The 58,714-nt window shown below is 35.1% G+C and overlaps 1 protein-coding gene and 1 long non-coding RNA gene across 2 annotated transcripts; both read right to left on the bottom strand.

The window, feature by feature from the left end:
- Positions 1-790: 790 nt before the first annotated feature.
- LOC129923267 (peptidyl-glycine alpha-amidating monooxygenase A-like) lies at positions 791-24,128 on the bottom strand. Its single transcript, XM_056013530.1, has 30 exons — positions 23,904-24,128; positions 22,893-22,978; positions 20,434-20,603; positions 19,382-19,575; positions 14,474-14,557; positions 13,746-13,799; positions 12,878-12,964; positions 12,680-12,816; positions 12,463-12,524; positions 11,980-12,034; positions 11,760-11,850; positions 11,476-11,561; positions 10,254-10,330; positions 9,349-9,404; positions 9,147-9,214; positions 8,779-8,852; positions 8,618-8,668; positions 8,451-8,503; positions 7,899-8,122; positions 7,685-7,743; positions 7,349-7,403; positions 6,638-6,700; positions 6,372-6,457; positions 6,175-6,263; positions 5,941-5,991; positions 5,774-5,841; positions 5,381-5,464; positions 4,200-4,524; positions 2,166-2,273; positions 791-1,487 (listed from the first exon to the last, which is right to left on the bottom strand). Exons 4-23 carry the CDS (start codon positions 19,420-19,422, stop codon positions 6,420-6,422), a joined length of 1,515 nt encoding a protein of 504 aa, XP_055869505.1. The 5' UTR covers positions 19,423-19,575; positions 20,434-20,603; positions 22,893-22,978; positions 23,904-24,128; the 3' UTR covers positions 791-1,487; positions 2,166-2,273; positions 4,200-4,524; positions 5,381-5,464; positions 5,774-5,841; positions 5,941-5,991; positions 6,175-6,263; positions 6,372-6,419.
- A 1,785-nt stretch (positions 24,129-25,913) lies between these two features.
- LOC129923287 (uncharacterized) lies at positions 25,914-28,962 on the bottom strand. The gene is made up of 3 exons (XR_008775232.1): positions 28,445-28,962; positions 26,794-26,848; positions 25,914-25,982 (listed from the first exon to the last, which is right to left on the bottom strand). It is a non-coding gene; the product is annotated as an uncharacterized LOC129923287 (long non-coding RNA).
- Positions 28,963-58,714: the final 29,752 nt, after the last annotated feature.

The raw sequence follows: 58,714 nt of genomic DNA, 5'->3' as shown, positions 1-58,714 counted from the left end.
AAACTTGAGCTAAAAATCTATGGCCATATTACAAAGTCTTCGAGGCTCGCTAAGACCTTCCTTCAGGGAACAGTACCAGGAAAAAGAAGAGGCAGACAGAAAGCGATGGAAAGATAAAGTACATAAAAGAATGGATGGCCCTGCCATTGAAAGAGGTTCTAACTAAGGTAAAAGACTAGTGGAATGGAGAAAGATGGTGAACAAATCTTGCATGGTGCCCCAATGGTCCAACAGACTAAGGGATAGGTAAAGAGGTTTTTCAGCAGCAGGTATCAAAACTCTCATGTTTCAAATTGACTTAAATCTCTTTACATGTTTTACAACTAAGAAATGAAAATGAAGATTTATCATTCCTTTTTGTAAAATAAATCTAAAAAATTACTTGATATTTGTCTGCATTTAAAGATTCCTTGCTTTGTGGTTCAAATATTTAATAGGTGAAATGAGAACATTACTTTCTCATTATGATGTAGGTATGAAATTTCAAAACATAAGTCCACTCAGGTCTAAGAGCTATTTGATCTTGATTATACACACTGCACTGTCAACATAACCTACCCTGACATTCATTAACTATTAACCAGATATTAATTTCTTAACCTCAAGAGAAGCATGATATTATTTTTTTTAAAGCTAAATGATCAAGTTTTTTTTTTTTATCTCAAGATTAGCTTTAATAAAGTCAGTCTGAGGGAACTTAAATTGTGTTTAAGCAGGTATGATTGGCAGTTTCATAATGGTGGATTTATTCAAGTCTGGTCATCTATTTAAGAAAAATGAAACAACATAATGAGTTTAATATTTTGTATTTTATTCTCTATACCCATAACTGTTACATATGATCACTTACAATACATGAAACACACATTAAGATAAATAGACCACACAGTCCATGTTTTCTATGCTACTAACATTTGAGAAACAAATGACATCACTATTTTGAAAGTGCAAGGTGGAGTACAATGGAAGTCAATGAAGGATGAGAAATTTTTACCAACAGCATAGAACCAATGTCTTGCATACCCCACCAACAAGAGACAATGTTTCATCTTTAATTGAAATGATTTTCAGTTTCTGTGTCAAATTAAAATTATGTGATGCATTCAAAAGTTGCTAACATAAATAATTCTATTCAAAATAACTGTAACTAAATTTACAAAAAATACAATTTTTTTCATTCATAACATTTTTACTTTGTAAAAGTTGAATAAGAATAAGTAAATAAAACATAACTTTGATAAATTATGATACAATGAAACAGAGAGATTCATGCTTATAGCATGCTCTGAGCGCTTTGGTCCAATCTCAGTTGTGGGGGAGGAGGGGGTATCTAGGAGAAGGTTTTTCTGTGCTGCCTTTAGGCGCTCAATAAACACAACTCTGCCTAAGTCGGATGTCGAACCTCGAGCCTCCTTGATTGGTAGCCAAGCCAAGCCAAGTTCAAGAGCACTTAACCTCTCGACCACGCTTCCCACTTTAAAAGTTTCCTTTAGGAAAAAATATAGATTCATTTCATTTTCAACATGCATTTACCAAAAAAAAAAGGTTTTTAAAGAGTAAACAAAAAAAATATTTTTTTTCTATATTAATTTTTCATAGGGTGATTATTTTGGATAGTGACCTCAAGACAATTAATTTAAATGTTTTATATATTTTAAGTGTTAGATATTAAGTTTTGTGAAAATATGAATAACTATCATTAAAATACTTTTAGTTCAATTTGGATCATTAAATACTACCTAGATATAATCTAGATCTAGTTCTAAAGAGACTTGTCCTCAGTTGAGAAAAATGGGATGATATATTCCATTCCTATAAAAAATTATTTAAAAGAAACCTTGCACCTGTACTCCTTAACTCTTTCTCTTCTAACTGACGATACCAGCGTTGATTCCACCAGAATGTGGTAAATAATTACGGAGAGAAAGAGTTAATCCTTAACAAATAACTCAGTCAAATTAATTATTTCCCCCCTTTTTCTCTGTATAACTTTGATTTAGAGGTTAAGCCTACAAACCAGTTTTGCATTACTCTCTTTTTTTTAATCTTTTTATTTTAAAGAATAGAGGACTCCCATTAAAATAAAGAAATCTTTAATTTAGCTCTTGATGTGATCATTATAGATCTGTGACAGGAAGAAAAGACGATCAGGTTCCAACACTTACTGTGCAGTCCATTTTCTTGAGCCACTTGTGTCAATAGCCACACCTGACCAAATGTAATAGACTCTTCTGGCCATGATGAATTGAATATAGGTTTCTCCAAATGAACATCTGAAGAACAGAATGAGTTAAAAAGAAATGAGTTAAATAGCTAATATAATCCATTATATCTATTATCTACCAAAAGTGCAGTGTTTTTTTTTTTATTCCATTTTTATATTAAATGACCTTAACACCATCTGCCCTATAGATCAAAGGTCTGAAAGGGGAACTCAACTTTTTACTTTACTATATTTTAAATGATATTTTGTCTTATTACCATTATCTGATGAAGTTTTGTAACTTTAAACATTTATTGCATCCTAATTTGATTTACTTAATTTTCTTTTTTTTTTTAAATTCTATGTTAAGGTATGAATAAGGAAATCACAAAAAAGAAAACATTAAACAAATATCATTCCAAAAGTTCTATTGCTTGTGCAATTAACAAATCTACACAACAGGATCACAACTATGCAGCTTCTACATACAACATGTGCTAAATATTTTTTGCTTACAACATTGAATGATTAAGGATCAAGTTAAACATCCACTCTCCAAACAAAATACATGTAGAAAGTAAACAAATGTATCACACTACAAAAGCAAAAGATAAAGGAGAACTCATGTGAGTTTTTAATATTTCTATAATAAGAGAGAGAGAGAGAGAGACACCAGAGTCATAAGCTAATAACATTGACTAAGGTACATGTAACATATCTAATGGAAGTGAATCACAGGGTCTTAAAGTTGGACTTAAATTTATAGGAAAAGTGTGTACAAACTATCTGCCTTAGTCTATCATCAAGTTACCAGCTAATGATAATTATGAATATAACTAATACCACACCAATCTACATATTCCAAACACATTTTGAAGCAGGACACTAAGGAAAACAAAATTAAGCTATTGAAATGCATGTCAGTACTCATTTTCCTTCTATGCAGCAATGGCAAATGGCAACAAATTAATATTAGGGTTTCAGTTCACAGATGATTGATCCAATCATTTATATGTATTGAATCAAAGTATATCACAATGAGTTAGCTAATTTAATATCACAGTAAACCATTGTAATGTGTTCAAACATTATTTAATCTATATTTCACATATGAAAAAATTATGTTTCTGTTTTATACAAGGTAAATGAAATCTTGCATGTTATTTTTTCTTTCACCAATGTCTTACAAGAACTAGCTGATACAGAATGTCTATAAAGTTCACTATCAGTGTATGCTAGAATAGCAGAAAGATGCCTTGAGATATGTGTATGGATGGTGAACAGCAAATCTTTAGCTTTCGATTATCTTCAAAAAGCTTAATGCAAATTTGTTTACAGATGGAGTCCAAGAACTAAATCATACAAGCTGCTAAAGGTTTGAAAAGATTTACTATATAACAAACAAACAGTGCTAGAAATGTGCTCTGCATGTATGAATCTACAAAAAAAAATTTAGATGATAAACTATGAGGAATAACTGAATTTATACTTGAATTGAAATAATTATTTGAAGAAAAATAACTCAGTGAATTTATGTTGCAGCTTAAAACTATACACATGTATGTCCTCTGAATGTAGACTAACAAAGGGCAATCTTTTATTTTCAGATATGTTATTAGCATTCTTAAGGGTCAACATAGCACTACATATTCTCATTATTATACAAGTTAAAAAGACAAATATTTCCAGTTTAATTTTTAACCACAATATTCACTTTGCAGTGTGGCTATTATTGCCATGCATTTACTAAAAAACTAGATCTATTGGTGTGCTACACTCATATAAAGCTTAGAATAAAACAACAACACATATTGTGTAAGTTACATAATACATACAGCAAACATAAATGTGTGAGCACACTGCAGCTGCTTACTCATGCCACTTACAGCTGTGGGAACATAGTCAACACACAATGACAACATACATAGTGCAGGCCACAATAACAAAAAAAGGTACAAGATAATGTTGAGGTGAACACAACTTTTAAATCACTCACAACTATGTGGTTTATGGACTGCTTCTGACTGACCAACTTCTATAGCTCTAACTGAGTTAGGGAGTTTTCTGAGCTCACTGTTTTGTCTGTTGATTGAGGCATGATTTGTGTTCTCTGACAGAGGCTGTTTCCCTTGATTCTGATCCAAATGCTGGGATTGATTGATCCGACCAGCTGCGTTCTTGCGAGGGAAATGCTCTAGCTGTTGACTGATGGCTTCAAAACCCTTGTTCCTGTTCCGACTGAGTCCTTCCTCGCTAGAGGTGGCAGTTCCATAAATTCCTTTCTCTCTCATATCATTGGCAGCATATTCATCATAATATTCCTGAACATGCATCATTGTTACTATTCAATTGTAATTCCTTTTTTCAATTAGTTTTAACTTTGAAAAAAAAACAATTTTTCTTAAAAAAGAGAAATAGAAAAAGAAAGTAGTTATCTTTTAGCAATATACAAGGGGGTTCTAGAGTTTCGACATTGATCCATTGTGTTGTAAAACAATTTTCGTTGTAAAGTTGGAAAATACATACCCACTGTATGTAAATACAATAATAAAATAAGAACTTATCCTATCCTAAAACCAATCCTCACAGAGTATCCCACATAATTATCAAAAAACACATTAAGAAAATATATACGTTTAGTAATAAAATGAAACAGCAATAAAAAAAAAAGAAAGGACAGACTTATTGGGAGGAGGAAGCTGCGGAAGTAGCTGAAGATACTGGGGCAGGTGAATCTGGAGAGGCAGCTAAAGTAGAGGGCATAGACATCAGAAGAGTTGGCTGTAACCTTGGGAGTCATAATAATGGGCAAAAGGTTAACAAATTCAAAACACACACATGATAGAGAGACTGACAAAGCAGCAAGCCAAAATTGCCTACAAAGCGACTGGGTGCATGTATTGTGTCGCTTGTTTCTCATTGCAGGATAAAGTGATTTTGATAACATCAAGGTGGGTAGTTCAAGAAACCAGCTTAAAAGTTTTAAATCCATGGCTAAAAACTTAACACCATTGTGTCATTAGTACACACTGAAAACCTAAACCATGGGAATGTATTGTACACTAAAAACCAAGATATTCTCCTCTAAAACCATGGGCACATATTTTACACTAAAATCATAACTATATTTTTGCCTAAACTATTTATATTAGACTAAAAAAACAAAGATATTCTCACCTAAACCATGGGCATGTGGCTTGTAGGCAAATGGAAAAATACTTTTTTCTTTTGAAAATCTACAGCAGACATCCACAGGGAAGGCTGTTAATAAATTGAATACAAATGTTACAGCCTTTTTTTCTATACAAAATCTTAAATATTATTAAATTATTATTAAATATTAAATATTAAAAAAAAAAGAATAAAAGTTAACTGCAGGGAGGGAGGATTTACATTTCTTACAGAGGCTGATTAGCCTAAAAAATGGCATAAAACAATGATGAAGTACATTTCTGAGTCTTGTTTAATGCTGATATTCTACATTATGGGAGAAGTTTAAAGTGACCAGATAAAACCATGCCACTAGCGAGATATATTGATAGAGACACAACAAACTAGGCTTGTACTTACAGGAATGTCCTTGAGGTATCGTAAACGATGCAGATGCCAAGAAAAAAACTCCTGCAACATATGGCTGCCTGTGAAAACACAAAATGAAGTTTACAGCCAAGTTAGCTCTAAAAAAAAGTTCTAATTACAACAGCCTATAATTAATTATTTTTATCAGATTGACTTACTTTTTGTGTGTGACATAAATCTTCAAACCTGAGTGGTCTTATCTTCAGCATCTGTTCAATTAATAAGAAAGACATTTTGGTTTTTGTTTTCAGTTATTTAACTAAGAAACAGAGAGTTGATAAAATCTCTTTACACCAAACAAAACAGTATAACTATACAAAATAAAAAGTATAGACAATACATGTTACAAAGTTTTCTATAGTGAAGTATATGGTTACATTCTCTTTCCTCACCAGTAAATATCCTAGCATAGTGAACTTGCAGTACTAATGTTTAGTAATGTTTTTAATGAATGTTCTGTTGCCAAATCTCAAACCAACATCTAAGATAATACAAAGAACATTAAGTAACCAAAAAAAGTTTCAATTGAATGTATTTCTCTCAATACCAATAACTAATAATTAAAATAACAATGAGTTTATTAATGTACCTTTAGGCAAGATAGTTGGAGGAGCATTTTTAGCCCGAGCAAATAAAATCACAGGATGACTATTCTTGCACATTGCAGGACAGTTCCTAAAAGAAACATTTTTAAAAATCTTAATGAATAATGAACAGATATAACAGAACACCATTTCACCACCGTATCACAACCAATACACCACTACACCAACACACTACAATGACTATCCTTGCATTACCTATCATGCACAAATGAAAATATTTACCAAACTGGCTACTGAGAATAGGCTTCACCTTCACATCCATACAACAGCATGTGATGAGCTCTGTTGGCGTCAGCTACAGCTTCAAACTTATCTGAAATAAAAAGCACCAAACTCATAACAGTAACTACAGAGTTCCCAGAGTTAAAATAGGTCTTCAAAACTAACTTGAGGTATCAGCAAAAAAAAAGGCCTATGACATAATGTACATAAGATCCTATATTAAGTATATACTTGTTTCAATTTTCGCTAAGAAAGATGTTTCCATTATACTTAAAAAAATAAGCCAGCAGTAGGTTTGTCTGGACAAACAGCAACTTCAGGGCAAGCGATGATTTAAGCTCTTTACTATACAGAATACCAATAAATGTTTGTAAGAGAAGTTTTATATTCTTGTTGAAGGAATGGGAATGATGGGGAGAAGGCTGGCTTCAGAGCAAAGATACAAACTTAGGCACCCAAAAGTTAATGCAAAACAAGGAAAAAAGAAACATGTACTTTGAACTTTATTTCAACAACAAATCAGACTTTATGCCTTCATCAATAATAAAAGTCAATTGCTTTCATCATGATTTTTTTTTTAAATAACATTTTCTGTACTTAATAACCTTTCAGTCACTTGTTTGCTGTATTGCTTAACATACAATTTAGCCTATACTGTATTATATTAAATTAGTGAAATCTTCTAAAGAATAGAAAGAGGCTATGTTTATCATAAAAAAAATGTGGATTATACACTCACAAATATATGATTCCAAATCCTGTGCATGGTAAGCTGTGCATAAATAAGAATCCGGCTGAAAACACAATAAAGATTTGGTAGAAATATTTGTTTATTTAAAAAGGAAGAAACTAAAAGTATGAAAATAGAAACTAAATTTGTTAAGATATTCAACTATTTCTCTTTTGTTGACATCTCCTAACTCAGTTGTGAAATTACACATTTTGATTTCCTTATTCAATTTCTTAATACTTTAGAGAAATATGACTAAATTGATCCAAAAGGTTATTAAAATAGAATCCTTGTAAGCATCTTCACTCTCTTCTTATGTCCCATGAACAATTACAAAGAGTTTACCTTTCTAGGGCTTGCTCCCCGCATCAATATCTTCAATATCTGTGTGTCTTCAAAGTCAACTACAGATAAAAAAGAATCAGAAATACTGAGCAACATTTTAAAATTCGCTCTGTTCATGCACAACACAAGCCAACAAACAATAGACTGAAAACATTACAAGACTATGCAATCTTGTTGGCAATATTGTGTTTAAAACTTTTGAGAAAAAATTTACCAATGGCTTCATCTGGATGATTTATGCCAGCATGGTGATGAGATCCTATAGCTGCTTCTTCAAGGGCTGGATTGGGTGGAAGAGGAATGCTGACATCAATGGTAAAGTTTTTTCCAGTCAGCTGTGTAAGTTCATTGAAAGCACATTCTCCTGATGGGTCAGCCACAAAAATGTCTGTGTAGAACATGATGTAATAATTGCACATCTCATCAATGCCTGTTGACCTGCATCAGAAATTATCATCAGTAAGTGAACACCGCTAAATTGGTTTAATTGAAATAAATTAATCTTTCTTATGTTTAAAGTTAATATTAGAGATGAAGTTTTTCAACAAATATATTTTTCTTTCTTTTTTTTTTTTTAGTCAATTTTGTTTCTTTCTCCAATTATTTATTAGGTGTCCATATTACAGATGAATGTTTTATTAAAAAAAATAAATTATGTAGCTGATGACAGAATTTGTAAACAGAAATCACATTTCAGCAATTTTGACTACTTTTAGTTAGTTTGTTTCAATTTTAGAGTTAAAAGCTAAACCAACAAGAAACTCACCCAACACCAACAGGATGATGCATCGAGCTTGAGTTATAAGTGCATCTAACAGCCTGGAACATAAGTTACATTTCAAATTTAGACAAAAAACATCATAAGAGCTTTAATAATAATTCAGAAAAAGAAAAGCTGACATTACAGTTGGTAAATATTTATATCAGACTTACTAAAGCATCTCCTGGTTTGACTTCAATTACTTCCTTCACTGGATAGAAGGCCTTTAGATTTGTTTCATATCATAAACATGTGGCACTTTAAGTGTAAGTTTATATGAGATCATATAATGTTAGAATAATTGAATATCAAATATGGTAACTTTAAGACTTACTTGTGGCCATTGTGGATTTCCTTTACCGATTTCATGATACGTTCCATTGTATTGATAACCAGTTATGACTGTACCTGAAGAACATTACAATTAATAACAATTAGAAGAGATATGATGTTTGTAAAATGTTTTACATGTTTCGGATGTTCCTTCAGAGTTGAAGATAGTTTACTTTTTTTTTTTTCAGATTATTTTTGTTATGGTTAGAAATGAGTTTGGCAATGTTCATAGTAATCTATTGGCCATCATCATACATAAAGGTTTAACATAATTTACACACACACACACTACCTTCTAATACAATTCAAAGTAGTAAACTAGTTGTTAAGCAGACAATGTAATATTTTTAAAAAATTATGAAAACTTACAATTAGTATGTAGAAGAATGGTGAAGTCCCCAGAATCTAATAAAAATATACCAGCAACATACTGAGGCCTAGTGAAGATGACAAATACAAGGTGTCAAAACATGCATTTTTTTTTTGTTTTTCCGGGGGGGGGGGGGGGGTGAGGAGGGGCAAATATATCAATAATAATCTAATACAAGAGAATTATTTCAAGATGAACTACTTAGTTTTGGTGGGTTGTGTAAAGTTTAAGTCCAGAGTGATCTGCAGGTTCTGAGTCTGAAATATATTGGTAGTTACTAAAGAAAATAGATTGAAGTGTTACATAAAACATTATGGAATAACATCACTGAATGAAATATTGTTTAAGATATACATAATGAAATAAAATGTTAGCAGAAGGAGAAATAATAACAATTTAGTTGACAAAATGACATCTAATCAATTTCTATGACTAAGTTCATATAAGGAAAAAAATCTGAATTTGAGTTTTCAAATCATTTCAATGATGCATTCTAATAAAGAAAAGTTCCCCTTTCAGATCTTGTGGTCTATAGAGCAGATGACATAAAGGTCATCTGTTTCTCTGGCCAATGGTTAATGGGCAGCACAACGACCAACTGCCTTTACTTTCCCCAACTAAAGTCAGATATCCATTAGAGTTGGGTGGACTCAGGGGCGCCCTAAAAATCCTGAAATTAAAAATCACAGTCTTCACTGAGATTCGAACCCAGGACGCCAGGTTTGGAAGCCAAGCACTTAACAACTCAGCCACCTCACCCCCATAATGCATTCTAATACATTGTCTAAATATTTTTTCAATAATTCCATAGAATACAATTTTATAGGTTCATCTACATTTATATGGGAAGCGTGGTCGAGAGGCCAAGTGCGCTTGAACTTGGCTTGGCTTGGCTACCTAGAAGGGGGCTCGAGGTTCGACACCCGACTCGGGCAGAGTTGTGTTTACTGAGCGCCTAAAGGCAGCACGGAAAACCAACTCCTAGATACCCCCTCCCCCCCACTGGTCCACAAATGAGATTGGACCAAAGCGCTCTGAGCATGCTATAAGCATGAAAGTAGCGCTATATAAAAAGCTATAAATATATATTAGTAAATAAAACTAACCTTCAAAAATCTTTGCGTAGTGTACCTGGAGTACAATAGTCTTAATTGATGTTTTCCTGTGACCCTGAGACCTACACCTTTAAAGAAAGAACATGACATTCTTGATAACATTTTAATTCCTACATTTTGTGTGTGTGCATTTTGACAAGTAAAGGTGGAGACAGGAGAAATCTGATCTTCAATGACTTTTTTACTGACTATTTTGTTCACTGCACTGCATATATGTTAATGAACCTCCTTTCAATGTTTTACCACTAAGTTGGTCAGGTGTTCCTAAGAACACAACTCAGAACTTTATCACAGATCATGCAGCTTATATCTTGGAAATTACATTTGCTACCTTGAGCCCTTACTTGTGTTAAAATACTTTCAATGGAGAGCAGGTGGGCATAATCTGATCTGTAAAGTTTCAGTAATCTTCTAATTTCAACAATAGTATGCCTAACTCAATTTCTTCACAGATAAATCCCTCTGACCTGTCATCATGTGATGATGATAATATAAAAGGACTACTGAGAGCTTATATCTGAGTTTCAGCATGCTTGTAATGTTCTTAGCCTAACATAGTTCTTGACAGGTCATTAACCTATTGTTAAACCTTTCCAGCTGGTTTTCACCAATTGCATTTATGCTTAGTACATGCCTCAGTGGCAGCGAGAGATAAACAAAAGAATGCATGTCTTGAATGCCACATTAAAAGTGTCTGTCTCAGGTATTTGTGCAAGACTCTGGAAATAAAATGGCAAGGCGCAGTCACCAACACAAAAGTGCCAAGAAGAAAAAATACTAAAATGGTTTATCAAAGATCTTAGAATATTATGTAATCATTTTAAATTGTCAGCTTGCTGAAGAGAAATATAGCGTTTTTACAAAAATTATTTTGAAATATATTTTATGCAGGTTTTTTAAAAATGGACCATTACCAGGCTCTTTTAAGTCCATTTACTGTCAAAAACATAAGCAAAGATCCTATCTGAAAATCAATTTCAGGTACATAGAAAAAGATATCTAGGTTATAGTATTAAATTTTTAAAAAGTGTTACATATTGATGGGGTGAGAGGATATTAACATTTAATAACAAGTTCAGAAATGCAATTCCACCATCAATTAACAAGTGAATTGCTCAAACAGAAGTCTTCACTCATCACTGAATTTTGAAAAAACTTGTTTCTTTCTAGTCAGTTTGTTAAGCTTAAAACATGTCAACTGTTTATTTGTTACCTTTAGGCATAACTGTTGGAGGAGCATTCTTAGCCCAGGCAAACATTATTGTAGGCTGACCATTTTTACACATTGGTGGACAGTTCCTGAAAGAGAAAAAGTATAATTCTAATACAGCAAAAGCTGGAGGCCATTCTTATTTATTTTTAGCTACAAACTAGAAGGTCAAGCACTTTGTCACAAATAAAATATATTAATTATCTAGAATCATTTTATTACTATTTGAATTTTATTTTAAAAAAAACAACAACTTTACCATTAAAAAATTAAAGCTTCTTACTTACCAGATGCTGTCTGTAGAAAAAGGTTCACCATCACATCCATACAGCAACATGTGGTGTGCAGTGGCAGCATTGGCCAGAGCTTCAAATTTATCTGATTAGCAAGATAATTGAATACCATTAAATATATTACATGATTTTTTTTTTAAAATTAACTATTCAGTGTATGTCATATACACCACTGTAACTATAGTTTAGTCAACAAGACTTGGAGATGACTTACAAATATAAAGCTCCTCTTCTAGAACTGGATAGGTTGTACATAGATAGGTGTCAGGCTACAGGACAAGAGAAACAACATCATCTCACAAACACATTAATTGACTAGATTACTGACACACTTGTATTAATAATTTTTCATGGCTAGGTAGGACTTCATTGTTTATTTATTAAATACATTTATGTTTAAGCAAGTTTAATAAAAATATTAATTAATATAACCCAATACTTTTATGATGAGAAATGTTCAGATGCTACTGTAATAAGTCTTTTAATTTAAACTTCAATATCTTGATTAAGAAAAAAATGTTTTCCAAAGTTAGCCCATGTTTTAAAAATTTGGTTTTGGATAAAGAATTGTTTAGAAATAACACAGGACTGAATATAAAATATACCAGCAACCATCACAATATTTTCTTAGTACATCTAAAACTTGAATGTCAGCTTGTGGGATAAGCTTTTTTCTTTATATTTCATAAACACTTACTGTATTAGGCTTAGCACCAGGCATCAATATGTCTTGAGTTTTTGTGTCTTGGTACAAGTTCTCTGGAAAGTGACAGTGTATTCAATATATCACTTGTAATACAAATAAATGATGATTCTAATTGCTCAAGAAAAAAATCTATTTACAACAAAACAAAATTAAGGTTTAACAATGCAAAACAATTAATTGAATTGCTTCTATATGCTACAAAACTAACCATTGGCTTTATCTGGATGATTCATGCCAGAATGGTGGTGAGATCCTATGGCTGCTTCTTCAAGTGCTGGATTTGGTGGAAGTGGAACGCTGACATCTTTGGGAAAGTTATCTCCTGTCAGTTGTAGAAGTTCATTAGTGCCTTCTTCTTCTTCTTCTAGCCAGCTTTATTGCTGCTGAGCTGTGAGCTCTTTTGCAGGTGCCACATTGCCATGAAGGATTAGCCACAGAGCTGTTCGTGTCGAACATAATATAAAAATTGCACATCTCATCATTTCCTGTAGACCTGCAAAAGGATATATTTATTGTCAATAAGAATTTTAAATAGTTGGGTTTATTTAGTTTGCTTCTAATTATGGTATACAAACTACAATTTCAATAGTACTTATTAGTACCTTAAATTAATGATGATGACTGGAAAGAACAATTTACAAGAGGATCAGAAAAAATAAGGTCATGTGGCACATTTTTTTAATGAGTGAAGGAACTTAATGGTCTGTCAATCATTAGATTCATACAAATGCTACATTCAAGTCCCTTACTAAGTTGTATATTTTCTGAGGACTAATTCTTTTAAGTTTTTCCTACATAAAAATGTAGTGCCTTTCAGACCTTGTGGTCTATAGGGCAGATGATGTAAAGGTCATCTGTTTCTGTGGCCTCTGGTTAACGATGGTGTTATGTGGCAAGTATAATGAAAACCGCCTTTATTTTTCCCCAACTAACAACAGGTATCCATTAAAGCTGGTTGGACTCAGAGGTGCCCAAAGATCATAACATTAAATATTCCAAATCTTCACCAGGAGTCAAACCTGGGATTCCCTGGTGCGGAAGTCAAGCACTTTATCACTCAGCCACCCTGCTGCCCCCTCTTTACTTGTAAACCTTAAATTAATGATGATGACTGGAAAGAATCCTTTCATGACTTGTTAAACACAGTATAATACATTTAAAAAGAATGAATAATAAAATAATTATTGAACTAATGGTTAAATTATTATCAGCACACATATTTAGAAAATAAATACAAATGAGGTGAAAATACAATACAAAGTCAATACACTAACCCAACACCCAACAGCATGATCCATTGAACTTGAGTTATAAGTACATCTAGCAGCCTACATAGGAAGTGAAAACAAAAAAGAAATTAGCAAATAAATATCACACATTTGTTTACCTATGAAAGAATGTGATGTCTTGGGAATAGCAATCATATTTTTTTAATGATCATTCAATGTAAAAAAAAAACATTAAAATGTGCAGTGCCTTAAAGTGTATACTCTCTAAAGAGATGGAATAGGTTGCCTAAAACAGACATGAAAACCAATCACTTAGTATACAAGAAATAAACAACTAGTTAAACATATGAATATAACAATATAGTTTGTTTTTTAAAACATAAAATATCAGTACGTTCTAGACATTGCTTTAAAAGTGAACTTTTCTTATAAAAGGATATAATAGACAGTGCTCGATATTGTCTTGAAAATATTGCTTAGTCTTTACATATAATTTCTTAATGTTAATATAATATGGTCAAGCTAACTCACTTGTGACCATTGTGGATTTCCTATGCCAATCTTATGATAAGAACCATTGTGTTGGTAACCAGTGATGTCTCGACCTGGAACAATAGTTATGGTGGAAGAGAACTGAAAGGCACAAGGCTGTTACCTAGATCTAGTTTGAAGACCCTAATCCATTTTCTAGTTAGTGTGTGAGACATGAGGAAGTGAAGGAAGTGAAATAGTTTATCTTGAAGAGGAGAAAAGAGAGAAATTCTAACTCTTACCTAATCCATGAGAATGTGTTCTGTAGGCAAAGGGAAAGATACTCTTGTCCATTCTGAATGTACAGCTTATATCTACAGGGTACACTGAAATTTAAAAAAAAATGTATGTCCTTGGGTGTTTATAATGTTTTAAAAAAAAAGATTCAACTATTATTAAATTTCATTAAACAAAAAAAAAAGCTTTTTCTTTGGAATAATATCTACTGAAAATAGTCTATAGAATTTAAGAATTCTTACAATTTACATGTGGTGGGATGGTGAAGCCAGCAGCCAACAAAAATATACCAGCAACATACTGGGGCTGTCACCTGATGCACATACCTTGCCGTGGTGTGACAGCTTGAGTGCCTCAATGACCCTCAGAGCTATACCGGCGGGAGCTCATCACTCCTGGCAGGTACTACCAAGCCGGACAGGTCTGTTAGGAAAGAGGCCAGACAAAAGGTGCATCCCCCTCCCCGGGACACAGGGGTTGTGCGATAGGCTAACAACCTGTCCATGGATAAAAAATAGTGTTATAGAAACCAGAACAAAAGCACAAACACTAAACATTGTCAGAGGCAAAAGTAGAGCTCCACAAAGGAGACTTATGAAGCTATGCAGGGAAAGTTGAACGAATCCTGTGAGGCCGACCACTCTACTTAAACCAATGAAAAAGAAACACTTCCTTATTCAGAAGGCAGCATTTAACTTGGGAACATGGAATGTCCGTACTTTACTAGAACCAGGTAGATGTGCACAAATTGCCAAGGAAATGGCCAACTACAAACTACAGATCCTGGAAATGAGTGAATTTCGATGGAACACATTTGGTGAAACAAGACTGCAATCAGGAGAAACCCTTCTCTTCTCTGGAAAGGAAAAAGAAGATGACTTACATGAAAATGGTGTAGCACTACTACTAAACAAGGAAGCTTTCAAAAGTCTTTTAGAATGGGAACCAGTTTCAGAACGAATAATTAGAGCCAAATTTTTGTCTAAGTTCAAAAATGTTCACATCATTATGTGCTATGCTCCCACCAACCTTGCAAGTGATACTGACAAAAATACATTCTATGACCAACTGCAAAGTATAGTTGACAAAATACCTACAAGAGATGTTTTGATCCTCATGGGAGACTTGAATGCCAAAGTGGGAAGTGACAACAGAGAGAGAGAGAAAAGTATGGGCACCCATGGACTTGGCACCATAAACGAAAATGGAGAAATGTTTGCAGACTTCTGCACATTTAATGAATTAGTGATAGGAGGCAGCATTTTCCCCCACAAAAAATGCCACAAAGTGACATGGGTTTCACCAGACAATAAAACAGAGAATCAAATCGACCACATTATCATACGGCGGAACTGGAGAAGCACATTACTAGATGTACGAAACAGAAGAGGAGCAGATATTGGCTCAAACTACCACCTAGTTGTTGCCAAACTAAAAATGAAGCTGGCCAGCAATAAAACAGAAAGAAACAAAAGGAAAAGATTTGACCTAGACAAGCTCAACAACACCCAGATTAAAAAGGAATTCCAACTATCCCTTCAAAATAGATTTGCTGTGCTACAACTAGATGAGGCCAAACAAAGCGTCGATAAATCTTGGCAAAATTTCAAAGAAATTATTACTGAAACAAGCAATGAAGTACTAAGCCTTAACACTAAGAAGAAAAAACAGTGGATTAGTGACGAGACATGGAAATTAATCGAAGAAAGGAAATGTGCTAAACAGGCAAAAACAAGAAACCACAAGCAACAATCAAAACAAGACTACCAAGCAGTTTCACAGAAAGTCACCAAAATGCTTAGACAAGACAAATGATCATTTTACAATAATCTGGCAGAACAGGCAGAAGAAGCAGCAGGTAAAGGAGATATAAAACAACTATACAAATCACCAAACTTCTCAGTACCAAAAAGGCTAATTGCAATGTTCCAGTCCGAGACAAATACGGAAAACTACTTTCTTCAATAAATGAACAACTTGAAAGAAGGAAAGAATATTTTCAAGAAGTGCTCAATAGACCTAAACCACGAAATCCACCAGATCTAAATGCAGGACCAACACTAGACATAAACATGGAAGAAATAACAAAAGAAGAAATAAGGAATGCACTCAAACAAATGAAGACAGGTAAAGTGGCTGGAATTGACAACATACCACCCGAAGTCCTAAAAGAAGGAGGAAGTGAAATAGTTGACCAAATGCACAAACTATTCAACAAAATTTGGTTAACAGAAACACCTCCGGGTGAGTGGAAAAGGGCTTGCTAATAAAAATACCAAAGAGTGGAGATCTATCACAATGTGAGAAATGGCGAGGCATCACTTTGCTGTCAGTACCAAGCAAGATTTTTAGCAGAATCCTACTAAACAGAATAAAGGGAGCATGTGATGAACACCTAAGGGAAGAACAGGCCGGATTCAGAAAAGGGAGATCTTGTGCTGACCAAATAGCTACACTCAGGATAATTGTAGAACAATGTGTCGAATGGCAATCTCCTCTCTATGCAACTTTTGTCGACTTTGAAAAAGCTTTTGATAGTGTCGACAGAGAATCTATTTGGACTGTAATGAGACATTATGGGATCCCCAATAAAATAATAACCATAATCAAGAACCTTTATGATGGTTTCACCTGCCAAGTAACCCACTGTGGCAAGCTGTCAGAGGAATTTCCAGTCACAACAGGAGTCAAACAGGGAGGAATCCAATGGACTCTCACACAAAAGCTGGAAGATCTGGAATTCGCTGATGACATAGCCCTATTATCACACAGACTACAGGATATGCAAGAAAAGGTCACAGCTTTAAGCGAAGTAGGAAAAAGAGTAGGCCTCAAAATAAACCATCAAAAAACTAAAGTACTTAAAGTAAACAATAAACAAATCGGAGACATAGTATTGGATTCTCAGACAATAGACCAAGTAGAAAATTTTATATACCTTGGGAGTGTAGTCAGTATATCAGGTGGAACAGATGAAGACATTAAACGCCATATAAATCTAGCACGTCAGACATTTACACAGCTAAAACCAACCTGGAAATCTCCTTACATCTCAAACAAGACTAAACTAAGAATCTTTAACTCTAATGTCAAGGCTGTCCTACTGTATGGTTCTGAAACATGGAGAACAACTGAAGCCACAACAAAAAAATACAGACCTTCATCAACAGATGCCTGAGAAATATCCTAAAAATACACTGGTATGACAAAGTAGAAAACACCAAACTGTGGGAGATGAGTGGACAAAAAAATATAGAAGTGCAGATCTTAGAGAGAAAATGGAGATGGATTGATCACACCCTTAGAAAAGATACCAGCAACAGAGCTAGGCAGGCCTTAGAGTGGAACCCATAGGGAACAAGACGCAGAGGAAGACCAAAAAGAACATGGCGACGCAGTGTACTTGAAGAAGCAGAGAAGACCGGGAAGAGCTGGGACACCATCAAAAAGCTAGCAAGAGACCGTGGAGAGTGGCGTGTTTTTGTCGAGGCTCTATGTTCCATGAGGAACTCAAAGGAGTGATGATGATGATGAATATACTGGGGCCTAGAAGTGAAGGTTGTAAGTAAGCATTGAAGAGTATATAATAAGAGAAATAGAAAAAAATCCTTGATTAAATTAACTAGATTTAGAACAATTTGAAGATAGAACTTTAAAAAGCAAAATGTTAATTATGCTAAGAGCCTTCAAATGCTAAAAGTGTTTAAAAATATAAAACAAGCTGTTGAAAGACTTCTGAAGATTCCAGCTCCCATGGTATCAACGAGGCGGCTCGGAAACATTTATTTTGTGGAAAGTGGATTTGCAAGCAACAGGTGAATATGGTCCCCATTGAGTTCAAACAAGCCACCACACTATTCCACAAAGAGGCTGCCATAAGAGAGAGCTAAGGGCAGGAAATTGTGCTAAACAAAAACAATAGGTAGAAATATTTCTAATCGCACAGACTTATTGTTAGTCTAGATCTATTACAAATTTAATTACATGACCGATCCAAACTAATTGATACAATTACACTTAATATAAGCTTGTTTTTTTTTTTAAAGTATTTTTACGTATTTTTCTTGTGTAATATTGTTTGTTACTTTACTTCTGAATTGTCTCCTAGTAACTTTACTCTTGGTATTACTCCAGTAATTGTAAACATTCATTTGTTAGAAACTAAACAGCTCTATTTTAGACCTGATCAACTTATAATGCTAAGATTAAATAGAATTTCAGTTGTATGTTTCTATTGGATTTCTAAAAATTTCTTTTAATAATTTTTAAGCTCTAATGATTTGTTTGATTTCTAAATTAATTCCATAATATGAATATAATATTATAATTCCAAGGTATTTTGAGCTTTGAGATATTGGTTTTGAATAATAAGGATAAGCAGTTTTCATTTGTTTTGGTTATCTCATTACGAGAAGCATATCCTGAAACTCAATGTTGTCGACAAATGCCGAAAATGTGGAAATGTGGGCGAGTCAATTGAACACATTATGGCAGGATGTCCAGCCCTATCAGAATCAGCCTACCTAGGTCGCCATAACCAAGTTGCAAAGTTAATACACCAACACTTGGCTTTGACGTACAAATTGATCGGTAAGGACACTCCCCCTTATTATAAATACTCTCCGCAAGAGGTTCTCGAGTCTACTGATCATCTGCTGTACTGGGATAGGCCTATTCTGACCGACAAAACGGTAGATTTCAATCGCCCGGATCTGCTGTTCATCGATAAAAAAGAAAAAACCGCTACCATTATCGATATCGCCGTACCACTGTCTCATAATTTAAGAAAAACTGAGATAGAAAAACAAAGAAAATATGGGAACCTAGGCTTGGAGATTAAGCGTCTATGGAAATTGTCCAAAATAACAATATACCCCATTGTTATATCAACCGAGGGGATAATAACAACTGACCTCACAGACACCTTCAAGGCCCTTAACATTCCTAGGAACATCTTCGTTGCCTGTCAGAGGGCGGTACTGTTGCAGACCTGCCACATCACCAGAAAATTCCTCAGTGGAAACTGTTAAAGGGACTACGATGAATTTTGTTTCTCTTTAGCGAAACTCGACCCTGGCAGCGCCAGAGAATGACTACTCGTTCATTTCTAACATAATAATAATAATAATAATCTTTATTGTCCGTAAGGAAATTGGTCTTACAATTTGTGCATTACACCAAACAAAAACATTATAACTATAAGAAACCAAAGTGTACATTCACACCAGACTCACGCATAATTTACATGTGACAAAGTTTATACCAGATTGTTCTTATTTAATGATTTGATTGCCAGGGGAACAAAAGAGAGTTTGTGTCTGTTAGTCTTTGCTATCTGTGTCTTGTATCTCTTTTGTGATGGTAAAATCACAAAATCCTGACACAAAGGGTGATTCTTTATTTCGAGGATCTTTTATAGATGGCTTTTTTATAGATGTTTGTCTCAAACAACTGCCCAAATGGGATTTGTTTTTTGCCAATGATTTTACCAGCAGCATTTAGGATTCTATAAAGTTTATTTTTTTTTTAATGCTCAGATTGCCATATCAGGCAGTGATATTGAAACTTAAAATATTGCAGATATGAGCGTGATAAAACATAGCCAAGGCCTTTTCGCTAACATTAAACGAGGACAGTTTTCTTAGTAATCATAATCTTTGCTGCCCTTTTTTGCTGATATAATCAGTATTTGCAGTAAAATTTAGTTTATTGTCTAGGATAGTACCAAGGTATTTAAAGGTTTGCACAATTTCAATAGTCTCTCCAGCTACAGAAACTATGCGGTCTTTTGAAATAACATTGTTTACCCTAACCCTCTGAGATCTCTGGGTCAAAAATTCATTAGTCCATAGTATTATGTATGGACTAATCTTCAACGCTTTCATCTTTTCAATCTCTCCCTAGATATAGCTTTTGTTTTTTAAACGGCAGTAGGTAGGAAACTACACATATTGAAATTTCTTACTTCTGATGTGTTGTGTAAAATTTTAGTCAATTTTGTACAAGGTTCAAGCTGTACACGTTGTACAAGATAAAAGTTCATCACATCACAATAATGTTGTTTACGATGCCAAGTACAATCTCACTGTCCATCTTCAAGAGCATCAAGAAGCATCACAACTTCATGACATTTTCCTATTATGGATACAAACAGTAAAAATCCATTAACAACTTATTACAACGTTTAAACAGTGATACTTGAGGCATCCCTAAATTTCCAACCCATCAATAGATTCAAGCTTATTTCTTCCTTCGCTTACCATTTCCTCAGGAATCTAAAATTTACAAATGATCGATGTGATGATACACACAAAGAAAATATAATACTTCTGCTCATACTTACTTTCCAATAAGCTTTCAATATATATTATCTCCCTTTAAAACTATAACTCTTCAAATTATTTCCCTTTCTCATCAACACAGTCTTATGAGTGCCATACTATAGCATACAAATAAATATCATAACATATACAACTTATTTACAATCTAAAAGAACTCAACATGTTCATGCACTATACAATTAAACCATTGCTAGTATATATATCTATATATACTTATAAGTAAACCATCAAGAATTTACTTTCTCCAACTATATTCTGCTTCTCCATTTCTTCTTTGGTAAGGTCTATATGACCTACAATTGTCCCTTGTACCCTGGTACTCATCAGAGTTACATCTTCTCTGAGGGTTCCCTCTATGATACTGTCTATCATAGGCATTGCTATCAAAATTTCTGTCATACTCATAATGGTCAGATCTCCTATCTGAATAGTCACAACTTCTGCATTGCCTGGCAATATGTCCCTTTCTTTGACATTTAAAACAAATAATGTTTCTTCTCACTTTACCATAAGAATTTCTTTGTCTCATTTTGTATTCATGTCTTCTATTCCAGCTATCTATCTCTCCTTGAGTCAGTTCCTTTAGTCCATGTATATTGCCTAAAAGCAAATCATGAGACAATCCTGGTATTGCTAAACCTTTACAATAACCAGTATAAAATGGTGTTTCTAAGAAAACTTTACAGGCTTGATAGCGCTTGATACTGCCATCTATCAACCTTACTTTTTTCTCATAGCCTAATAAACAATCTGGTTTAACTAAGTTACTCCTAATTCCAACTGTACTGCATCCCGAATCTTTGACAAACCTCATAGGTTTCCCATTGATAAAACCAGAGTGTACTCTCACTCTGTTGGTTTCATCTTCTGCAAAATTTATTTCTTCTACACCCCAACAATAGTTCATCTCTTCTACTTCTTCATTATCACTACTTTCTCTACTGTCCCTTTCATTGGTGAAATACACTCTACTTTTGTTATTTCTGTTTCTGTTCTCTTTAAACTCAACTTTCCTACTCTGCTTTCTGTATCTCGTCGGGGTCGCCAAAATAATGTTGTGGGCTAATCTAATCTGACTTCGACTATGTATCAATAATTACTTAACATTAGCCACAGAACATTATTTTAATTTCCTAAACATTTTTTGATCATTTTAAGTTCACATGGCACTAAGAAGCTGCAAAACATATCAAGGCATCAGTAAAGCAGAAAAAAAAAATCCCACACATTCTGGTCTTCATGCACCAGTTTATCAAGTAGCAATCAAATCAAAGGTGTAGAAAATAAAAATATTAATACAAGTTATTACTGTATATTATATAAGGGTCTTTAGTTAGATGATGACCTGGAAGTAAAGAAAATGTTGCCTTAATGGTTTCAATAAAAACATGTAGATAGCTAACTATAGAACTAAGGAATAGTCTTATGTATTGTTACTATTCCTGGCTAGCTTAGACCACTGAGCTATGAATGTTTTTGCGGCAAAACCAAATCTGTAAACATCAAGTTGTCACTAGAAATTAGTTAAGTCTGATAAAAAGAATTAGCTTATTGTTAAAGGGTTTAACATTGTTATGACATGATTAGGAATTAGTTATTTGTTTCGGGAATAAGGGGAAAGTTTTAATTAGCGACAAGTGACGTGACAGATCTTAAAAAAATAAGAACGCTCTAAGTGAAGCTAAAAGGAAGACGCTTCTTGTAGAGTAGTAGAATTGAGTACAATAGATATACGGATTTACGACATAACTGACATCGGACGATTCCCTTCTTGAGTATTAAACATATTTGTAGAACAACATATCAGCGTCGACTACATATTTGATTGTTTCGGCCCTTCGCCGGTGTTACTGAAGTAGTTGAGTTCAGCGTTACTCACAGTCAGATCTACACTAGACAGATTACCAAGAATCAACACCGCGCAGAAGCCTTAACACATGTATAAATAAATGGATGGATTATAAGACCTCAGTCAGTCTTCCCTTGTTCAATTCATACAAAATGTGGTTTGATAGAGCACATTGGCATTAATAATTAATTAAATAATTCATCAACGCAAATATTTATTTTAAATTTTCCTTACCTTTGGGCATGACAGTTGGAGGAGCATTCTTAGCCCAGGCAAACATTATTGAGGCCTGACCATTTTTACACATTAGTGGACAGTTCCTGTTGAGTAGAGTAGAATAGAAACTTAACCAAACCAAACTTTTCTTTCTAAAGATTATTTCTTTTATATTTAAAACTTTTACATTATTCAAATAAGTCAGACTAAAAAAATAATAATTGCTTTTAAAGTATGGAGAGCTCATTTCACAGATGAATGTGACATAAGCATTGCAATGGTTTGAAATGAATACAAAAGATTTGCAAGACCATCAAATAGCCCTTTAAATTGACTTTTTGATGTTTAGTTTTTATGAATAGTTTATGGAAGTCTCAAGGAAAAAAAAAGTGCCATTTAATAATGTCCACCACTTAGAAAGCCAACTATGTTCCAGTAGGGGGATTTATATCTATAAAAGAGAAATATTTCTTTAAAGACAAATAAAGGTAGACTAACTAGGAGAGAAAAAGACATCTTAAGATCATGTCCATTTTTGTAAAAACATTGTTGAAAACAAAGTTCTGTTGATTAATTGTACATTTTTGTTTGTATTATTATTTGTATTAAAGAGTGTTGGTATTTTAAATATCTAGAAAATTGCTCAAAATATTAAGAAGTCAATAAGCCTTTCAGTAAGTCTCTTTTACTGAGCTATGCCATTGAAAGAATCCTCTTAATGTCTCCAATGTATTCTGCTTCTCGAGAAGAAGACTCAACTCCAAGGTCTTTGTGTGCAAATAAATTACATCAAGTTCATCTTTTCTTAAAGGAGAAAGCTTCATTCTTGTATAAATTGCCTTTATATAGTGCTTGCAAAGCATGCTTAGTGCACTACTGTCAAATTTCTTGTATGGACAAAGGGGGGGGGGGAGAGAGAGAAGGTATTATGGAAGTTTTCATGCTGCCTTTAGGCAGTCAGCAAACACAAAGCTCAGTTGGGATTTAAGCAGACACTGCTAAGATATTAATCAATAAAATCCAACTGACCATTGTTTTGTTCTGGGGGATTTACTCCTGGATGGTTGCGAGATCCTATGGCTGCTTCTTCAAGAGCTGGATTGGGTGGAAGTGGAACACTAACATCTTTGGGAAAGTTATCTCCTGTCAGTGGTGTAAGTTCATTGAATTTACAATCTTCTGATGAGTCAGCTACAGAACTATTTGTGTACAACATGATGTAATAATTGCATATCTCATCATTGTCTGTTGACCTGCATCAGAAACTATCATCAGTAAGTGAACAACTCATCATTTCCTGTTGACCTGTACAATATTAAAAAAAAATGTTTTGAAAATCAACAATAATACAATTGAGAAAAAAAAAAGTGTTTACTTAAGGTTTAAAACTGAAAGAGTTTTATAATCATTATTTCTTTTCTTTACCAGATGTTTTGAGACTATCAGATATGGAATCAATTTAGACTGGTTGAAAAATGGAATAGTAAAATAGAGAAATTAGTGGAGTTCCCACTAAGACTAAAACTGTTCAAAGGGTTTGGATTTATATTTGTAAACATGTGATAACTTTATTTTTAAAGAAGTACACAGCTGTGGGCCAATAGAATGTAGACAAATGAAACTCCTCTTTAAATACATGAGGAAAACTTTTTAAACAATAATTTTTTGTTAAATAACCTAAAAAACTGCTATTGCAAAAAAAAAAAAAAAAAGCAGTAAATTAATATGTGGATTCATTTTTTTGTTTTTAGTATCCAATTTTTTTTTAGTGGTTTTTGTTGAATATTTTTAAAAAAAAGCAACTTTGTATTTTAAGATTTATGACTAGAAAGTAATTCAACCTCATGTACTAGATAAAGAAGTAAGAGTAGCTTCTTCAGCCATAATGATCTTTCTTAGAACCAAAGCTATTCAATAATGATAATAATAATAATTTTATTTATAAAGCGCTGTTAACAAACAAAATGTAGGCTCAAGGCGCTGTAATAAGATTACAAACACAAACACGACAGCTAAAATGACAGTTAATCTAAAAAAGTTTTAAACAGATAGGTCTTAATGTTCTTCTTAAAAGTGGTGTAGCATGTTGTCTGTCTGAGATCAATGGGGAGTGAGTTCCAAACCTTTGGTCCGTGAACCTTTCAATTTTTTTTTTACTTTACAGAATTTATGATAAATGTTTATTACAAAATGAAGCATTACATTATGGAAAACAAATAACTTTTTTTTATATTGGAATAAATAAATAAAAATTTAAGTCCTAAATAATTTAACTTACCTTTGAAAATCTTTGCATAGTGTACCTGGAGTACAATAGTTTTAATGGAAGTGTTCTTGCCGACCCTCAAAGCTACACCTTTATAAAGAAAAACAATGCATCAATGTTTTACTGATAGTTTTAAATGTTTTGTTTTTATTGTCCAACAGTTGATCTATATTGACTAAGATCAGCTTATGTAGATATAAAAAGGATTTTAAATTGTTTAAATCTTCATAGTGTACATTGTGATTATAACAGCACACTATTTAAAAACTTTCATTTAGATTTAAAAAAAAATGTTTCTACCTTTAGGCAAGACAGTTGGAGGAGCATTTTTGGCCCAAGCAAACATAATAGTAGACCAACCATTTTTGCACATGCCTGGACAGTCCCTGTGAGAAAAATTATTAATAGTATTAACTTTTCCGCAAGTTAATTAATATAAAAGATATGATTCCAGAAAAACTAAAACATATTTTCACTTTTTTTGTTTTTAAACTTTTTAAATTCTAGTTGAATTTTTTTTTTCATTTTATCATTTATTTAGATTCAAAATGTTATTACTACTGCAATGTATTTAGTTTATAATTTATGAGCCCCATTGTAGCTTCAAGAAAATATTTGATTAGAGTAACACCTTTAGTAAAATCACTAAATTTAGAAACCCTTCAGGATAGAAGACTTAAAAAGTAATTATACATAAAACACTGAACCATAACCTTCAAAAATGTAGCAGTTTTGAGCAGTATACATTTACCAGATGCTCTCTGTAGATAAAGGTTCACCATCACATCCATACAACAACATGTGGTGGGCAGTGGCTGCATTGGCCAAAGCTTCAAACTTATCTGATGGAAGGAATAATTAAAACCAAACAATCAAGTAGAACTCAACAAAAAGGTTTGGTAATTGTACTTAAACAGGTTTCACTGTTTATGTTACCAGGTAAATTATAGTGAGATTATTTTGTCTATAATAAAAAATTCTAAATGTAATGCTGATGTAATGCTGATGTGACTTAGATTCAGGGCATAACTATATCACTCTCACTGACAGCTGAATACATGGTGCTAATTAAATAAGGAGCTTTTGGGCAGACACCTTGTCAGCCTAGTAAGATTATTTATCTAGTACTCCCTATTCCAAACAAGCTGCAGCAGTTTCAAGCCACAAGAGATTGAGGGAAAATCCTGAGAGGACTCTTATAAAACTTAAGAACTAGCTATGGTATTCCTTACAACAGTTTAAGTTATGCCCTGAATCTAAGTTACATTAGCATGACAGGTGCTGGACTTGGTTGATACAAGCTATTTAGGATGTAGTAACAAATTCGTACAAGTGCTTCTTCTTCCTAGTGCCATTAGAGAATGGAATGGGCTGCCTGAATCAGCCAGGAAAACCAATGACTTGGCAGAGTTTAAGCCTTTGATTAACATGCATGACTAAATTTACACATAAAATGCATTGGATTCTTCAACTTCAACTTGTTTCTTCAACTGAATTGAGATAAGCATTTCTCAGAATAACACTTGCAAATTCAAAAGAGAGACAGTGAGCTATGAGATCTGTTTAGATCTCCTGTCTTAGAATGAGTCAGGCATGCATATTACAGTAATATATTAACATTGTCAACACAAAGTAAAAGTGTGACTGACTTACAAATATAATATTCCTCATCTTCAACAGGATAAGCTGTACATAAGTAGGCATCAGGCTATAGGGAAATTTTTTTTTAACAAATTTAAACTATGCAAACAATATTGGAATGTGAAGGTCACATGACTTTTATTATTATTATTATAAAAAATTATTTTGTTTTTGCAAGAAAATAAATCAGTATAGAATAACAATCATCATGTTTTATTTATTATTATCTATATATAGTTATAACCCTGCCATGCACACCACCATTCAAGTAGTGCAGTAGGTGTGCACTGTTAGAGACTAGACTGAGAAGGAATGTTGACATTGAAAAGAAGAGAACCAAGTCCCCGCCCCCCTCCCTCCCCAAGTCTAGGGCTGATGAACAACCTATGCTCAAGACATATTGTTATTATGTGTTTATGATGTCCTGTGAATTAACATGTGAGCAGGTCAGGAGGCGCAAGAGAGACCTTTTCTCTCTGCTCAACATTAAATTTTATAACAGTAGGCAGATGTTAGCGCTACTGGGTGGGCTCAATCTGTGTACCTCGGTCTGCGACCAAGGGGCTAGAGTCGCCTAAGTAACCAGACAACTAGACTACACTAAACTAACTAAATTTAAAATGAAAGCAAGAACAAAAACTTTACTTGAAATACTAAAAATAAAACGATACTTTATTTACATGAAAAATAAATCAATAATAAAATATAATATATATACACTAATCACTACAACTGAACCCAGAAATTAACTAAAACCCTCTAAATCTACGCCACTACCAAACACCAACAAACTAACCAAACCAACTATCTACAAACTGATAAAACCAACTATCTAACTAAATCACTACAACTACTGTGTACTATACTAGACCTAGATACTAGATCTACTAGACACAAACACACTACAATAAACTAGTCTAGATCTACAATATTCTACTACTACAACCAACCCATAACACTAACACTAAAACAAGAACACCTTAGTTAGGCTTAGTACCTTAGCCTTACTATTAATAATAGTATTACTTCACTAAGACTAAGAACAAACTAAAGTTACAGTACAAGCCACTAAGGCTAAGCCGACTAAATCCTTTTTTTTTTCCTGACAATCCATTCAGATCAGATCTAGTCAATTCTAGTCTAGCTAGATCAGATAATTAGATCGATCTTATATTATAAGAATATTAGACTGTCTAGTCTATATAGTCATATAGATCTAGAATCTAGGTCTACCATCTAGATCTAACAGTGAGTAGGCCTAGTCTAACCTGTTTCTAAGAAAAAGAAAAGGATTTTTAAAAATACGTTTAAATAATAGCATGATAGTAAAGGCTATTATAGAATGAGATCTAGATCTATATAATCTAGATCTACGTATAGATTATATATATAGTCTATATTAAGTATATAGATCTAGATAATCCCGCCCTCCCCTAGGCATTCGAGGACACATCAGTTTACCTGGTTGACCTAAAAACAAAACATGCGCTGATCTAACTTACTCTACTCTAAGTATCTTTAATCTATGTAGTCTATTATCTCTATAGTCTATATATAACACAGTCTGACAAAAGAAAAAGGCCCCAAAGTCAGTACTGAATATTTTTTCCGGGGAAGGGGCTAAATTGGCTAAAAAGCTATGATAGCTTGTGAACTGTGTTACCTATACATCTAGATTCTAGATAAATTCCGCCTTCTCCAAGCCACCTAGTTGACCAAAAAAAAAAACGTATCTTAGAGCACGCTCAGTGTCTGTTGCACACACATACAAAAAGCATCAACGTACTAGCATGCTTAGTGTGTGACCTAATTAACGGCTTGACCGATCAATAATTGGCTCCTCCCCCTTTTCTCTCATCATTGTTGTCAATAAAACTAGAGCAATGTTTTGGGGCTGTGTAGATGGCCTGTGTTGTGCTATTAATGAACTTTTTCTAATGTGTGTTGGTCTGATGGCTGTGATTGGATTGAGTCTTGAGATTTGTTACTTGATAGTATCTTCCCCTCACCCAAAGAAATTTTAAAATACCATATCTACATTCTATATCTCCCCCTTTCTTTTTATTTTAAACTAATTTAAAAAGAGAGAACTATAGTATTTGGATATAATTACTATTATATTGATTATAAAATAAATACTAGATTCATTATTAATTTATTAACATATAAAAAACGAGACCTATTGTTATAGCGATAAAAACGATTGGTCTTTTTTAAACCTCTATGCGTCATGCATTTACTCTGCAACCCATTCCATGCTCTAATATCACTAGGGAAGCTGGAGCATTTGTAGAAATTTGGCCTAGGAATGTGCCTCTATTGTATCTAGATATAATCTACTGTAAGGTGTAGTGATTTGAAGTAATGAGCAATGATGATTTGAATATGATCACCTAACATTTTGGCCGTAAATAATAGACATTTACAATTACACGTGCTTCTAGAGTCTGCCTAACTTGAAAGCCTAGGAAGATTTGATTCGTTAGTCTGTGAAACACGCCTTCCGATTTAGCAAAAATATCACAAGGTGTTCTGTGCATTTTAACCGTGACCTCCGTGTATGTCGAAGGCGCCGTTTTAACGCGGAATACGGCAACTTTTTACTCCGACCCACTGTGTAGTCAACTGTGCTGGTAGGAGGTGCTAACAAAGGGGAAATGCGTGGTCTTTTTTTCAAGTTTTTTTTTTATGCGTACCGGTATTTTATTTTTAAAATCAGTTATAATTATACAGTTTAAGAATAAATAATTATCTTATAGTCAATATTAGAGCGGTATTATTAATAGCTTATATTAGAATAGTCACAAGTAGATCTGAAATTTACAAAAATCCTACACACACGTAACTGGTGCACGCTAGATCCATTTTTCAAAAAAAGGGCGGGGTAAGACACATTTGACCTGTGTAAAAGTGTTGGCCTCCTACAGTCGTACAACGACTAAGGTTAATCTCGCAGAACACTTTTTCGTGTATATAACTGTAGAGCCCTATTGTGGAGAGACACTCTAGTCCACATTTTACGCATTAACAGGTGGCCTATTTCGCTTTATTGGTCTATCTAGATGAGCTGGACATTTTTCGTATGGCACGCTTTTCTTCCAGAGCTGAGGCCCGTGATTTTTCACTGTCCATACATTTCTTGGTCACCATCTCTCTCCGCGTAGTGTGTTCTAGGGCTATGTCTTCCCAGTATCAATGTTCACTGTTTTGAGGTCCCGTTTTATCTTATCTTATATAATAATACAGACGTTACTTCAAAAAAGATGATTACGTCATGCATTTAGTCATGCATATTAACCAATGACCTAAATTCTGCCAAGTCACTGGTTTTCCTGACTAGGTCAGGCAACCGTTTTATTACACCCAGATCTAGATTTTTTCATTGACAGATGTGTTATTTGATCGCTAGACAACTCATTCAACGCTATTAGTATTACGCATAAGGAAAAATACAAGACAGTCTTTTCATCCTTTATAGCAACTAGTCGACGTATCGAGACATCGACTATACAAGCTAGGTCTATCTGACCAATCCAACACATTAATGGTTTACTGTCCAACTTTTAGTATTCAGTCTAGGGCAGAGAGAGGGGGGATGTGAATGAAAGTGTTACATTTTTTTCCCTAGGGTTGATTACCCGAATGCTCTGATAAAACAAAAAATTACAACACACTAGCTATTGCAAACACGAAACATTCAAATTGCTGCAGTTAAAGTACACATAGCATCGAAGCAGTAAAAGGGATGACTATTGATATAAAGTAGCTAATTGGACTACTGTCAGTTTATCAATCAGGGCTGCATGTTGTATTTGAGAAATATCACTATTTTTATGTTTCTGGCTTAGCTTAAGCCTTCGCTCACTGATTGTCAATGTACATTGAAAATACACTTCCACTGGCAGTAAGCCTATTTATGGCAGGAAGGGTTAGATTTCAGCAATCAACTCAAGAAAACATTAAGATAGGCTGAATTGATATAAGCTATGTAAGAACACTTACAGTTACAAATGATGATACATGAAGTAAGCTTAAAATAGTTTCTCAATTTTTTGAGATGACAAAATAGTTTTAATCGACTTTGATTTGTTTTGCCTTAAAAAAAAGTGGTTTATTGTGCTGTTATTCATAGTATGCGAATAGTAGAATATATGCATCTGTTTGGAACCCCTCAACTCAAAGAAAGTGAACAAACTGTAACAGACACAAAATAGAGCAGCGAGATTCATAGCAAACGAATATTCTTATTTGATTAGACACCTTTTGTAAAATCACTAAATTTAGAAACCTTTAGGATAGAAGACTTAAAAGTAAGTGCTTTCCTTGTGCTATTAGAGCATTGAATGGGTTATTTGAGTCAGTCAGGAAAACCAATGACTTGGCAGAATTTAAGTCATAGGATAACATGCATGACTAGATTGACACGCGTAAGATGTAATCATCATCTTTTTTTTTAAGTGACGTCAGTAATTTATAAGATGAGAATCAATGCCTTCGTCAGAATCTTTTGCTCTCTTTGTAATGCAAATAATTTTAGAATTTATGTCTCGTGTCAATAATGTACTATAATAGAACAATAAGCATTTCACAATGAAGGAATCACGGCTTTTTTTTTATTAAAAAAAAAAAATAAGTGCCGGTACTCAGTGATTGATTGCCTAACTTTTAACTACTAATAAATTAATAATATAGATCTACGTTAAAATACAAGAAAAGTAATAATTTTTCCCCCACATTCCAAAAAGGTGCCGGTACTCCGTAGCGATGCCTTCCGTCACAAAAAAAAAAGCCCTGCGTATATAGATCTATATTGTTATGTCTCTCCTACTGTTCAGGCTCTCTTCTAACTGCACCTTACGACACAACGAACTTAAAGAACCTCACAACTCAGTGCTCCAAAGTATCAGTCAGTTTAATGTCAAATACATCGCAATTGGCAACAACATTAACACTGTCTTTACAAAAACTGTGGCTGCCTGGTCGTGCGGTTTGCGTACTGGACTGTCGTTCGGATTTATCGATGGTCGAGGGTTCAAATCCTGCCCGCTCCCATCCCCCGTCGTCCTGCGGGAGGTTTGGACTAGGAAGTAAACTATCTTCAACTCTGAAGGAACATCCGAAACATGTAAAACATTTTACATTTTACAAAAACCTAGTCTTGTTACGCCTGACTTCACACACCATGCTGGTTCTCGCCTCGTACTGGTCACATTGCGAGGTAACGTGAAGTCAAGTCTTTCTAACACACTCGCTCTTATATAGTGTCTCTACTGGCCTACTCGAACCTTCTTGACCACTCCAGTTGATCACTTTCGCCGTGACTTGCGTGCGTAATATTTACACACAGGTCGTTGCCGAACTGGCGAGTACTGTCACTGGTCACAGTTGACCGCTCTTCCTGCGCTGGACAGTGGCGATTTGGGTAGGCTAAAAATACACAGCACTACCTCCATCTGTGTCACCACCAGGTTTACAACAATATATATCCTATACTCTTAAGCGAGCAATTCTTGTATGTATGTATGTATGTATGTATATATATTTATATTTATTCCTATACTCTTAAGCGAGCAATTCTTGTATGTATGTATGTATGTATGTATATATATTTATATTTATATATATATATAAATTTTATTTCGAAAACGGCTCTAACGATTTTCTTTAAAAGTTCATGGTATGTGCATAATAGTGAGAAAAAAATTCTCAACTCATTGGCCACATCGGGAAAACTCGAGGTCGACCGTTATATCGGTTTGAAAATGCCTCATTATCGAAAAATTAGTTTTGGCTAGAATGTTTTATGAATGAAAATTTTCCATGACGTAAACGGGAAAAACGCTGCTTACGTCACTAGGCTTACCGCAGTACACTAAAATATTTCTTTGCAAACAATAACGAGTTCTAAAGAATCAATAGACCTAATGAAACATTTGCGCACCATCTTAATGTAGATTGATTTATTATAGAACTATGAAAGAAAAGTAATGAAATTAAATGTGCCGATATATGATTAGTTATTGTGTTTTAAGTGCTTAATAAGTTGTTTACACTTTAATTGTGTAGAGCGGTGTAGATACCTTTTACTTTGTTGTTTATTTTGCTGGTGACCTCCAGCTGTCTCGTTCTGAGGTTGCATGCAACCATGTGCTCTCTTCTATGTCAGCTAAGTCAAGTTTGCGCCATAAGCTGGTCTTTTAAGGGTTTCGGTGTTACGTCAACCACTTTTTAGCTCACAAAAAAAAAACACTGCCTTTGGCATGCGTTCGTCTAAGATTCGTCTCCCATATAGGATACTGCTCTGTCCAGCGTAACTGTCGGACTTAAAGAATTCCCTCTATACAAAGGCCGCGGATACACATTTGAGACCAAAAGAAAATTTGCTGCCGAGGACAGACGCAGACGCTAAAAGAAAATCTTAATCGAGCATCGCGGACAATGGTTATGCTTGCCCTGGATGTGGCAAGATATGTAGGTCACAGCTGCAATCCTCATTAATTTTCGGACTCTAAGACAAGCCTTATTATTATTATTATTTTGCTGGTGAATTATTACCATGTGTTCATGCTTCAGTGTCTACCTCTCCTGTACCAAAACAAAGGAACTGGTCATAACACAGCTTCTCTACGCCTTACTTGCTCACACTAAACATGATATCCATCTAGCGGTCAACGAGTTTGAGTACACTGCAGCCTCTTTTGATTTAACTATAAACCTCGGTAAAAAGCTTGGAGTTAGGGCCAGGAGAGATCTGAATGGATGGATGTGTAAAAGCAGGCCATAGTACCACAAGGATGGATGGATGGCAAAAGCCGGTATGAACTTCCTATAGTCCGACTGTCAGGCTGGGCAGGGCACGTATCCCGTATGGGTAACGAGCATATTGTTTGGCGTAACAGAGGTGCCCCACGGAAACGTTTCTTTAGAAAACTAATGCCATGATTTAAGTCTAATAAGAAAAAATGCGCCATTTTACTTTGTCACTAAGTGCATGTTTTACCCTATAACGTAGAGAAGTTACATTGCAAAGACTTTCTTCCAAGCCAATAATAGTAAGCCTACAATAGTTTTACGCAAAAGATAGATTGTAAAACTATAAGACGGACGTGAGCTGTAGTTTGTCTAGACTGTAGGAGGACTTAAAAGACTTTAAATTTAATCGACATGTACAATTAGGCCTACAATTAGAACTAACAGAACACTAAAACAACTCTTCAGATTAGTAGTCTTTATCCGATCGTTCATTTTCGTAATTACAAGAATATTCCCAAAATGACTTCGGGTATATAACCTTCCGAAATTATTTAACAGAGCGAGGTTCGGCCACCTGGTACAAAAATATTCTCAAAATGACTTCGGGTATATATCCTTCCTTAACAAATTATTCATCCGAGCGAGGCTCGGTCACCTGATATTATTGCTTTATATAGGCCTATACATAGAAAGAGAGACAGAGACATTTATACAGTATTATTATTTTTTCATTATTTGTAAGTTGTCTTTTTTTATATTGACTTAGGCCTACATTTTTTAATAGATCTTTTCATGAAGTTGGATGTTCATGTCATTTCTTTTTTCTTCTAAGAAAAAGAATCTAACCTTTGCGTAATAAATAATCCAAACTTTGCCTGTAATACCCGTATGATTATAATAATCCAATCTGTTGAAGAATCTAATTATTCCAATATCTGAACTTCACTGAAGCACATTTCTATACAAAAAGTAAATGATCGAAAAGAAATATGTGCGCGCATGAACTGCAATAACACGTCTGCTTTTCACTAAAAATAGGTCAAACTTTTTTTCCGTGTCTGAAACAATTCATGTAAAAATCAAACTAACACGTTAAGAAACCCGGCCAATACAATGTTTGGTATCTCTCGCATGAATGACCTTTATTGTAAATTTACTATAAATATAGAATCTACTACCAAAACATCTGGCACAGTGAGTACGCGATGCCTTCCAAGTTACTATTTTGAACCAACAGCATGAGTCTCAAAAGAATCAAATCAGATACAATGGTGACATATCAGCTTATTTCTCTGTAAAGAATGGGGTGAAGCATGGCTGTATAATTGCTCCAAAGACTCCAACCATCTTTCGTCTTACCAAAAGATTGCCTTTGGCATACGGTCGTCCCCCGTACGATATACGTGCCCTGCCCAGCGTCGCTGTCAAACTATCATAAGCAATACCTCTATCATGTCCATACCGCATTCACAAGAACAATACTGCTCTTGCCAGCGTATGTTCCTGAAGGAGCGCAGAAGTCATTGGGAAAAGCGTTCAAGAAGTATCTGCTTTCTGTATAGTACCCATTTCTCCGATCTTTATAGAAGAGTTGGGAGAACCACTTCTTGATAGACACTGATCTTTGTAGGCAGCCAGGGCGATTTATTCCATTTTCGCCACACTCTCGCTTGGAGTCGCCCAAAAACATACAAAACATTGAAAAGGATCATTTTTTAAAAGACATAATAAATGAAAATGTATAATGATTCAAATACATTTAGCACCAAGATGTCCAGTGTCACAACGTTCTGCTTCGCACGAGCCGAGGAATAACACTAACAATGAAACTGCAGTAAAACACACACACACACAGATGACAGGGGCAGGGCATTTTCTTGAAAAAGCAGCAAGCTGAAAATTATCGCTACAGCAACCTAACAGACTTGAATCCGCAAATTGGGTATTGGCCAGGGATTCCCCGGCATTTTGCGAAGTGGCCGGCCAAAGTAGAATAAACACTTTTAGTTACAAGTGCATCGAGTAATGACCACACACCTGAACTGGCCAGTTTTAATTTTGGCCGAGTTGTGAGGTCCTTTACAGCTGGTACGCTAATTTTTTTTTTTTTTTTTACTGTTTTTGTTCAGTCCCTCCTAAATTTCGTGACATTTTGTTTTCCTATTCGCTGCTTCGCTTTTTTGTTTAGTATCATACATTTTTACTTGCTAGATCTAGATTCTATATCTCTATTTATTAATTCTAAATCTAGACTTTTCTATTTTGATTATTATTATAATACATGATCTTAAAATGCAATCTATAGACTTGTAAAAAAAATTTCAACTATCTTCACGCATAAACAATTGTTTTTAAAGAACTACACTTAGTCTAATGGACCGTTCCTCTCTGTCTTTTGCCTAGATCAGGTGTTTAGTCGAATCTAGGCTTAGATCTATTTTCTAGAGTATGACTCATGTTGTACTGACTAAAAACTGACTTGAACTTTTTTTTTGTTTAGTATCCTACATTTCACTTGCTGGTCTTGCTAGATCTAGATTCTATATCTCTATTTAATAATTCTAAATCTAGACTTTTCTAATTTGATTATTATTACATGATTCTTAAAATGCAATCTATAGACTTGTAAAAATTTCAACACTCTTCACGCATAAACAATAGATTTTTAAAGAACATTATATTTAGATGTTTACTTTCAGACAATTGAATTATTTCTTTTATTAACATTTTATATTTCTTTTTCTTGATTGTAGCCCTGTTTTGAATACAACTAGATCAACAACTTCTGAAACTCCAATAATACTACCTGCAAGTGCTGCTGAAAGAAAAATAACCCTAACAGCCTTTAAATTTACTACATATATTCTAATGCTGACAACATCATTTAGATTCTAGATGCTGCCTGAAGATTTCATGTCTGTGGCATTTTACTTCTCGAGAAAAAATATTTTCCCTTTGCAACTTCTTGCGTGGTTAATGAGGCCAATTGATACACAGCTGTGGTTACATGTAATCACCAGCAACCATTGCATTGTCACCTTTCTTCCTGCTGCTGTTGTGTATGGCATCTGCAATCGGAAACCCTTCCTTTATGCTCTCTCTCCAATTGGATCTATCCAGTGCCCCCTTTTTCCCAGCCGCTAGTGTCGATTTTGAAGATGCACACTATGATAAACTCAATGCAGTTGACTACAATAATCTCCATGTCCACATTGTTTCAACAAGAACCTGTGTGCATCACACATTGTAAGGGTCGAAATTGAAAAAAAAATATTTGTAAGCTATGTGCCAAAAATGCTCCTAATATTCAATGATGAGCTCTGACCAGGTTAACAATCACACATTGTGTCCGGATGGCACTACATCTGGGTATCACTTCAAAATATCATAGCACGAGAGCAGCCATAACAAAAAGTACAACCAGACCATTACTATTATTATGGATACAGTGATGGTCAATACTGTTGTTGTGTTTTCAATAATAGTTTAATTGCTTTTTAGTTAGTTACAATACTATTAATATTAAAAGGTATTTTTTATCATTTTTGTTTTTTATATTAGAGATAATGGTAGGCCATTATTTGCTACTAGTAGATTATGTAATTTGTTGAATGCTATTAAAGAGCTTCCATATAAAATATGTCTTAACATAATTCTTTAGTTTTTATTTCATAACACTATTACTACTATTAATAATAACACCTAAAAAACAAACTATCTACATTGGATTCTAAAAAAATAAATTATACTCGCTATAGCTTTAAAAATATTTTACTTAGTTTTTTTTTTTTACAGTGACCAATTAAGGTGTAAAATAATATACAATACAGTACTAAAAAAGACATTGTCATCTTGGCGTAAGTAGGACTGGTTCATTGAAGTATGTCATTACTGCTAACTGTTGATCATTGTGCAGGCCATATGACACCATGCTTATTAACTAAAGTGTGCTCCCAGATTCTGCAGGCTTTTCAGGACTTTGCTTATTTATCGTGCAATAGTAGATCATAAGCGGAACTAAGAACACTGATCTGGAAGCAGTCAGATACTTGTTCTATATCAGCAGCATGTACATTCCTTTGATCTAAAAAAAAATAATGATAAAATAAAAATAAAAATTACATTTTAAAATGCAAAATATAAAAAGTATAATGCAGAAGTTAAATAAATATAAATGATGGTATCCATATCTTGAGTCCCCACTTCCCCATTAATGTCTTGTCAGCTACCCTTATGAAACTTTAAACTGCATCCTCTTTGAATGCCATCTACAAGACAAAGATGATAGTGCCTAACATTTGGTTTGGCAGTTTTTTGGATAGCAGTCAATCTTGGTACTGATGCCAAGGTGGCTGGCTGATGACATTTCTCATCATAAACTATTAGCTGGTTCAACATTGTTTTTTTTTAAATACATTGACAAAGTTTAGTTTGTCTTTCCATTTTTCTCTTTTCTAGAAGTCAGCATATTTTTATATTTCTATAAGTATGAGGGAAGAGGCTTCTGCCAATGACAGATCTTTTTGGAGACAGCTTGCTACCCAATGTGCCAGAGGGGGAGGATCTAAGTCTAAAAGTATGTCTCTTGTGTCAGTGGGCTGAAATCAATCACAACTGAAATTTAATGTCTAGCTTTGTTTAAAAAACAAATTATTTCATATAAAACTTTTGAGGAGTACACATAACACTTTCTGTCAACATTGTCTAGCAAGAGTGTCATGTGCAAAGCACAATGACCTGCCACCTTTACTTTCAACAACAAATGTCAGGTACGTATTAGGGCTAGGGGTCATTCTAGAAATTCCATCCCAGTCTTCGAACCCAAGACCCTTAGATTCAGAAACCAAGCCCTTTAACAATCAGCCAATCTTTTGAGAAGAATACTGAAATTATTACAGTATAAACCTTATTCATTGAGCCAAAATATCAAACTACAGCCTATGGGAAACAAAAAAGTAAACAGAGATAGAACAAGAAATCAAATGATGCACATGGGGATGCATTGGGCACACACTGGGAAGAACAGTAGACAACATTGCAAGACTGGACTGGAACCCAGAGAGGAAGAGAAAGTCTGGTAGACCCATGCAACTGTCACGGATGAATGTGTGTATGTATGTATAATCTAGTTTATGTGTTTGATCTAGTGGTTTCATTGTTTTATTTCGTTAACTAGAATTGAACCAGGGACAGCTAGACGTATTGAGAACTAAGGTAGATTCTATAGAGTTATTATTATAAATATAATAAGGAATCTGTGACATATTTGGAGGCTCGTTTATCTAGTGTCTTGACTTAGTCTTGGAAGACATTAGGCAGAACTGCGGTTCGCCATTGTTAAAAGGTCAAGGACAAAGAAGGCTGTGAAGTCGTGAAGAGTCTGCGCTCATGTGCAATGGCGGGAAAAAAAACTAAGTCAATCAGCCGAGACGAAACCAGGTCAAACACAGTGATAAAACTATTTGTGTTGTGTATATTGTATACTCGAGATATAAACAAAATGTCAGAGAGATTAACACAGTTAATAGCTGCTGGAAAAGAGATGGGATTGTGTGGGACAGCTCTACAGGAGTGGGTGAAAGAAAGAGAAGTCAAGCTGGAAAAGAAAGAAAAAGAAAGAGAAGACAGAGAGCATGAAGAACGTGTTAAAGAGAGAGAAGAAAGAGCTAAAGAAAGAGAGGCGGTGGAGAGAGCTAAAGAGAAAGAAGCTGAGGTAGAAATACACAGATTGAGAGTCAGAGAGTTGGAGCTTAGGGAGATGATAGGAGAAATCAAAGAGCATATAAAACCTGTATGGAAGCCAAAGTTGCCACCTTTTAATGAGAACGTGGATCAAATGGATGCATATTTGACGAGATTTGAAGTGCATTCTCAAGCTACAGAAATACCTAAAACTCAGTGGGGAAGTCATCACACTATTACAGGGAAAGGCACTGCAAGCTTGTATCAACTTTTCTAAGAAAGATTTAGAGGAATATGACAAAGTGAAAGAAGTATTAATGAAAAGATACAACTTGACAGATGATGGGTATAGAGAGAATTTCCATAAAGCTAAACCAGAGAGAAACCAGCCATTTCATGAATTTTGTTGAGGACATTAGAAGATACTTAATGCATTGGATAGAAATGTATAATACTAAAAAGACATTCGAAGGTCTCATTGATCTTTTCATCAGAGACAAGATCCTCACATTTTGCAATCCTCAGTTAGTGGCTTTTCTACATGAAAGGAAACCGAAAGATGTGCCAACAGCAGTCAAGTTGTGTCAGCACTATATTACTGCACATCCAGAGAAGACAATTTGCTGCAAAGACTAATGATAACAGAAGTCGATTTAAACAAGAATGGAGACAGGACCGTCTGCAGAAAAGAAGTGTTGGTGAAAAAAGAAAATGTTTTAAGTGTTTCAAAACGGGTCATTTAGCAGTCCAATGTAGAAACAAAAGCCCCTTAAGACGAAATGAGACTATGGGTTCAAGCAGAAGTCAGGAGTTTAAAACCAGCAACAGGGGAAGACCAACTGGACATCCACACAATGCGTCAGTTTGCATAGACTATCAACATGGTGAACAACTCCATGAATCTGATCAGATCCAGATGGCTGGAGCTGTAACTTGTGACGCCGGGAAATTAAAAATGTATCCTGGATTCGTTGGGAAGAAATCTATTTGGGTCTTGAGAGACACAGGAGCGACCACAATTGGAGTGAAGAGACTACATGTGCACCCTCACCAGTTGACGGGTAAGAAAGTCCAATGTATGACATTTGGAGGAACAATTGAAGAATATCCCACAGCTGTCATTGACATTGATACGCCATTTTTATCTGGGAAAGTTGAAACATGTGTGTTGGAGAGGCCTGCAGCTGACTTGATTCTAGGAAACGTGACTGGCATAACTGAGCCTACCATCACACAAGTGGCAAAGGTCAGCAATGTCAGAAGTTACAAATGCGGTAACTAGATCTCAATTTGGTGTAATAGAAAACATGGGACAACCGATCCTACATAGATTGAACAGCCAGAATCAGAATTAACATCCAGTTATGCATTGAAACAAAAGGAGGACCAAACATTGGTTAAACTTTTTGAATTGGCGAAGCGTCCCACCAGTAAATTTAAAGTGAAAAATGGACTTCTGATGAGACAAGATAACAAAGAGAAACTACAGCTAGTCATCCCTGCCGCCGAAAGAAAAAGAATTTTGGAGTTAGGTCATGACTCACCTTTTGTGGGTCATATGGGGACAGCACGAACAAAGATACAGCACAGTAGAAAGAGAGTGCTTGGCAGTTGTTTGGGCAGTAACCAAGTTGGCCAGATATCTATTGGGCAGAACATTCGTACTCCGCACAGATCACGCACCCTTACGCTGTTTAAACACAAGTCGGTGAATTCCAGGGTAACTCGCTGGGACCTGATGCTTCAGGACTTTCAGTTGGAAGTGCAGCATATTCCAGGTAAAGGAAACATCATAGCGGACATTCTGCCACGCTTATCATAGATATAAGCCTACGTGGCTTCTCACAAGCATGTGTTGCTTCATCAAAGACTTTGTGTCTTCAACAGTTTAGATTTTTTTGATTGATGGTAGACTTTCTGTCTACAACTAAGACTTTGTGTCTTCATCTTTTAAGACTTTGTGTCTTCATCTTTTAAGACTGTGTGTCTTCATCTTTTAAGACTGTGTCTTCAGCTTTTAAGACTGTGTGTCTTCATCTTCTAAGACTGTGTGTCTTCATCTTCTAAGACTGTGTGTCTTCATCTTCTAAGACTGTGTGTCTTAACTATAGACTGTGTGCCTATTACATTGCAGTCTGTGTGACTACATTAAAGTCTGTGTGACTATGTTCAAGTTTGTTTGGATACATAAACGCCTGTGTGGCATATTCAGAGACTGTGGCCTATCGAACGAACATTTTTGTTGTATTCTGGTGTAATGTTTGATATTTGTTTTATAATCGTTTTATTTAGTAATCTTTGTAAAAATCGATTATAATTTTAGGAGGGGCGAGATGTCACGGATGAATGTGTGTATGTATGTATAATCTATTTTTACAATCTGCGCGAATAACCGTAAGTGTGTTGGTTGTTAGACAGAGATCAGCATGTGTGATATGCAGTAAAGCTGATTAAAGTTTATGTGTTTGATCTAGTGGTTTCATTGTTTTATTTCGTTAACTAGAACTGAACCAGGGTCACCTAGACATATCGAGAACTAAGGTAGATTCTATAAAGTTATTATTATAAATATAATAAGGAATCTGTGACACAAACATAGATCAAACCTGCAGACCAAGAAGGAAAGTTGGCAGGATGGAAATGGATGGGGAATAGCCCAGAACAGAGTCAGAATGTAAAGCACTGATGCGGCTCTATCTAATTTCTTATGTTGCCTATTTTTTTTTATTATGCATTCATTCAAAGATAGAAAGTTCTATTTAAAATAGCTATACCATAACCGTAGGCCACAGAAACAGAGATGACTTTACATCATTTGCCCTTTGGACCACAAGGTCTGAAAGGGAAACTATATCATAATGCTTAAAAAAATCTACTTGCCATGAGGAAGAATAAAAACAAGCCATCTTTGCTGCAGTTCTTTGTTTTCTATCTGTTCCTAAAATATGGTTTCATTAAACTGTGTGCAGCTCCTAATTCTTGATCACCAGGAAATTCTCTGCATCATTATCTGAAAAACATTTACAATTAATGACCTAGACAAAGAAGATTAGTGTAGACACTGGAACTGAAAGCTATTTTTTAAATAGTTAAATCAAATTAGTACTTAAAAAAGAAAGTTTTAGTACAAAAAAAAAAAAATAATTAGAAAGTTAACTTAATTTCCTGAATTAACCTGTAAGTTTTAGCTAACCTATTATGTATTATCATATTAACCTATCCCTTAGTTATTGGACCATTGGGGCACCACACAAGATCTGTTGGCCATATTTTAAATTCCTGTTTGTAATATTATCCAAAAGAAAAAAAATTTGATGTAGACTTTAAGTTTTGCCTGTAACTCATAGGAGATTATTTCATTAGTCTATAAGCTGATCTAATTTAGAGAACTTGGTCTGCCTCTTGATCAGAACAATTGTTCATGAGATAATGAAGGGATTCAGCTGACAAATAAAAGATAATGTGTTTAAAGTCTTGGTGATAGGGGAATTCTTGTGTGTATTAGCTTTCGTAACAGTATTTTTTATATGACAGAGTTGTTAGCCCTGTGCATAACCATCTGGGGGGCTGCCCCTTTCAGCTCTCTAGATAGCTGATTTTATTTTCGGGTAAGGTGCCCTAGCCTTTGTGGATCCCTCCACTTCCTGCAAGGCAGCAGGTTTGATTTTGGTCCACCCTGGGTATTTTATTTCCCCGGTACCCACCATATCTAGAGGGCATTCCCCTATCCACCACCTGGGGAGGCGCTCGATGGGAGATCAAAACTCCACAACGGAAAACGACCTAGGCCTGGAAAAGGACATGATTTTTGTTTTGCGACATGGAACGTGCTAAGCCTTATAGAGCAGGTGCGCTAGCCCAACTTACTGAAGTGTTAAAGAAATATAGGATACCGCTTGTAGCTCTACAGGAAATCAGGTGGAAAGACTCGGACATTCTCAGAACCAAGGAGTATACTATATTTTATAGTGGTGGAAGCACTAACAACTTAGGTACAGGTTTTGCTGTTAAAAAGGAAATGGTAGGTAATGTCATTGGATTTAAACCTGTAAGTGACAGACTCTGCTCACTGCGTTTGAAAGGAAAATTCTTCAACATATCATTTATCAATGTTCATGCCCCTACTGAAGATGCAGATGATAACACAAAAGAAGCCTTCTATGATGGACTGGAAAGAATTTATGATGAAACACCAAAGCATAACATCAAAATAAATCCTAGGAGATTTCAATGCAAAAATTGGAAAGGAACCAGCATTCAGACCAACAATTGGCAAAGAAAGCTCACATGAAGAGACCAACAATAATGGCATAAGATTAGTGGATTTTGCATCAAGAAAAGGAATGTCTATCAGCAGCACAAAATTCCAACATAAGAATATTCACAAGGTTACCTGGATCTCACCTGATAGCAACACCCAGAATCAAATAGATCATGTATTCATAGATAAGAATCATGGATCAGACATACTAGATGTTAGAAGTTTCAGAGGAGCCAATGCTGACTCAGACCACCTACTAGTAAAAGCTAAACTTAGACAAAGAATAAGTACCATACACAATTACCAAAGAAAGAGAGCACAGCAATATGATAGTCAAAAACTCACAAAGGATCCACTTGTTGCAGAAACTTATAGAATGGCACTCCAAACACAATTGACAACATTAGAAAAGGACAGCGAAAATAACATAAATGAGCACTGGGAAATAATAAAGCATGCTATATTACAGAAAACAGCAGGGTCATTGAGAGATGGGCTGAATACTTTGAGGAGATCCTAAATACCACTGAAGATGGAGATAATGGAGAATATAAACTGCCACATGGGGGACCAGATCCCTTAGTGAACCCTCCAACACTCATTGAAACATCAGAAATAATTAGGACCATGAAGAATCACAAAGCACCAGGAGAGGACCAAATCACAGCAGAACTAATTAAATATGGAGGGAAAGACTTACATTCCCAAATACACAGACTAATATCCAGAATTTGGGAAGAAGAAGTAATACCAACAGAATGGGAAACGGCTCTTATAACCCCAATACACAAAAAAGGATCCAAGTTAAAGTGCTGTAATTACAGAGGAATCTCTCTACTAAATGTGACTTATAAGATACTGTCTAGGCTTATAACTAAGAGACTTGGAAAATATTCAGAAGAAATCTTAGGTGACTACCAATGTGGTTTCAGACCCAACAAATCCACAACCGACCACATCTTCACACTAAGATGTATACTAGAAAAATGCCATGAATACAACATACCAATCCACCAACTCTTTATAGACTATAAAATGACTTATGACAGTATCAGAAGGAAATACCTATAAGACACTCTACAGGATTTTGGAATACCCAACAAGCTGACAAGACTTATACATATGACATTAAACAACTCAAAAAGCAAAGTCATAATACAAGGAGAAGACTCACGGGAATTTAGGATTAAACAAGGATTAAGACATGCTTTCCTGCATGCTTTTCAATTTAACACTGGAGAGAGTTATAAGAAATATACACATAAACACAAAAGGAACTATTACTAACTACTTCAGGAGAGAAAACACGGGTCCACAACCAACAATTTCTACAATATCTTGCTTATGCCGATGACATTGCCTTATTGGGTAAAGAAACCTCTGACATGGCTAGAGCCTTCATACAACTAGAAGAAGCATCTCGACCAGCAGGACTTGAGGTCAATGACAGTAAAACAAAGTACATTACAATGACAAGAGACAATCAAACAGAGGGACAAAATATCAAAATCAAACACCACGAATTTGAAAACGTCCAAACTTTCAAATATCTAGGAAGTACTATTAATTTCAAAAATGACCTACTAACAGAAATAAAGGAAAGAATAGCAGGAGGCAACAGGGCATTTTATAGCACCCACCATTTACTTAAGAGCAAAACGATTTCAAGGAAAACCAAGAAAATAATATACAAAACTATAATAAGACCAGCAGCAATGTATGGAAGTGAGTCCTGGACACTGACAAAGACATCTGAAAATTTACTTAACACTTCATCATCATCACTCCTTTGAGTTCCTCATGGAACATAGGGCCTCGACCAAAACACGCCACTCTCCACAGTCTCTTGCTAGCTTTTTGATGGTGTCCCAGCTCTTCCCGGTCTTCTCTGCTTCTTCAAGTACACTGCGTCGCCATGTTCTTTTTGGTCTTCCTCTTCGTCTTGTTCCCTGGGGGTTCCACTCTAAGGCCTGCCTAGCTCTGTTGCTGGTATCTTTTCTAAGGGTGTGACCAATCCATCTCCACTTCCTCTCTAAGATCTGCACTTCTATATTTTTCTGTCCACTCATCTCCCACAGTTTGGTGTTTTCTACTTTGTCATACCAGTGTATTTTTAGGATATTTCTCAGGCATCTGTTGATGAAGGCCTGTATTTTTTTGTTGTGGCTTCAGTTGTTCTCCATGTTTCAGAACCATACAGTAGGAAAGCCTTGACATTAGAGTTTAAGATTCTTAGTTTAGTCTTGTTTGAGATGTAAGGAGATTTCCAGGTTGGTTTTAGCTGTGTAAATGTCTGACATGCTAGATTTATACGGCATTTAATGTCTTCATCTGTTCCACCTGATATACTGACTACACTCCCAAGGTATATAAAATTTTCTACTTGGTCTATTGTCTGAGAATCCAATACTATATCTCCAATTTGTTATTGTTTACTTTAAGTACTTTAGTTTTTTGGTGGTTTATTTTGAGGCCTACTCTTTTTCCTACTTAGCTTAAAGCTGTGATCTTTTCTTGCATATCTTGTAGTCTGTGTGATAATAGGGCTATGTCATCAGCGAATTCCAGATCTTCCAGCTTTTGTGTGAGAGTCCATTGGATTCCTTTCCCTGCGTTAGAGTAGGCTTCTTTTGTGACCCAATCCAGTACTAGAAGGAACAGGAGTGGTGAAAGAAGACATCCCTGTTTGACTCCTGTTGTGACTGGAAATTCCTCTGACAGCTTGCCACAGTGGGTTACTTGGCAGGTGAAACCATCATAAAGGTTCTTGATTATGGATATTATTTTATTGGGGATCCCATAATGTCTCATTACAGTCCAAATAGATTCTCTGTCGACACTATCAAAAGCTTTTTCAAAGTCGACAAAAGTTGCATAGAGAGGAGATTGACATTCGACACATTGTTCTACAATTATCCTGAGTGTAGCTATTTGGTCAGCACAAGATCTCCCTTTTCTGAATCCGGCCTGTTCTTCCCTTAGGTGTTCATCACATGCTCCCTTATTCTGTTTAGTAGGATTCTGCTAAAAATCTTGCTTGGTACTGACAGCAAAGTGATGCCTCGCCATTTCTCACATTGTGATAGATCTCCACTCTTTGGTATTTTTATTAGCAAGCCCTTTTTCCACTCACCCGGAGGTGTTTCTGTTAACCAAATTTTGTTGAATAGTTTGTGCTTTTACTTAACACTTGGGAAAGAAAAATTCTTAGGAAAATCTATGGTGCCATACAGGATGAAACAGGGTGGAGGACACGCACTAACCATGAGATATATCAATTGTATGAAGACCCACCAATAGTGAACGAAATAAAAAAGAACAGACTACGTTGGGCAGGTCACCTTGAAAGAATGTCAGACAACAGAGGGGTGAAAATTGTATACAGGCAAAAACCAAAAGGCAGGCGACCCAAAGGCAGACACCGAATGCGATGGATAGATGATGTGGAAGCAGATCTGAAGCAGCTTGGGGCTAGGGCGTGGAGACGAAAGGCCCAGGATATCTGAATGGAAGGATATGTTAAAGCAGGCCAGAGCCCTCCATGGGCTGTAGCACCACTGGGATGGATGGATGGATAGGGGAATTCATGCTAAACTAGTTTGGACACTACTGAATATATCAAGCTCTAGAAATCTTATAAGAAGAGAATTATACCATATATATAGAAATATATATATAATTACAAAAATATATGGACAATGTTTGACATGCCAGTTCTACAGACTAGCTGGATTTCACTAAAGCTGCACCATGTAACAATATAAATAGAATCTTAAATTCTACCAAGTCTTGGTTTTACTGACAACCAGTCGACAAATGCAGTTAACAATAATTAAACCTGTAGCTTGTCTTTATTAAATTCAAAAGAGCATTTTGGCCCACTTCAAATACCTAGGAGCTATTGTCTCAGATAAGTGAACAAAACCTGAACTACTGACAGTCCACAGCAGCCCTTTCAAAACTTAAAATAATATGGAAAGACAAAGGCTTAGCCCTAGGCACCAAAATCAGACTGATGCGCTCTCTGGTCAAGGCCACATTTTTATATGCTTGTGAGTCTTGGACGCTGACTGCAGAGCTAGAGAGGAGGATCCTAGCAATGGAATTGAGATGCTACAGAAGAATCCTAGGTATTACAACTGAAGAATCCTAGGTATTACATAATAATAACAATAATAATAATAATTTTAGTTATAAAGCGCTGTTAACAAACAAAATGTAAGCTCAAGGCACTGTAACAACATTACAAACAAAAACAATTATTTTTTAGATAGACATAATGAAAGACAGACAAACATACCCATACATGTTTAGCCAGCAGAAAAACATCTTTCTCTATAATTCTAGTCTAGCTGCAAGTCGTCCATACATTGAGTATAGTTGATAGATAACTTCTTTAGTGTCTTGTAAATCTGTGCATAGCAAACAAACAAAAAATATTTGTAGAATCATAGTAGTTACACATAAACTCGATTTTTTAACTGAATAAAGCTTAGCAGGATTTAATTTGTAGAATTCAAAGTATACCATCTTGATCCTTTCTCTTTCTTCTCAAACTTCATTTTTTGTACATATCTGAGGGCATGTGATACATGATTACCTGATTAGGGAATAAATTCAAAAGATAACATTGCAATGTCTGTGAAGATTTACCATTTCTAAATACAACAGCAAACATTCATCTTAAAAAATATTATGGTGTTAATTTCTTTAAACAATATTTAGACAAAATAAAAAAAATATTCAAATAAAGTTAAGTTTCTATGTAGTGAGTATATGGCAAAATTCTCGTGCTCAAGAAAAAAATATTTTCTGTGTGGTATTGGATAAAGCTGAAATAAAGCCTACTGCATTTTGTCTGTTTTTAACCAAATATTATAGAATTTTAACACTGAAAGTCCTATTTCATTCAGCCACTGGGCCTTTGTATAATTCTTAGGCACTAAAATCACTTAATTAAGAAAGCCTTCAGGATAGAAGACTTAAAAGTAGCAATTATACATAAAACACTGAACCATAATCTTCAAATACAAAAACAAAAACCAATAAAATACTCAGACACAAAGATAAAGGCACATTTCTTGTTCCATACGCTAGAGGCAAATTTGTATAAATGCTCCTTCTTCCCTAGAGCATGGAATGGGCTGCTTAAGTGAGTCACAAAACCTAAGACTTGGCAGAATTTCAGTCAATGATCAACATGCATGACTAGATTGACCTAGAAACATGCATAGGCCTTAATCATCTTTTTTAAAGTGACATCTGTAATTCATAAAATTAGATTAATTTTTACCATTTCAATTAGACCGATTTCTTAAAATTAAAGGAAATAATGGCGATACTTTTTCTAGTATAATGAAAAACCCATTGCAAATAAATCCCTTCCTACATTTAAAAGAGATAATATATACCTTAATATGAAATATACTTTTAAGAACTATAGAAGGTCTATGGAGAGACTGATACACAGGGAATGCAAGATTAGTCAAACAATCTTATGCAATGGCTATTTAAGGAACAAAACCATTTCTATTTCTTATGACATTCTCTTTCAATGCAATGCAAAAACAATAATAATAATAACCAGTAAGCTTCGAGCAGGAGGGGCTCATTAGCCATGGCTGGCTACCCACCTAGGAGAAGGAAAACTCTGAATTCAAACCTCTGTTGCCTTGCAGCTATACCCAATCATGGGAAAAGCTTTGGGAGTCAACCCTGAGGAAAAATCAGGAGCTGGCAACCTTAAGGCAGTTTGCAGCACCCAGTGCTACACTCTGGCAGAACCTGTAAGGCCACTGACCCCAAACTGTATCGGCACTGCCGTTCCTTTGGATACATCAGCTGCGTGGAGTGGGGGGAACTGATGTGTGGGCGACATCGTTCCAACCATAACTAATGCCCAGGCATTCATCTTCGCCACTAAAAAAGGCCATATATACATACTATTTCTAATGTGACAATACATACCAGGTTTGATGTGACAACATATATGTAGCGTATATTTATTATTAATTTTCTGCATGAGTCCAGTGTGCCAGAAGGTCATGTTCAGTGTGTGTGTCTATAGTATTTCAACAACTAGAGATGTACTTATATTTGTTCATTGTTGGCTGTAGCTTAATCTTGTTGAATAAAGCCAATATAGTGGTTTTCTAGTATTGGTTATTTTATTACAATATACTAGACTATTCTGCATAATTCTGGGGCTATGATGAAGATGCTGTCATTCATACAGATGGTGGTGACTGATAGTACCATTCAAACAGATGGTGGTGACTGATATTACCATTCATTCAGAATGTGGTGACCGATAGTGACATGCAGATGGTGGTGACTGATAGTACCATTAATGTAGATGGTGGTGACTGAGAACTCCATTCAAACAGATAGTGGTGACTTATAGCACCATTCATGCATATGGTGGTGACTGATAGTACCATTCGTACAGATGGTAGTGGCTTACAGTACATTTCATACAGATGGTGGTGACTGATAGTATCATTCATGCAGATGGTGGTGACTGATATTACCATTCATTCAGAATGTGGTGACCGATAGTGACATGCAGATGGTGGTGACTGATAGTACCATTAAAGCAGATGGTGGTGACTGACAACTCCATTCAAACAGATAGTGGTGACTTATAGCACCATTCATGCATATGGTGGTGACTGATAGTACCATTCATATAGATGGTGGTGACTGACAGTACCATTCTTAGCAATTATACATTAAACACTGAACCATACAGATGGTGGTGACTGATTGTATCATTCATATAGATGGTAGTGACTGATAGTACCATTCATACAGATGGTGGTGACTAATAGTACCATTCATAAAGATGGTGGTGACTAATAGTACCATTCATAAAAATGGTGGTGACTGATAGCACCATTCATACAGATGTTGTTGACTTAAAGAACCATTCATACAGAAGTTGGTGACTGATAGTATCCAGGGTTCCCCCACCATTCTGAGATCAGGATTTCTGGAGATTTCCAGGAGTTTTTCAGGAGAAAATATTCAATTTCAGGAGCAGAAATAAATATTGAATTACCATATACATGTATAAAAATGTATTTTTTTTTCCTTTTCAAGTTAGCAAATTCAAAAGTAACTGATTAAAGAGTAAAAAAGTACTTGTAAACCAATAAGCCTATTTGCACTACTCTTTCTATATATATTAGGAATTAATTAAAATCTCTAAAAACAAATTGCAATGTGTAACACATTATCAATATCAGTTACCTATTTCAGCGGATATCACTTTCATTGATTGTTTTTATTAACAATAGCTGTCTTTAAATCTATAAAATCTAGCTCTGAATCATAAAGCTAGAAGTGAATTTGAAAGTAAAACCATGAATAGTTTAATTTTATATAGCAGCTTATACTATATAGACCATATTACACTATACTCTAAGCCCCATCTACTTCACAATCTAGATAGATTTATAAAACTAAAACTAAGAGAGAGATTCCAAAATCTAAGTAGATCTTCTATTAGATCTAGAATTCTAGAAATATAATCTATACCATATATCATATATAACATACTCTAAGGCCTCCACCCTAAACTAAAGACAGTAAAGTAGAAAAGTAGGCCTTATAGTATAAGTTATAGTATATTCAAAAATATTCAGTATATTGGCTATATCACTATCTATATATCTGTCTCTAGAGTCTATCTAGATTCTATCTCTATCATTAATAATCATATCTAGATCTGACTAGATATCTACTAGTAGTAGTACTACTACTAGAAGTCGATAATTAGATCTAGATCTAAGATTGACTAGTCCACTAGATAGATCTAGATCATAGATAGTTCATACTGATCATAGTAGATCTAGTAGACTAGATACTAAGATATAGAGACAAGATCTACATCATATTATAATATACATAGAGTAAAGTGCGAAGTTCGAAATTATTAAGCCAGCAGGCAGGAATTTTCATGTTTGGATTTTTATAGCACCGTAACGGTCTGACCTATGAAAAAACTGATGGTATCTCTGAATTTCTCATCCTTTTTTCTATGAAAAAAAGATCTAATTTAATGTATCATTAGGCTTAGTTAAAATTAAATAAATGAGTTCAAAGAGGTGTTGGGTAGGTATCGCCAAGCGTACTTTACCTCGAGCGGATTTTTCCCCAGTTAGTAAGCTCGAATGGGTTGATGGAAGGTTCGAACAGATCAAAGAAAAAATATCTAAAAACATGTTTTAATATTTAATTTTCACTATATAGTCATTTTCTTTTTACGCCAGCGCAAGAACACCATCCATTGCACCATTTCCCACCCTCCATAACTTCAAATAGTCTCTTTAAGCTGATGAGCAATCAGACTTCAAAATAGCCTTAAGCCCATTACCCATTTCCTTCACTACCGGGAAGTAAAAAAAAAAGAATAATTCCACACCTCCTGAGTTTGACCTCACCATGAACTTAGCCTTTACAAGGAAAAGGAAATAGTATGTGTCGGAAGTAAAGAAAAAAGGTGCACGCTCAGTAGCAATATAGTAGTAATTTGGTAAACATTCAAATAAAAAAGTTTTAGCAATAAAAAGTGAACTGTTCGAACCTCTTGACAAATCGGGGCTGCTTGAACTTCGCACTTTACTCTATATATCTAGTAAATGATTTAGTAAATCTAGTCTAGACAATCTAGTAGATCTAGATCTAGTCATTTCTAGTAGATCTCATCTATGATCTACTGATCTAGTCTAGGCCAGGCTAGATCTACTTACTTAAGTTACTACTAGATTTACTTACTACTATCATAACTATGATTCAGTATGATTAGTTATTTAGTATGATGATCATGATGCAGATGATCTATGTTAGTATCTACTCTAGACTCTAGTCACGACTAGTGACACTCTCATCTGATCTGACTCTAGTCTAGAATCTAGCTGCTAGATCTAGCTACTAGCTAGATGAACTCTAGACGATAAGAAAAAAATTTGATGCCACATTGTGTTCTAACAGGTTAATTTTGGAGACATTATATTTATGAGACATGGATACAATAACAAAAAAATATATCAATACTAATACAGCTTTAACATTTCAAGAAATATAAGAAGATGAAAAAAGACTTTAACACAAGTCTTTATTAACTGAGGTGGAAGGGATAATGGAAGTTATATAAAAAAGTTAACCAGGATAAATATAATGGGCAATGCTGATGAGCAAAATTGAGCATTGGTAGCTTCTACCATCTGATATAGAAACTTGACTATTAGCCAAATAGAACACTAAGATACTATCAAAGAAGAAAATTAAAAGGTACACCACACTCAGCTCCATAAATAAAAGGTACACCACACTCAGCTCCATAAATAAAAGGTACACCACACTCAGCTCCATAAATAAAAGGTACACCACATTCAGCTCCATAAATAAAAGGTACACCACACTCAGCTCCATAAATAAAAGGTACACCACACTCAGCTCCATAAATAAAAGGTACACCACACTCAGCTCCATAAATAAAAGGTACACCACACTCAGCTCCATAAATAAAAGGTACACCACACTCAGCTCCATAAATAAAAGGTACACCACATTCAGATCCAGAAATAAATGGAACTCTACTCTCAGATCCAGAAATAAAAGGAACTCTACTCTCAGATCCAGAAATAAATGGAACTCTACTCTCAGATCCAGAAATAAAAGGAACTCTACTCTCAGATCCAGAAATAAAAGGAATTCTACTTTCAGATCCAGAAATAAAAGGAACTCTACTCTCAGATCCAGAAATAAAAGGAACTCTACTCTCAGATTCAGAAATAAAAGGAACTCTACTCTCAGATTCAGAAATAAAAGGAACTCTACTTTCAGATCCAGAAATAAAAGGAACTCTACTTTAAGATCCAGAAATAGAAGGTATCCTACTCTCAAACCCACTTACTGTTTATTGTGAAATGCCATGGAAAGAGACTGAGCTAGTTTCAGAGTCATTTTGTTGAAGTCCACTACTTGTGGAGGACATGGCACAAGATAAAAGTTTTTTACATGAAAAGAAGGTAGTGAAAGAACAGGACTAAATTTAAAGACTTTAAATAAAAGCATTAATAAATGTTAATTTATGGGTATGATGCTAAATAATTCTGGACATATTTTTGTTTTTGTTATTAAATAATTTGGTCTTCATTATTTTTTTGTTCTAAAAAAATTCATGCCTTCCACTAGATCAGCCAAACCTACTCAAATACTTAGATCCACAATGATAGAGGCCCATATCTTACTCCATAGGCTAGGTCCTACAAGTGCTTCTTCTTCCCTAGTGCCAGTAGAGAATGGAATGGCTTGAATCAGCCAGTACAGGAAACCCAACCACTTAGCAGAGTTTAAGTCACAGATTAACATAAATGACTAGAAATGTGATGAATGTAATTATCTTCTTTTTTGAGATAACATCTGTAATCTATACAATATGATGTAAATCACTACAGTCTGTAAATGTCAAGCAGAGATTAAGAGTATTACTAAATAAGAAGGTTAATTAACTTAGGACATTTTATGAGCCTAGGAGACAGTCTCTGGATTTATCCTAAGTTAATCAACTTGACATACTTTTAGATCAATTATTTCAGACCTTTGAAAGCTTTGAAATTGATCCGATTCTTTTTTATTTTCTTGTCTATGTGTTGATTCTTTTAGCAATCTTTAAATCTGATGACAATAATTTATAATTATTAATTTGATATTTACCTGTGTTTAACTGTTGTGGTCAGCTTTATGTCCAGAAGAACTTGAATCATATACCTCTAGGTTGTCCACTGACTGGGTTCTGTAGATAGCAAATGGTACTTGCCTACCTGTCGACATAAGTCTTCGTACAGGTGACCATACATCTGGTACTTCCTGACAGTAGCTTTCTTCACTAGAATCTGGGGATAAAAAGTTCAGGGATTTTATAAAATATATTCAGGCATGACAGATAGCAGCCATGGACCTAGAGTTGTTGTTTTTTAAATTTGAATCAGAAAATTTCCGAATCTCAGGATTCCCTTTGAGTATTTTTTTGTTGAAGAAATTAAAGACGGATCATTATGTTGATCAAATGTCACCTACATCAGTAACAGGTTAAATAGCTAGCTAGGGAAACTGTAGGCATAGTTAGTCAAATTAATGAAACATCGATATAAATGATTTGCATAACCACAAGGACGGAAGAATTGATGACGCGCGGTGGTTGAGTGCATAAGCACTAGGGTCCTGGGTTTGAATACCAGTGAAGACTGGGAGTTAGAATTTCGGGCACTCATGAGTCCACACAACTCTGATGGGTACCTGACTTCAGTTAGGAAAAGTAGAGGCGGTTGGTGCTGGTCACATGACATCCTGCTCTTTAATCATCATCTGCCCTATAGATCACAAGGTCTAAAAGGGGGGAACAATAAATAAGTCATCCCATCTCCAGTAGAACAACCTTGATGCCACCTCCAGAGAGAGTTAAGTATATTAAAACTACAAAAATAAGGAATTTAGAAGGAAAAATAAGTGCCCCTTTCAATTAATAAATGACTAATGCTATATATAGTAACTTTGACTTTGAATAGTCATAAAGAATATTGGTTAAGCTAATTTTTATATAATGTAGGTTTGAAAATATTTCATTGGTTGAATTCAAACTTGGAATTTTATTTCAAAATGTATGCAGCCTTTGAGTTTGTTTATAGTTCAATTACTCATCACCGCGGAAGCGCATAACATATATCACAGTACTGTAGTCTGGACTACTGTCTTTTAATGTTGCCATGTCTGGATCTGCATCATCAAGCTAGAATTTTATACACTCTAGATTAATACTTGGGCTTAACCAGGATTTGTTTAGGTCATAGTGAATAGAATAAACAAGAAATAGACTCATCTGAGTCAAAACCTGGTAGATGAAACTAGTTAGCTAGGGATAGCAGTTCATCTAGGAGAGAAAACTCCGAAAATAAACACCTGCTGCCTTGCAGATGATCTTGGATGATCAAAGGCTATGGGAGCACACCCAGAAAGAAAAGCAGGCTGAAGTCGGAGTCAATGGGCCTCCTGGCGCATAACACATTGACACGCAACCTCATCTATGTTGGAGTTCAGTAACCATTCTAATAGATGTGGCGTCCTGCCTGTGGAATCCCGCTGCGCAGGTAGGGGGCCGGGCTCTCCGCCTCGAAGGAGCAGGGACAAGAAAGTAAATACTACTGGCCAACACTCCAAGACCAAAAGTCTAAAAATCTTAAATGGAACGCAGAGGGCATCCAAAAGAAAAAGAAAAAAGAAGCTCTAAAAATATTTCTGCATGAGAAAGAAATTGATGTAGCTTGCATCCAAGAAACTCATTTGAACAGTAATCTTCTTTTCTCCATTAGAGGCTACACCTGCATCAGACAAGATAGAGAAATCAGACCCAAAGGAGGAATCCAAACCCTCATTAAAAATGACATCCCTACCACAGACATAACTATGCCCAACTCCTCAGAATCAGAAATAATGGGAACTAAGCTAATTCTCCCAGATAGAAATATTAATCTATTTAACTGCTACTTTCCACCAGACAAGGAAATAGAGATTGACCACATACAAATACCTGACCAAGAAGACTGTCTAATCTTAGGAGATATGAATAGTCACTCTCAGAGCTGGGGATACCCAGACCTAAATGCCAGGGGAGAAGAAATTGAAGAATGGCAAGCAGAGAACAGACTTATCTTGCTTAATAAACCTGAGGATAAACCAACCTTTTTCTCAAGAGCCTGGCTAACATCAACCACTCCAGATCTAGCCTTTGCAACTGACAACTTATCCAAAAAGTGCACAAGAGAAGTTGCAGACCAGCTAGCCACCAGTGACCACAGACCCATATTGATCAGTATCGATACCTTCTTCAAAATATCAGAAAACTCCACCATCCCCAGATGGAACTACAAAAAAGCCAACTGGCACCTATTCTCAAAGCTCACAGACCTATACACAACTTCAATAAACTGCAAATCAAATCAGGTTAATAAGTCATTCTCAGCTTTCTCCAAAGCAATCCTCCTAGCAGCTAAGGAATCAATTCCCAGAGGAGCAAGAAAAGATTATATCCCCAACTGGTCTGATCACCTTCAACAACTCCACACTGCCACTATTGAAGCCAGAAACACAGTAGAAAATAACCCTTGTATAGAAAATAACATAAATCTAAAAGCAGCTAACGCAGTTTTCAGGAAAAATTACCTTTCCGCCATGAGGAAAAGTTGGCATGAAAAAACAGAACAACTAAACGTAGATAGAGACGGCCACAAACTCTGGCGTATAGCCAAATGTCTCAACCAGGAAGAAAACAGAACAACTCCTATAGTAAAAGAAAAGGACAACAAACCCCTGAAAGGCCAAGAAGCAGCAAATGAATTCATTAAGTTTTTCCAAAGCGTAGGACAAATACAAATTAATGAAAGAAATAAAGATGTAAGCTCAGAAATACAAGATAAAATTAAAGAAAACAATCCAGCTTACTCCTTGGGAATGACCACTAATCTTAAAATGAAGGAACTAGATGAATCCCTAAAAGTCCTCAAACCAAAACAAGCCCCGAGCCCAGACAAAATATCTAATGACATGCTTCTTAACTTGGGTCCTCAAGCCAAAAGAAAACTGCTACAAATATTCAATGCTAGCTGGAAATCTGGCAGAATTCCAAACATCTGGAAAAAAGCCATTATGATCCTTATACTAAAGCAAAGCAAACCAAGAAATAAACTGGATAGCTACCGTCCCATCAGCCTCACTAGCTGTACTTGCAAACTGATGGAAAGAGTGATAAATAGAAGGCTGACATGGATCCTTGAGTCAAATAACCTACTCACTGAAGCCCAGGCTGGCTTTAGAAAAGGCAGATCAACAGAAGATCAAATCGCCTTCATCACACAAGAAATAGAAGACGGCTTTCAAGAAAAGAAACCAACAACAATTGTGTGGGTTGACTTAGAAAAAGCATTTGACAAAGTCTGGGAACAAGGTCTCTTGCTCAAGCTAATCCAGCATCACATATCCCACAGAATGTACAACTGGATAAAGGAATATCTAAATAATAGAAAAGTCTTAGTTTGCATGCAAGGACAAAGAAGCCACACAGTGGGTATAAAAAATGGCGTCCCCCAAGGAGGAGTCCTATCCCCAACACTGTTCCTAATATTCATAAACGATCTAAATCAAAACCTACCAAGAAAAGTTAAAAGCAGCATGTATGCAGATGACCTTGCCTTAATTAGCACAGAAGAATATGTAGGAACATCGAAATTTCGATTACAGGATGCTCTCGATAAACTCAATAATTGGTCCAAAGACTGGGGCATGTCCATTAACACAAAAAAGACAACATATACCATATTCTCACTGTCAACAAAACAACAAACAATAAAATTAACATTAGATAAGGAAGCTTTAGAAAAAAATGACAGCCCTACATATCTTGCAGTCACCTATGACCCGAGACTAACCTGGAAAAACCAAATAGATAAAACACAGAGTAAAGGCATCCGGAGACTATCCCTCTTGAAAAAATTAGCTGGCACAGATTGGGGAGCTAATCACAACATCCTGAAAAAGACCTATACCAGTTATGTAAGACCTGTACTAACCAAACCAACCTAAGAAAAATAGACAAGGTTCAAAATATTGGTCAAAGGATAATGACAGGAGCAATCAAAACAACACCCATAAGAGCTATGGAGGAAACCGCTGCCCTGATCTCTCTGGATGAAAGAAGAGAAATAAAAATCCTTTCCCAATTCATTAAATTGGAAACCTTGGAGAGGCACCCACTCAGAACAAAAATACATAAAACTGGCACAAAAAAACGTCTCAAAAGGAACAATTTCATACAGGAATCTCTAAACCTAAAAAAGAAACACCAACTTGAAAAAATTACTCTGGAATCCTGGATACACTATAATGAATCTCCACCCTGGGACGAAAGCCCTCTTCCTACTATAAGGGACCATATTGAAAACATAAAAAGAAAATTTGATTACAGACCAACAGAGGAAATAAAGAACTGTTTTCTACATACCAATTACCCTAGCAATCAGTGGATCAGAGTTTACACGGATGGCTCATCCCATAAAGCCACCACAAATGGAGGAGCTGGAATACTTATCGAATGGCCAGATGGAGGAAAACTAGAAAATTCCATTGCAACTGGAAAGCTCTCTGACAGTCACAGAGCAGAAAGGGAAGCACTAGCTGCTA

Source organism: Biomphalaria glabrata, chromosome 16 (genome assembly GCF_947242115.1).
Source record: "Biomphalaria glabrata chromosome 16, xgBioGlab47.1, whole genome shotgun sequence".
NCBI lineage: Eukaryota > Metazoa > Mollusca > Gastropoda > Planorbidae > Biomphalaria > Biomphalaria glabrata.
This window is presented reverse-complemented; position numbering and strand designations above follow the sequence as displayed.

Excerpts from the sequence above, each read along its gene's own strand:
- LOC129923267 (XM_056013530.1), bottom strand. The coding sequence starts at position 19,422 with ATGTTCCTAGGAATGTTAAGGGCCTTGAAGGTGTCTGTGAG. Across the intron at positions 11,562-11,759 it reads TTTTCTACAGACAGCATCTG|GAACTGTCCACCAATGTGTA; the intron begins GTAAGTAAGAAG and ends TTTCTCTTTCAG. Across the intron at positions 6,458-6,637 it reads GCTGTTGTATGGATGTGAAG|GAACTGTCCTGCAATGTGCA; the intron begins GTGAAGCCTATT and ends TGTTTCTTTTAG.